The following is a 72,089-nucleotide window of genomic DNA, read 5'->3' on the forward strand; positions in this document are numbered from 1 at the left end:
CATTTATGCTTGCCAAAGGTTTTCTTTGAGTTAAAGATACTGAGAACATCATTAAATGAGAAAAGTGAAAATATGAAGCATAGGTTAATCTTTTAAACAGAGTGGGTGAAAGGGTCCAGAGGCAAGTGCTGAAGTCAAATATTTACCACTGCAATTTAATTTTCTACTTTGAAACCCCAGAGCTAATTAGAATTATTCTCATTTATCTACCATCTCAGCATGATTTAGGATTCTACTTAATGTGCAAAGAAAAAAAAGAAAGGCTGTGCTGAAGCAAATGGCACCAAAACTCGGTGTGGAACCAGATGCGCTACCTACAAAATAATCATGAGCTGACTGAGCCAGCCCTATAGTTCTGTGTGGAGGGTGAAAGTCTCTGAAAACACAGAGCACCTACAGGGCTGGTTTAGCTCCTGGCCAGACATTCAGAGTTGAAAAGTACATTTCAGCAACCACCTAAAAATTTCAATGCCCTAGGCAAAGCTCCTTGCTTTTTGGCAGTGATGATTTCTTCATTCCCTGTGAATTCTGGCATCATACAGCTACTATACAGCAGAGCTAGCAGAGAAAGTCAAGATCCTGTCTATCATATGAAATTACTGTATATATTTTATCATCATATAATGTATTAGTTATCTCTATCCCATTATCACATTCCTATGGTTCCACTACCAAATGGGATAATACCAACTTTTAAGTGGTTTCCAAACCACTCTAAAAAATTATTATAACCATAAAGAAATTAATGTCTTTTTTTCCCTAGTGTCCTGACTGCTCTTATTCCCTGGAACTCTGTGGCTTATCCTTCAGAACCTAATGTCACTGCCTCTACAATGAAAAACTTTTTTATGGGCAAAGAGGAAACCTATGTATGTTTAAAGGCAAAATGTATTAGCATAATTGAAATCTTAGCCTAATCCAAGAATTGTTATCCAGGTCTAATTATTACGGGAAAAGAAAGAATATTTCTATGTGGAAAAAGTTGTAATAATAATAGTCGTAATAATACAGTTAAAATATTATATAAACTATTTTTGTCTCTCTTCACCTGTGTATTGCTCACACTCCCACTGCTTTTACAGCCTTGCACAATTGCTGGGAATGCTCTGCCTTGCACCGATGGCCTTTCAGCAATAACACCACTTTGGCTTTAATGGTTGGGCTTAGAGCTGTGATCCTTTCCACAAATGGAATGCACCAACGTGTCCCAGTGGTTCCTTGCAAATACCAAGAACAAGCACAGCACAGGCACTGGCATAAAAAAAATGCCAGCAAAGGTCCTGCCAGCAGGAAAAATTGATTTAACTGAGGGCCTGTTACAGAATGAAGGAAAACATGCTGATCGTGTTTACTTAAAATCCCCCAAATTGTTAATTGTTCAAGGCTTCAGGGCTTGTCAGGCAGGTGCTCTCCTATCTGTCTGTAAAAACAATTATGCTCCACTGTGAGGAGATAAGGAAAAAAAGCCAAAGGATATGGCTGTGGTAAAGAAAAGGCTTTAGATTCTCTCTGTACTGAAGCTAGAATGGAATAACAAGTGCTGGGCTCAGAAGTGAAACATGACAGGTTTAGTAGCAAATTAGGACTCTAAAATGGAGCGAGAGTAGAAAACTTGCAGGAATGCTGTGGATCCCTTAACACTCAGCTGAGAAGGCAGGTGGTTGAAGATATAAATTATAACTAATGATTGGTTAATGAGGATTAATAGATGCAATAAAGACATGATCCTCAATGCTGTAGGGAAATAATGGCATTTTTTGTAACAGTGCCATGATTTATTTTCTCCTGATTCTGAGTGCATTTCCAGAGACTAGATATTAAATGAACTTGGAAAATCAAGACTCCATCAGAAAAGGAAAGTAAATCAGGCATTTCAGCTCGACTGGCTCTGAGGGTACACAGGGTGAAGCCTCGCTCAAAGGCAGATCTCTACAGAAAATTTTGTTAAAGTTCCACGTGGAATATATCTTTGAATTTAGTATATGTTGTTGTGTTTTGGGGTAGAAAGCAGGAGTGCAAACATGTATCACCGCGAAGCACTGCTACCTTTTATTTTACCGGATGAAAATAACAACAAAGTCCCTCCTCCTGTAAATTTCAGCATGACCAGGGTAACAGTTCTATTGCAAGTCAGGACACAGACGCCGCAGTTCTCTATTACTCGCTGTTACAGGAGTGATGCATTAACTGCTATCATTTATTGCGCTCTGTCGCCGTGATGTCCCGGTGTCCCAGATGTGCGGAGACCCCAGATGCAGCCGGACGCCTTTTGCTCAGCGCTGGAATCTCCAAACGCGGCAGAGGCGGCGCCCCTCAGCCCGCTCCGGCGGGTTCTCAGCGCGGCCCGCGCCCCGCCCTTCAGCCGCTGCCGGGCCCCCGCCCTGCCCGCCCCGCCCCGCCCCGCCCGCGCGCGGCCCCTCCGCGCCGCCGTAGCGCGGGCAGCGGCGCGCGGGGGCTGCCGGGACGGGGCGCGTGAACTCGGGCGCGGCGCGGCAAGCCGGGCCCGGCGGGGCGGGCGGAGCCGGAGCCGGGCCGGGCCCGTCCCTCAGGCGGCGCTGGGCCGGGCCTCGGGGCGAGCAGCGCGGGCTCGGCCCGGTGCCCGCCCGGCCAGGTGCGCGGTGCCGCGGGGAGAGCGCGGGAGCGGGCCGGGGCCGGGGCCGGGCGGTGGCGAGGGGCGGGGTGCGCCGGGCGGCTCCTCCCGCGGCCTCCGCGGCGGGAGGCGAGCTCTGTGTGAGGCGGCAGCGCGGCCCCGCGGGCTGCTGCCCACTGAAGGCGTATGTGGACCCTGAACTTCTTGTGCAGTTTTGAGTGTTAACAGTCCCGGCAGTAAGAATGAATGGCCTAAAGCTGTGTGAAGCGTCCCGCAAGCTTTGGCCAAGGGGCGTTTGTGTTCTCAGCTGAAGGGAAAGCTCACGTTTATAGTCCTCGTCTGTTGATAGTTTAAAATTATCAGGAGTAAAAAGCTGAGAGTCAGCGCTTCAAACCAGGCACCGGTTAACCTGGCTTGAAGTCTTAAAAGGTGTCACTCAAAATAAGTAGCAGTACAATGCTCTTGGCCTTTTTGGTTCGTAATGTTTTGTAAGGTGCGATGTAAGGTGACTCGCTGTCGCTTGTATTCTGCTGTCAAAGGTTTAGTTTAAAGGATTCTCGGATGTCTTTGGAGTAGTGAGATGAACGCTGAAGTGAGTCCTTTAGGTCCGCACTGCCCGCCTTGCCCTGCAACAGTTTGATTCTGGTTTGTATATCCCCATCTGCTGGTGGGAAATGGGCCCTTCAGATACTCAGGGCTTCCTGGTAGGCAGCTGTGAGCTGTGGAGATAAAGGCTTCATTTTAGTCTCTTCATGCCGTAGAGGGCCTGGCTTTGTGAGAAAGAAACCACGCGTTTCCTTCCGGAGTTTAAGTAGCAAAAACTTGGAGTGTCTGATGCTTTCGTTTGTGTGTGCAGCTGAACGGTACTAACTGTTTAACTCAAAATAAATGGTGCAGTTATCAAGAAAACTTTAACTGTATCTTTTAAAATTGTAATTTTGAATTGTTAGGTTGCCTGGTTGATTTTTTAGTTTTATGTATTTTCACTTATTAATTTATTTCTGCCAAAACAGGTGCAGCCATGCAAGAAGGCATACGTTTTGCATCATCAGGAGATGATATTAAAATATGGGATTCTTCATCTTTCACTGTGGTGGAACAGTTCAACCCACATACGCCCTCACATCCAGTCAGTTCACTGTGCTGGGCCAGCAATAGTATCCTTTACAGTTTCAGCCATATTTCTGTGGGTGTTCTGCAAAATTCCACTGTTTCTTTTTCTTTCCTTTTTTTACAGAAATGTTTGTAAAACACAGGCCTGATGTATTTTGAAGTCTTGCATAAAAATATTGGTATCTGTTTTGACCAAAGTTTTGTGGTTCCTTGTGCTGAAGAGATTTACAGAATGAGATCATGATGGTAAATAATTCTGAAGAAGTTTCTTAGCTCGGGAACCCACACTTTTTTAATGGCTGTAATGTGCCTGAATTGCCTGCCAACTGTAAACCTTACACATTTGTTTCTTCAGTAGTTGATTATGATGTTTGCTTTCAAGATGGTGCCTAATTAACTGACAAGCTTGAGCAAAGCAACTGCTGGTGTAGTAAAATTCTATACATAGTATAGTGAGGAAAATTATAATTATTTTTTTTTTTTCCATAGGACAGCTTCTCGTTGATTCTGACAATCATTGATAGTGTTCATTTACCTCTAAGCACTGGTTTTCTTTCTATTCTTTGTAAGCATTTTGAGAGGAAACACAAACCTATTGTTGTGTAGGAAAACATTCACTGGGTGGTGGTGGTTTGTCATCAAAATGGATCTGACCCATTTAGGTCTTTCACCTCTGACTTGGAAGCCAAGGAAGTCTTGGATAATGATACGAGGGGCCAAGTGGTAGATGAAGATATGAGAACTTTCAGTGGGCTGTCAGGTAAATGACTTGTGTGGCTGTCACAGGAGAAGGTGGTGGTGTCTCATCTTGACGTAGGAGGCCAGGATGCTGGCACACAGCATACGAGTCCTGCAAGTTCTGAATGTCTGTCCTCAAAGTTAACGTATGAGAATAAAAGGTTACACCAATTGGAACACAAATGAATGTTTTAGCTATGGAGCTTGCAGAGAATTTGAAGCACAGATGTAATGTTTTCATGTGTATGCATACACACTAGTATGTGTTTAGTAAACTTTTATCTACAGTCTGTCTTAACATGCTTTAATCAAGTCTCCTCTTCATCTCCCAACACTGAATATTTGTTAGCTTGTTAAGGATAAAGCATTAGTTCTGGTTACGCATAGTTATGTAAAATTATACAAACGTGCCGTAAAATAGTGACAGCAATAGCAAACACTACTCTGCCTACTGGTTCTGTTGTGTTAAATCCAGCCAATTAACCTGTGTTATTCTTTAATGAGCTAATGCAAAGTCACAATGGGCATTGGCCAGAAGACTGATTACTCAGTTTGTTTGGTGATGGTGGAGATGCAGTTTTCCTGCTCTGTAATTCTATAAATGTTCTTATTACTTTGGAGTACTTGGATTCATAACAGGTTATTTTTGGGATTTTGTTTTTCTTCTCTCAGTACAGAGTCGGGGAAACCGGCAACTGCTCTTTGTACTCTAGAAACTGTGTAGTGAAGTAGTCTGACATTTGTCATGACCAGGACCATTCTTTAAATCCATAGTCTGCTAACAGCCACAGACACTCCTTTGAACTAGTGATAAATGGTGCTCATACTTGGGGGTGTGGGGAAACAGAATTGTAGACTGGATAAGCTGCCTTAGTGGTAAAGAGCTCTTAAATAATACCTGGCAGATTTTTCTCGTCTTTTCTATCAAAGAAATTGCTGTCTGTCTTGTATTGGCAAGTAAGGGCTGTAGTTAATTTAAGAGCTTCTTAATGAAAGCTTGGAAAATGGCCTTATGTTTCTGTTTCTAGGTCCCTCCAAGGTCCAGTGCTTTAGACTGTGTAGCCAATCTGTCTTCTGTTCAATAAGGGAAACTTCCTGTTGCTTGTATTAATCACCAGTATCCTACAATTATGTTCCTTAACTTGTGACAAAGATAGATACCTGGCTACTGCTTCTGCTGCTGGTGATAAAATAATTGTTTCAAGCTGTAAAAGCAAACCTGTCCCACTCTTTGAAATAGCTGAAGGAGTAAGTATACCCTCATTTTTTCCCCAGTTCACTTGATATTCTTTGTGTCTCACATCTGTTCTGCATATTGGGGTCAATATAATTTTAGTATTGTTAGAATTATGACATGTACATAAAAACATTTCCTTGTGTATTGTTAAACACATATAAAGATTGGGGGCAATAGTGCTTTTAAAACAGCTCTGTCAGTAAGAAGATACAGATGCAGTTATTGAAATGTGATCACTTGGGGCAGTCATGGTTCAGATGTGATCTAATGTGTAGGAGATGGACTAGCTCAAGTTTGAACTTCATTTTCTAGCTTGAGCTGTCAGTATTTGCATGCCTATGAATTGTACACTGGAAAATATAAGAGTCTATGGAAGGGTTGTTCTTGGAGCGTACATGTGCCAGCTTGCATTGCAAGAAACAAGAGAATTTGTGTTGTGTTCAAGGCTTTTGTTTTGCTTAGTTAAAAAGAAGTGTGGCACTTCAAAAAGCTGGACTTAGTTTTAGAAGAGTCTCTTCACATGGTCACTTAAATAGCTTGTTAGTGTTCTAAGCCATTCTAATTATTCTCCTTGGATAGCTGTTGTAATGCTAATTTGGACTGGAAATTTTCTGAAAAGTTATTCAAACCTTGCTTTTAGGGCACTGAAGCAAACACTTTCAAAGGTGGAGTGTTTGTCCTGAAGATTTCACTAAATTTGATCTATAACTAATGCAATCCCTTGCAATTTTATCATGTCAATAATTAGATGGACTTGTTTTTTCTTCACTCAAATCTTGAGAACTTAAAAGTGAATTTTCAATGTGATGGAACTGAATAATAATTTGTTCTCAATGTAGGCCTATCATTAAGATTGACCTTTTTTTTACAAAACTGGTACTTCAGTGATTATTTTAAAAAGAACCACTTAACTGAATTATGAGGTTTGCTGCTATAATATTCCCTGTAATGTTTAGGGAATGTGAAGTAGTAACTTAACTTTCTTGATTTTCTTCTAAAGAGTTTTTTTTCTTTAACTTAGGATTTCTTTAAAGAAACCTGAGTACCTGAATAAAATACTATGATTGCTCTTTACAGAGCTATAACTTAAAGGGAAAATGCACATTGGAGGAAAAGGTGCCAAAAAATTTAAACTGGGAATAGGAAAATGCGAGTATTTGAAGGTTTAGTAATTAATATATTTACATGTTAAAGTATATTAAATATATGTCCTTTTGATATATAATATATAATGCCTTTTGATAGGATATGGCAGTAGAGTACAGATAGGTCTGTCTGTCAGTGGGACTGTTTGTACTAATGAAATTGGAAACATTCATCAATAGTCCCTGAAAGAAGATTTGAATAAATCCGTTATATCTTTAAGACACATTTTCTTCTTTTGTCATTAGGCAAAACAGACATGTGTGAGCTTGAATTCTAGTTCTTCGTATCTTGTCAGTGGAGGCCTTGATAACACAGTTAATATCTGGGATCTGAAGTCCAGAAAGATTTACCGCAGCCTAAAGGTGAGTGTGGCTGAGGAAGAGCTATAGCTTTCCACTCCCAGGTTTTGCTGTAAAAAATGTACTTTCTGTAATTCTGGTGTCTCTCTGGATCAAGGTCACAGATAGGAGCTAACACACATCTGGGTCTTGTTAAAATTTGTGTTCTTTATGTGCTGTAAATAGCAAATTTAACAAGCTTATGTAACTTGTTGTTTTCAGAGTACAATTCTATAATAATATGTCTTTAAATTTCCATAATAGACTTCTTGTTTTCGCAAATTTTTGTTGGTGTTGTCTGATGGGGATTTTTTCCGGGAGTTGCATTCCAGGTAGTTGCTCTTTTTGATACATTGAATGAGAAAACACTTCTGTATTTGTGGAATGCTGTAGCAGAACTAATGTGCAAAACTGGGAGATGGTTGTCTTGTAACTGATCCAATGTGAATTCTCTAGAACTTTTTTATGATGCATAAAACGTAGTATGGCTTGGTATCTTTCCCATGTGCCTCAGTAGATGGTTTGCCCTTATTTAGCAGCACTGTTTTTACGACTATGAAACTTCAGCTTTATCTTTTTTTTTTTTTTTGACTTTCAGAATTACAGTTGGAAACAAAACCTCTAGGTATCCAATGCAATACTTTAAATATCTGTTCCTAACTTTTGGGTTAGAAGTACTCCATTGTCTTCCCCTATATAGGAATATAGGGGAAAAAATAATATGTTTATTATACACAGTATTATCACTGTGAATGACTGTACCGAAAAGCTGCTTGGTAAATATATGTGTTAGGTCTAAAAGTGGCAGAAGGGGAAGTTGTCAGTGGTACATCAGATTAACAGAAAGTATATTCAAATATCACTGGTTTCTGGGAGACTTCACTTTTAAAATAATGTTTATAACACCTGTAGTAAATATTGCTGTGGTTGTCTTATTAAAATATTGTATATAATTATGTGTTCATATTTAATAATTTATTAAAACCACCAATGCAAACAATCAGAGAGTGGTTATGATTGATCTTTGGTGTATTTTGCTGCCATTTTCTGTGATATTCCGTAACAACTCTTAAATCTTTCAAAATGTTATAGATGGTCAGAAAAAATAAGTTGAAGCTTTTTTGCAAAAGCATAAATCAGGAAGAATGTCTTTAACACTCTCTCTCTAACCTCCCTTTCCCACAGGAGCATAAAGATGAAATCACATGTGTTGCATATAATTGGAATGATGGCTATATTGTTTCTGGATCTTTGAGTGGTGAAATCATCCTACACAGTGTTACCACCAATTTATCAAGTAGTCCCTTTGGTTATGGCAGCAGACAGGTAAGCTATGTCTTTCAGGTACTAAGCTTAATTTGCAGTCTTTAGAAAGTACATGTCAAGAGCTTTTAAGTTTTGGTATTCTGTTTCATTTTAGTTTTAGAGTGCCCTTAAGGAAAGGAGAAAGCAGACTGCTATGTGCATTATAGTCTTAAATACTAGGTAGCATCAAAATACAAATTTCTCAAAGGCCTTTTTTTCTATACGGGTTACAGCAAATTTTACTTGGTAGACACTGGCTCCTCAAGAACAAACTTTTAGATAGCTTAGAAGTGATTAAAGCACAGTTGGCTTTACAAACCAAAGCAGAATTTCAATTCACTGCTCAATGTATATTGTTGCAGAAGGCAAAGACCATGCAGACTGGGGTCTAACTTATTCAAAGCTATCTGTACAGGAGGGATGAATACAAGTCTGTATTTGGAAATAAGTTTATTTAATCTGGAGATTAAAATTGCACAGATGCTCAAAGAGAAAAATAATGATGTTTTATCTTACCTACTTAGGTGTTTAGTTAGTATTTGGGAGACCTAGTTTGGAGGAAGATTGTGCACAAGGCAAACACAAAGCATATGTACTACCTAAGAACCTTGGTAGGGTTTGCCAATGCAAATCCTTTCTGCAGGTTCAAAAGATATTAAAAGAATTAGTGGATATCACAAGGGCAATTCCCTTGATACAAGAGCATTTGCAGTAGTAAATGAGCTGTGTTGTCCCACTGGAAATTCCAATGTGTGCTCTTAGTGAGAATTGTCTTGTCTTATGGATAGCCATGTATTTGAGTTCTAGGCATGCTTTCATTTTTTAATGAATCTTTTTTACAGAGGTTGGAGCTGCCTAGGGGATGCAGTACTGTTGCTTTGGTCCTAAACCTGACCTTTAATGTTGCAAGGAATGCTGAAGTTGTGACTTATTCCTTTTCTGTTACTGCAACAGCTTTGTCATTCTTAGATTGCAGATAGTGTCAAATTAAATTCTTCTCCTGTCTTGCATGAACAGTATAACGTGGTGAAAAATCTCTTGCAATCTCACAGCATCTCAGGAATTATGGTATACTTTCTGATGAAAAATCTCTGTTAAATTTAAACTAGTTCTGCTCCTAGGTGCTGCAGTGTCTTTGATCCATCACCAATCTCATACTTACATTGAAGCAAAATTGTATTTCATACTTGGTTTGATCTTAAAAATCCATCTATATAGCAGTTCATTTTTCTGATTTTTATTGTTACGATCTTATGAGGAATGTGTATGTGAGGCAGGAACAGGTAGGTCCATGGCTGGATTATGCAGCTGAGGTGAATATCCAGAGTGCAGACTATGCTACTAGTTAATTGGAAAATGAAGAAATTCTTGTGAGGATGATTTGCATGAACCTGTTTGATATATTCAATTCTTTCCACCAGAAAGTGATTAGGAGTAAGAGATATGCCATGAATAACTATTTTGTCAGATGAAATCAACAAGTCTGCTGCAAAGCTGAGTGACCTTTAGGATGGATAAAGATATTTGATGCCTTAAAGTAATTGCAAACGAAGAGCTCCTGTTCACATTCTAAAGAGTCTACAACATTTTCTTAGGGAGGGCAGTTATTTGATTATAGGTTTAATTTAAAGTGGAATTGAGCTATGATTTTGTAACGAGTTGGCTAGTTGGATGTCCCAATTTATCAGCTTGTCTTTGATCGTAAAAATGTTCTTTACTTTTTTTGTGCAGAAATGGTTTTATTATTTTTTGGGGTTTTAATTGAAAAATTGGAGAATTGGTTCTCCAGTGAAGAAAATATCTGAACACTTGTGTAATTCTGTTAAATTTAAAAAGCCTTTAGTTGTTTTGTAGCTTAGGGGCCAGGTTTCCTTAAGAGTAAACTTGAATAGATAAACAGTGTATTATACTGTTTGATCCTGGTACTAGTTTTCTGGCTTAGGAAGGGTCACCACTCCATAGTAACTTTTTTAAGAATTGAGGAATGTGAACTAACCTTAAAAATTTTAGCTTGTCTGTGTTTGATTCAGCATGATGGAATGTACTTTCTGTGCCAGTTAATTTCTCATGTTGTTTAGATTCTACAAGTAGTAGAATAGCCCAAGGTTGCCGTGCTTTCTCTGACTTTAAACAAAATTCTTTTTGTAGGAGCATTGGCCTATATTCTGTTAATTGATTTTAATTTAGAACACCTTTGTGTTTTATTAGAATTTAGTTCCTGCAGAGTTGTTTGCAGATACCATAATTTGTCTTTGCTATTGGCATTCATTTAGACTACCAGATTCTTATCTGCTTGCTGTTGTGAGGATAAATTAAGGTTTGTTTCAAAATATAATGTTTGTACAAGTCTTCACTGCCTTATGCAGTTCTCCTAGCAACAGGATTTAGTTTAGTTGTTTGAACAGCTGGCTGATCTGTAAAGGAGTGTGATGGATTCTGGCCACTCCATGCATTGAAAAGTTTGTCAGCTTTTAAAGCTAAAAGTGGGGAGCAGTGGTAGTATGGGGAATGCAGGTATATGAAAGAAAATGGAAAACTTGCCCAGACCTGTAAGGTTAAAAGGATAAAGGAGAAAAGGAAATGGCTGACTTGGTAGGATAGCAAAGGAGGTTAAGGACAGGAGTGAGGAAATGAAACATGAGCAGATACCAGGGCAGTAGGGAGGAAGGTATTTGGAGGTGAAGAGTTGAGAGAACTGTGAGGGTCAGAAATATTTCCCATGTAGATCCTGTTTGTAGTTAAAGCTGTTACTTGTGAATCTCTCTGTATTTTTTTTCAGTGTAAACAAACAGAAAAAATTATGATAAAATTGTGACCAGTAGAGGACCATATTAATGATGAAGAGTTGTGGGCATTCCTATTTGAATATGCAGTTGAAGGTGCCACCTCTTTAAAGCAGGTTGAAGCAATTTGGCTTCCATCAAGATACACAATACAAGTGTTGGAAATGATGCTGGAAGAATTTGGAACAGCACATATCTCCATTAAAATGAAGTTAAAGACAGAAATAGGATGAAGACCAGTACAATGTGTTGTGGTGTGGTCTGTGCCAGCATACAATAGCTTTTTGGGAGCATTATCAGGCAAATAAAACATTTCAGCAGTCATTGGACTGGACTTGAGTCAAGTACTTAATAAAGTGCTTTGTGAGAGAATACTAGGTAGGATGGGTAAGAAACTCATTATATTGGTAAATCAAACAAATATTTGGTTTCATTATCTGTCTTGTTTAATATTTTCAGTAGTGCTTATGATAATAGAAGTAAGATCAGCAAAACTGGGGAAGGGTCTGGAGCACAGGTCTTGTGAGGAGCAGCTGAGGGGGTTGGGGTTGTTCAGCATGGAGAAAAGGAGTCACGAGGGGACCTTATTGCTCTCTACAACCACCTGAAAAATAGGTACTAGCAAGGTGAGGATTGGTCTCTTCTCACAGGATACAAGCAATAGGAGAAGAGTAAATGACCTCAGGTTGTACCATTTTAGATTGGATATTAGGACAAAATTCTTCTCTGAAAGGGTAGTGAGGCATTTAAACAGGCTGCCCAGGGAAATGTGGAATCATCATCCCTGAGGGCATTCAAAAAACACATAGCATTTAGGGACATGGTTTATTGGAGAACATGGCAGTGCTGGGCTAAGGCTTAGACTTGATGGTCTTTGAGATCTTTTCAGCCTTAACAATTCTGTGATTCTAAGTAGAGCTATGATGAAACCCAGTGGAAAGATGCTTGCCCAGAAGAGAGGATTGTGTCAATATCAAAAAATGATTGAAACTATAGACAAAGGAATTACTGTGACAGAGCAGAAATCAAGACACCAGATTTAGGGGACAACTGAGGATCTTTACCTAGAGTAGGATTTCAAAATTCCCAAGGGAAAGGAGTTGGATTTCTTAATATAAAATGACAATGACTAAAACAGACTCAAAAAAGAGCAAAATATTTTGAGGATCATAAATTATTTTAGTTCATATTCAGTAAAGATTCATACTGGGAGAGTTGCAAAAAGACTGATGGTACTGAAAAAAACAGTCCTGGGGGACTCTCATTTTTTTTTTAATAGCAAAATAAAGCCCGAAGGAGGGCGAGCTTGCTGTTCTTTAAAATGGGATAGCAGCACTGAAGAGTTAAGAAACTGCTTAAGTGTAAGGGCATTTTGGTCTCAGGAGCAAATAGGTGCAGCTGGGTCATAAGTACAATTAATCAGGAAATTGAGTACTGTAGTATTAGAGCAGTGAGCTTCTGAAACATCCTCTGAAGCAATGTGCTGGAAACAAAATATCTTTTCTGAAAGGTGAGTTAAGTTCCTGGTTCTGTGATAGCAAGGCTGTGTGTGATAAACAATACATTACCCTCTTCTGTGGTCTTAGTCCACAGGTTGAAGTCTGTTCTGCAGGACCTACATACTTGCTTAACTCTGGAGTTGGTGTATCTTACCAAACTGGCTGATAGCCAAGTACCTCAAGTCAGTGAAGGGGGATTAAGTTTAACATTGTTGGCATTGGCAGAAGACTAGTTGGTGAAATAATGTACCTTTTCCCTCCTTTAATTTTAGATGTGTTGTGGGGGCTTTTTGTATGAAGGCACGATATTTGCTGAAAATTTGAGAAACTTTTCTTAAAGTTTCGTTTTTCTTCTCCTTAATTTTGCTGATCAGCTTATATGGTACCCCATAATAGTAAAAGAGAAAGTCTCACCTCCAATAGCAAAAATGGCATTTTAATGTAAACTTATTTTTACTATTTATATTTCAGAGTTGTAAGCCTTTGTAGACTACTTTAAGTTTGTATTCCTAATCTTTGTCTTTAGAAAATAATTTAATATCATACTTAATATTGGTATTAAAATTCATTTTTATGTGTGTTTTACAGCCTATTCGACACTTGAAATATTCATCCTTTAAGAAGTCCTTGCTGGGCACTGTTTCTGACAGTGGAAATGTAACTCTCTGGGATGTAAATAGCCAGAACCCATATCATAACTTTGAAAATACTCATAAAGCACCAGCCTCAGAAATCTGCTTTTCTCCAGTCAATAAGCTGCTGCTTGTAACTGTAGGTTTGGATAAAAGAATTATTCTCTATGACACTTTCAGTAAAAAGTGAGTATGTGAAAGACCTTTTGATTTTAGAAGATTCCTTGTTTGGGTTTTATAAACTGAAAAAACATGTCTAATTATGACATGAATTATTTCATTCAGCGCCCATGCAGAATAGTTGAAGTGGCTGTCATATGCTACTGGAGAACCTGTCCTACAGTCCATTTTGCTTTCTAAGTTAACAAACAAACAATTGAAAAACACCAAGGCATGTGGGAACTAATTGAAGTCCACTTTATGGGTGGTGTTCTCCAGTGCTTCTGTATGAGCATTTCTTGTTGATAGAGAGCACTTAACTTCTACGAGGGGCAGTACAGCCTGTGCCAGCCACCTGAGCTTAGCTTGCCTGCCTTTCTAGTTAAGATAAAAGATGTAACTGTGTGGTGCACAGAACTGCTGAAATAGGGGAGAATATTGATAAAAAAGCAGGAAGGATGGGAAATAGGTGATGGGACTTTGTAGTAAGAGGATGGGATGGTGAGTGGTTTTGTGGGACATTGGTTTTACAGTGAGTAGTACTTTTACTCTAGCTGAATAAAAACAGGTGTCTTTGCATTTTGGAAGGATGCAGTAGAAGGATGCAAACTAAGACCTGAAGTTTTTCTTAGAGCTGTGGGAAGGGTAGAGTTGATAGGCTTGGGAAGCTAGAGGATGAGAGGATGTAGGTAGTATGATTGCTGCTACAAATGATGAAACCAGTAAATAATGTTGGTGATTGCTATTTAAAAGTCAATATGATCCTGTCTTCACGAAGTCTTTTGGGGCATATGCAGTTTTTTTCTTGTTAAGCATGAATGTTTAGTGTAAGCCTAATCCACTGTTTCTTAAAATAGTTCATGGAATTTACTTGCCACTGGAGAAGCTGAACTACTGACCTGTCACTGAATTATGAAAGTTTATATATATATATATATATTTCTTTTAGATACTCTGTTGAAAAGTCAAACTCCTGAATTCTAAAAGATTCATCCTGTCATTTCTCATATTTGAAGGTTACTGACAACAATTGTAGCTGATTTTCCTCTAACCACAGTAGACTTCATGCCTGATGGTACCACTTTGGCTATAGGATGTTCCCGGGGAAAGATCTGCCAGTATGACTTAAGACAGCTGACATCACCAGTGAAAGCAGTTACTGCTCACAAAGGCTGTGTGAAATGCATACGTCTTCAGTTCAGCAGCAGTTTTTCCAAGGTATTTTTATTGTTCAGTATGCAGGTTAATGAAAGCAATCATAAGTTTAGGTTCTGAAAAAGTTTAGCATTCACTTTCTAAGCATTATAGATGCCAACAAAATGGGATCATACCAACATAGGAATTATAAACTGCTTCGTTTTAACTGCTGTTTTAGGCATTGTTAATGTGGAATTCCCCCTTCTCCTGGCCTCTTTGTAGGAATAATTGGAAATTACAGTCTTCTAGGTTTTTGGATGTGGATATGCTGCCTTTACAGATCAGTTTATGGTACCTCTGGTTATATGTAGGCATTAGCAGAAAGGTCTGTAATGGCCCTTCTGCTTAAGGAGAAAACACAAGGTTGCTCACCTGAAAGTGAGTTTTTATGTCCTGTATATGGACTTTTGCTAGCACATATAAACAGTATAGAAGTTAATTAAATAATAGAGAAGAGTTAAGAGGATCTTCCAAGACTTAATTAGGCTCTATTTTATCAAGAAACCCTGTGCTTCCGTTTAGTGGACACTGAGAGAACCTTTGAAATGGATTCTTTATCACTCAGAGACTTTCCTTCTCCACTAGCACATTTGCTGCTATTGGTTAACTATTCCTGTAAAATTTGGAGTCTCTAATACTGTAATCTCTTTTTTTCTGCTATGTCTAAACCTGGGATTAAAGTTGAACCATGCAGGGTCACTCCACTGTTAAATTGTTGCTATCCTTGTGGAGGTCCTCACGGATGTTTCCCATGCTCTTTGAAGTTACATAAAGATACCTTTTTTATTTATAAAGACATATCTCCTAGGCAACCTTTGCAACTTGAACTGAATTTTTTTTCTGTTTTTAAAAAGGGAAGTATATTGTCTTGTATTTTTACTTCTGGCTGAATGAATAATAACTTCTCATAATTGGTTCTATTTTTTCTTCAGTCTAACATTACAGGTTCTTCAAATAAACCTGTGTCCAAAAGAGTAGAAGTCAAAGCTGGTAGTAATCTTGGAGGAATTCAAAACACTGGCATCAAAAACATTGCCTCTCCAGCATCAGCAACAGTTTCCTCTCATCTTACACTGACAAATGAGAATAAGGGAGGAGAGATTTTTCAGGAGAAAACAGGTAATTTTGTGTTCCTACTCTTACAATAGTTGGCATAATGGGGAAGATGGAAGCAGTGTTTCGTGTTTTGACCATTACAGTATAAAAATTTCACTGAGGGAAGGGCATTTGTTAGGAAGTACTGTATGTATGTACCTGCACATATAAATATTTATTTTCTCTCTCCACTGTGTAACACATGCTGTGAGACTGTAGGAGGTAAATTGGGTCCTACTATAAACTTAAGATACATGAAGTCTTAGAGTTGTGGTGATACTGTGGGACTAGCTCTTGCTTTCTGACTTCTTGCAGATTATTTTTATGTACATAATGTAGTTTCTGATGCAATGTCTGCATGGAACGCAGAGCTAAAGATTTGTAGTTCTTGTAATGAAAAGTAGTAGCAGACCACATAAAAAAAAAAAAGAAAAAAAAAAACCACAAAAAACCAACCTAGGAAAACACAGAGAAAAATAGCAGCCTAGTCCAAAAACCCAAATGACAACTGAACTGTATTTTTGTCAGAGGCATGATTCAAGTATCACATGGTAGGAAAGATGTTAAATATAGTTACAAGTATGATTAGTTGTATAACTGTACTTGCTATCTATGCCTCTGAAATTAACAAGTTCTTTGTAAAGAATTCTGAGCATTCCAAAACTGGTACTGTGTGAAATGTACTCTTAAAATTTTATTTAATTCAAGAGTTCTGAAAATACCAAATCAGTAACACTGCTAGTTTGATTCTTCAAAAAAAAAAATCCTCAATCCATTTTAACATAACACTTTCTCCCTCCCCTTTAAAATAAGGAGAAATACATTTAGTAACAGTAATTAGGTAATAAGCCACTGCAGTCCGTAGGGATGTGTATTAATGACCTCCCTTGGGTATGCAGTGAAGTATGAGGTGAAGTAGAATGTTTCCTCTGTATGAAGTGTTGCTAATCAACATTACTGAATGGTGTGGAAAATTTTATTTTGGTTAAAATGTAAGATTTATTATCTTTATTTGAAGATGTAATGGCTTTTACTCCTTAAAGAGGACCATGCATAATAAATAAATGTTTTAAGAAAGTAAAGGCTTACCAAGCAAAACAGTTTTCTTTAATCTGATTGTTAAATTTAAAAGTAAAAACCTCTGAATACTGCAGAAGATAATGGTCTTTAAGGTTAAAAATGGGAATGGATGAGATACCACAAACTTCATTTGTTGTCTGGAATTTCTTCCAGAACCTGTTTATAGGCTATAACTTTAGAGAACTAAGGGGGATTCAGTAAAGTAATCTGATAACATAATTAAACAAAATTGAGCCTTTTATCACAGGTATTTTTAAGGTACAGGAGTATAAATGAAGTCAAAATGTGATCAGAAACTTGGATGTACTTTGAGCTTGCTTCCCATAAACTCCCATTTACCAGCTGTTCTCTGCTTTAAGTACCTTACTACATTTATATTTCTGGGGATGGGTAAAAGTGCACAAGATATTTTGGCCCAATTTTATGCTTCTTCTACGTAGGTCCTCTAAATTCTGATGCACAGGTTGATGTGGCACTTCTGATTTGACTCAGTATACCAAGTATTTACTTAACTAGCAAGTGTTGGTGTCACAATTGACATATCTGAAGGAGTGAAAAATGTAATATATTAATACATTTAAATGTGAAATCATAAACATAACTCAAGTTCCACTTAATGTAAATACTTGGACATGATTAACTGCAGTCACCCACACAGTCATATTTGGATCACTTCAACAAGTAATCCCACGTAGAGAAGTACTTGTAGGTTTTATGAACATTTTGTGAAATTATGATACTTATTTTGGTGGTTGTCTGAGTAGTTAAGTTCCCTTTCTAAAAACTATAGTTTGAATAATTACTGGGGTTTTTTTTGGACTTAAGATATGCTTCCATTCTTCAGACAACTGTCCTTGGTGCCATGCATATAAAAAGCTTTTTTCCTTCCTGGATTGGGTCAGGGAAGGGGCTTGAGGGTAGAGTGAGGAAATATCTAGGAACAAGTTTGGTTGTTTTTTTTTTTTTTTTGCCTGCAGTTGTAACTTCAATTTGATTTTCTAATATTAGAATATATAAGTTGAATTTCTAATATTAGAAATAAGCAGAAAATATATTAACACTAGGTAAGCTTTAAAAAAGGTGTTTCACATAATTTTCCTTGGAATGCTTAATGGCCCTAGTAGAGCAAACTTTTTGTCTTGCAGAACAAATATATATTTTTGTCATCTGAGTGTGGTTGCCTTATTAGCAGAAGGTGCAGTCACTAGTTTCACTTCACCTGATCCAGCGTAAAATTGTTGCACCCATCATATAGATTTCTCTGAGCATGGGTGGGTTCTCCAATTTTACAATCATCCTCTTTAGCTTTTAGTTGTAATCAGCTTTGTTGACAGCCCAAATGAGGAAGTTAATATTGACCCTCTAACTGGCATCTGCAGGCAGTTCTGAAGTGCTTACTGGACTTCCCAAGTATCATGTTTGGTGATTTTTTAGCCATAATATATGTTATTTTTGGAAAAGGTCAATTACTAATGGAATGATATTGCCTTTTGAAGGTTTTCCCCATAGTTCCAGCTTGGATGTCATTCCATCTAAAGAAGCAGATCATGGAAAAAGTGCTGAATTAAGTAATTTTGATGATTTGGGTCGAAGTAGTTTAGGAGATGTGTTCTCTCCAGTCAGAGATGGTAAGTTACTAATACTGGAATTTGTAATGCATGATTACTCTGCATGTAGTGTCACTTGTGATTTACTGACTGCTGTACCTATTTTAATTTGTCTTTGATTATGAACTTGATGCAGTGATACAAATAAACACCTAATTTGTCTGTTTTCTGCTGTTTTGTAGATATTATTGCAAATAAAGTGACTGAAGATCCTCAAGGAAATGGTAAGCATATGCCAGTGATAGGCCTTTAGAGGTCTGTACTAGTTCTCACATGCTGATTTTGTCATACCATTGAAAAAAAAAATGGCCAAAGGAGACCCTGAAACAACTTTTCTGGAAATTGTCTGACACATTAAGATGCACAGCATGGTAAAAGGAAGTCAAGAGTATGGTACTAAAGTGATTGGGTTTTTTTCCCTTTATACAGTTTATAGTGATACACAGAAGCTTTTAATGTTTTATTACTTTTATAAGGATGAGGGCACCATAATTTGGATGGAAAGATGTAGTTTTTTCTGGAGTACATTTTTTGGTGATTTATTTTGTCAATCAGTTTTTGTATGAGTGTACAGGCATTTTAACTGTGGGATAGATATGGTGTGTGTGTTTATTGATCTGTATGTTTCATATTTCCCTTTTCATTTTAGGCTTGGATTTCCAGTCCTGCCTGTTAGGTTTCGATTTTCTCCCACAGCCAACCATTGCCTTTCCAGTAAAAAGAAACCTAGTGGGCAGTAGTGCACCAGGGACACAGTCTAGCCCATTACATGCACTTGTTGGATCTCCAATTAAAGAAGAAGAGGAACATCCAGAGACTGACTCTAAGAAAATAAGTCTTGGAAGACAAGAATCTAAAGACAGCTTGAAGCAGGTATTCTTGTTATGAGTGGTCTTTTTAGAATCTTGACAGAATATTACTACTTGAAGAAAAGAATACTGAATAATGCCCAATCTGATTCTATTTTGCGACACACTGTTAACACACATCTGTAAAACCTTGTGTGATTTAGGTGAATTGACCTTCAGCAATGGAAGACAAATGTATGTTTGTCTTAAATAATATCAGGTTACATAAGTTCCTATGAAACAAAACAGATAGCCTTATAAGTATTTTGAATTTTCTAGAAAATTGAGAAGGATGGTTGCACCAGTATGATCGATTGTTGTATGTTAGGTCAGTTGCACTCTCTTCTTTCCCTGTTCTGTGTCTTCCTCTTTTTCTTGAGATATCTTTGATATGCCTCTGCACAGAGCTTAGCTACTTTTGTATTGCTCTTGAGAAGTCTAAGTTGCTAGGAGTGATACAACCTAGTCACAACATTTTTAATGTGAAAATCAGAGGTCCCTGCCTTTTGCACTTGCTTCTTTGTGCCTACTTGAGGCAATTTTAGCAATGTGCTTTTCAGATAGGAAATGAAAAGCATGTATTTCTGAGCAGATTCCTAAAAGCAAAAATGTTTCAAAGTGCACTTTGGAAAACTTAGTCTTCAAATGCAATTAGACAATTGTAACAAATAGATTTAATCTTTAAAATAAAAAAAAAAAAATATTTCTGTTGTCAGGTTTCAAAATCAAGCTTATCAAGCATAGAACCTTCTCCACTATCATTTACTCCTGATGTAAATGACAAACTAATGAAGACTATTCAGGCCCATCCTACATATGATCTACCAGTAAATGGTACTACCACAACAAGTAAGTTGATAATTTTGGCTCAGTTCTAGGTGTGGTTGGTTGTAAACTGACGTGAAATCAGATAAAATGGACTTGATCTCGGTTCTTTAAATCAAGCCAACCTTGCTAAAATATTTCTAGTTGCATCTGAAAAGACTAACTCTAAATCTGATTTATTCTTTGTACTAAGCAATATTTGAGGCAAAATTAATTAATTAAATAATTATTTTTTTAAAAGTATCAGTGTAATGTGGTATATGAATGGTTTTTAATTGTTTTGAGGGTTCTCAGTATTTTATTTTCAATTGCAAAGGTTCAAAGCTAGCATCACCTGTCACTGCTGGAGTTGCAAGTTCGTTGTCAGAAAAAATAGTAGAAACCATTGGGAGTAGCAGACCAAATGCACCTCTGACAGCAATTCAAATAAACTTCATTCAGAATATGATACAAGAAACAATGGATGACTTCAGGTACCGGTGTTCCTGCAGAGTGTTTTGTTTTCAATGACATGTTTTCCTAATGAGGTGTTTCAGCATCTGCTCAAACAAATTTTTCTTTGGATTAGAAAATTACACCATTTATAGCCCTATTTTTGAAAAACTAGGTATGAAACTTAGTTTTTAATAGCTCTGATGACTAATTAGACTGATGCCTCTGAGGGCTGTTGGTGTATGACTTTGCTGATGTTTCCAGAGTGAGTGAATATTTCTCAGATGGTATATTTAGTCTGCATAGCAAGGTCTCTACTCTTTTCCTGAAGCCTTGCACTGGTTTCGTTTCCTCCTTGCTTTTCCCCCTGTCTCAGCAGGAGAAATTTCAAGTTGACAGTGGGGAGAATTTGACATAGCCAGTTGGCTTGTTTTGGCTTTGATTGTTATTATCTTGGCATGTGTAAGCTCACACAGTGTGTGTATTTCTGCTGGTGGAGCTTTGCATTGACATAACATCTGTACTGTAAGTGAATGGTCAGTGTCAGCTTACTTTGTGGATATCTAACCAGCATTCCAATTGTCTTGAAAGAAGTCAAATTAACATGGTTCTATTTAGAGTGCAGTTTGAAGAAATGGAGAAGTTAAGAGAATCTTATCTAGGGCATCACTTCCTAACCCACATTTAAGATGAAGTAGGTTGAATGGAGATGATAGAGAAGAATTGCGGGGCAGGGGAACTGCTGTCTTTATGACAAAAAAGCAAAGCAAAACTAGTTTAGTAGGTCTGTGTACTATGGCTGCTCTGTACCTGCCAACAGAAAATACATCTAATGTTATTTTATATCTTTACATAAATGTAGTATAGTAAAACTCCCCTGGGATTTTTTGGCAATAAACACACATCTGATGAACACCTGTAACTGATGTAACTTAAAATGCAGTGTATGTATTGCAGATGTGTTTTTAAGATCTATGTTCAGGCACTCCAGAGTTAAAAGTTATGCTTGCCAGTCTTTTACTTCCAGTACCTCAGATCTGGTGCCTTAATTACTGTGTTTCTCCTCTGACCTATACTTTCTGGAGTGTCTGGAAGGCTCTGCTGGCCCTTTTCACAGTTTTAAATTGCAGATACATTTAAACTGATCATGAAAGATTGTTAGTACTGTGGTCAGTAAGAGGGAAGTGAGCTATTGGAAGCTTCTCATTGATGTAACTACTTGCTGAAACCTGAGGAAAGGATTTTTATCTTCCTGCCTGAAATTTATTCCTCTTCAGGTAAAGGGGGGAAAAACTATGAACCTTCAGGAAAGGACTAGGAATAATATATAATTCATTTGGATCCATAAAGATGTTTGTTTCTTGATCTCCCTGTCTTTGGGAGATAACTTACATCTTCGGATTTACAGGATGCTAGCTGGCATCCTATATATTCTATACATTCAAAGGAGATTGCCTCCAGTAGGAGTTCTGTAGCACAAAATAAAATTCTGTGGAAAGACAAAGTGAAGATTGCCTTTGGATTTGCTGTATGTTTGAGGAAAGGAAAATGAATTAAGATCTGTCTGTGCCCACTTAAGAAACACCTTGCTTTGTCAGAGCAGGGGTACCCATAGCACTATACTCAGTCCCAGACAGCTGCACTGTTCAGGAAGAACTTGTCAACTTGCCTGCTTTTCTGTGAGCTGTTCTCCTTGTTCTTCCTCAGCTCCTGGAACTGTTGTATTAATGATCAGAGGCTGTTTTCAAACCTGGTTTTTGTAGTGTGAAGTGGTTGTCCATGAACTAACAAATTCATGTCCACTTCACAGACAACACTGCCACTGCTTTTATTTAGATTAACCTGCATTATTCCATGGTATTGAGAATAATGTATCACTTACCACAGTTGATGTTTTGGGCCCTTTTACAAGAGACTGTTGAAAGTCACGTACTAAAAAGGTCTGTCTTCAAGTACAGATAAATATCTTTCCCTGTGGTGCTTATGATCAAGGGATTGAAAATTAGCTTTGAATGGTGAAAATGAGAGGAGCTTATAGCTTGCAAGTGAAAAATAATCTTGATATCAGCATGTGTATATTTGTGTTTCTGAACTGAAAAGTCCTGCATCTTCCTATCTGCTGAAAAGAAATTATAAAAATCAGTATCATAACAAGAGTATTTCAAAATAAGCTGTAGAAGATTATTTTTCATAGTCTACAGGTTTATAGACTTAATGAATGAGGTGAGGATTTTGATGAGTGAAGGTGAGGAATTGTGGAGTTTTGGGTGCTGAGGGTATGCAAGAGACTGCTTCCTAAGTAAATCTAAGCATCTTCCTTTTGCAATTCTTTCCCCAGAGAAGCATGCCATCGAGATATTGTGAATTTGCAAGTGGAGATGATCAAGCAATTCCATATGCAGTTGGTATGTACAAGGACCATGATGGGAAATGTATTCAGTTTTCAGTTTTGGTAATACTAAGGCATGCAATCTTCTCTCAAAACTGAAAATCTGTTTTGTTTATTAAGACCTAGAAAGGGAGGCTTTCATGTGAAGGAGAGGAAAAATATGAATGGGAATCTGTTAAATTGTTTTTCCTTTGATTAATAAAGGGAACCTAGGGGTTCAGTAGGTATGAATTCCATATTTCAGGAGTTACAAACAAATTCAGCTGTCCTTTGGAAAGGGCCAAAGGTTGGGGTAAGGAGAAGATAGATGGAATTCAAATAGAAAGCTTCATTTAGAGATACTGTATGCATACTGAGCTGTTCTGTGTTCTTTAGCTTCACCTTTTTATGAATCTTTGTTCTTTTGATCTGCGTTAAAAAGACTTTTTAGTCTGGGTTCTGAGCATTTTATTGGAATCTGCATTAGTAGATTCTCATCCCGAAGAACTGCAAAATATCCTTTGATAAAACATTCACTAATGTATTAATGATAAAAATACTGTATGTCAGCTTAAAAGGGAAAATCTTACTTTTCTTATCAAAAGTTTTTAAAAACAGAATTATTATGTTACTTCATTTTTAAAAGAAATATGAAAGCCAATAGGATAAAACTGGAATTACTGACTTTATTGCTACTGATTGAGACTTTTCTCTTTTCTGTAGAATGAAATGCACGCTTTACTTGAAAGATACTCTGTAAATGAAAGCTTAGTAGCTGAAATTGAGAGACTACGAGAGGAAAACAAAAGACTGAGGACTCACTTCTGAAAGATTTACATTGCTAATTTTATTAGCATGAACTCACTACAGGTGGTGTGTTGTCTCTGACAGATCATCTATCATCACTATAATATTGTTTGAAGACCTGTTACTATTTTGAACATGAATCTATTCTTCTAAATAACTGGTGTAAGATACTTTGTGTAATTATAAAATTTGTAGCAGATAGGCACTGTATAAAGAACATTTGCATTCTCATTCTGACCACCTTGCAATGCAGTCGTCTAACAGAAAAACTTCAAGGACAAGTACGGTATTGGAGTTTTAGCAATACATGAAGTGCCTTTTTGTAAACAAAATCAAACCAGGACAGATTCTTTTACTCTAGGAACTTTTTTATATATACCTACTTTTCTATCTGCTTCTTTATTCTACTGCTGTCAGAAGCAATCACTACAGCTTGCCTTTTCAGATACTTTCCTTGAAGAAAAAGGGGAGTGAAAGCTCCTCTTTTGTGCACAACATGGAGTCTTGTTTACAAAGAGCTGGAAAGTACAGTCAGTTAAGTTTATTCAGCTGGCAACTCTTCTGTCCTGAGCTTGAAAAACTAGAGCTTTCAACTAGAGCTTGAAAATATTCCCAAATTTGGTGCCACAGTCTTTCTTACTGAATTCATAAGTTTGTTGTTGCTAATGCTACATCAACTGCACAGTGAGATTTTTTTGTTACTGCTTTGACTATGAATCTAGAATTCTTTTTATTTACATGTATTTGAATGTTGTCATAGCTTGTCTGATTTGAATGCAACTTTAGTCTTCAAAATGTATATATATTAATAATATAGCCATTAATAATACACCAATGTGTAATGGAAGCCTTTCAGTCTGACTCAAGCACCTTTTGTGCCTGACCTCCCCTTCCATTGGTAATGAACAACTCTTGTTATTGAGCAGTCATGTTGTAGTTTTGAGTCATGTTGGTTTAGCATTATTGTGGCCTTTTTCAGATAGCTACATACCAAATCTATTATCTTGTATTATTAACAACCATTAAAGAGCAATCATTACTTCAGTAGCATAATAATATCATACTGGTATGTCAGTATTTCTGAAATGAAGCTCAGTAGGAAGTCCTGACTATTGAAGTGCATGGGATATTTGGCTTGACCCTTATTTTGACAAGAAGATTAAATTAAAACTTCAATTTTAAATTACTTTAAAAACATTTGCAAATTTTAAATGGAATTTAAAATTTCTCTGAAAGACTTCTTCTACATCTTCTTGCTATTTAAGTTTTTCTGGAAGCTTCCTAATTTTCCCTCTAATATTTGCTTGTTTCTTTTCACAAATTCAAAACTCAAGTAAAGTCTAAAGAGCAGGTTAAAAGGCAGGTTAATTATTTACAATATCTAGTGTTTAAATCCACAATGACACTCTCTGCTACTAAATGAGTAGATAAATAAATGTAAGCCATAATATATAGTGTAACTTATTTTTTTATGTTGCAAAGCTAAAGAAAAACTCCAAACGTGTCTATAATGTTTCCTTATCTTTTGCTTTTTTTTAAAAAAGAGACTTCCGTTTTTGATGTCATTTAATGAAAAACAGTCTTGTAGCAAAATGAGGGTGTTAAAGTAGCTTTTAATATTAGGGAAATGACTTTAAGTATCTGTAGTTGTACTGCTTTTAAAAGCTTTTAAAATATTTCTATGTCACATATAACTTCATATTGAAAGGAAGCAAAGAAAGTTGCAATTTTTTTACTAACTTAACAGTCTAGACAAGTCTTTGTTAAGTTCATAGGATATGTAAGCTTTACACATAGACCACACAGTTCATGAAGATAGTAGTAGTTGAAGGTAGCAAAAATATCTTAGCATCCTTCTATGTATGCTTTTCAGTGTTAATGAAGTAACCTTGCATATTTCCATCTCTTGATTTGTTCAAGTGCTCTTGCTGGTGTACCTGGATGACAGCAGGGAGTTAGACCATTATCTTGGGTATTTTGCTTATAGGCAATTTGGTTTCCTGATACTGAACTGTATAATGTTTTTAATTCCCAAATGGAATTAAATGGACTATAGCAAGAATGATTAAAAAGATTTTTAGGGCTTTTGTCCATGTCTCAGGATTACTGTAGTGCAGGTGGCTTACACATGGTGTGTGGAGACCCACTCTGCCTATCTCAATTAGGGTATGTTTTTCCTTGTACACAATTTGATTTGTATGTTAAAATAAAGCTTGTTTCAACCTTTTTGAGGAAAAAAGCTGTGGTGACCACTTATTAAAGATTAACACTTATCTGTGTTGTAGTTGTTATGCCTTATCAGGTGCCATCTACCTCTTTTGCCTCTGTGGCTTTATGTAGAATATCCAATCATTTCTGCAGAAATGTTTATAGTACCTCATGCTTGTGGAGTAAAGGACAGATGAGCAGTTCCCCCTTCCAAATTGAAAACTGTTACAGTCATGCCAGAGAGATCATATTCATAGCTAAATAGCACGTTTGAGCAGATGTTTTGGGCAGGAGGAATAATCTTGTCTCCTGAGATCCTGGTGAGCTGGACATCTTGTGTCTTCTTCATGTTAAACTTATGGATGTTTAATTTTTTAAATTTCCTTCTCATGCCAATACAGACTTTCTATGATGAGTTTATTTGCAGTTTCAAGGTATGTAGGGTTTGAAAACTGATTTTGACTAATTGATTTATTCTCAAAAAAATGCAAAATGACAGCATGTTCTTACTTCCTGGCAGCAGTCCACCAGTACCTGATACACACACTATATTCTTCATAAGCATGACAAGGATGAATTTGGAAGTTGCACATTGCCCCTCCTGCACAAGGAGCATGGCCTACTAGAAGAAAGAACATGCTTTACAGACTGCATTGACAAACTGTACAGTTCCTTGCCAGCAGATGCCCTAGATACTAAAACTGAAGATGTAAAATGGTTATAGATTATTTATATATAAAGTAACAGATTTGATACTGCTGAGCTCTTGAGGCTGACAGGTGCTATGTCTCTGCTACCCGCCAGTGCACTTGTGTCTTTGGGTCATTATGGTGCTTGTCAAGAGCTGCACCTTCTGGTCAGGCTGAGTCATTTTCACATCATCTCAGGCCATGCATCTAGGCAATACTGATGAACAAATTCTCAGCTGTGGAAACAATCTTGTACTCTCCTGAAGCATCCTGTGCCTGGCACTGCCAAAGATAGGTTACAAGGCCAGAGGGACGAGTAAAGAATTCTGAGGTGTTTCCAGGATTAAATGTGAAATGAGCTGTGATTCTGGATGTCTCTCTCTAGCCAAGGAAGTACAGACAAATACCTGTGTGTATTTGTATTTGTCTGGCACAGCTATAGGACACGGAAACTTAACAGTGGAATCATACTCAAAAGTCATGGAAAGATCATCTCTTGTTAGCTGATTTTGGCAGTCTAAGCGATGATACATTTGTGGAACTGAGAGCCACAATCCTTCAGATGTGGACAATGTCATATCTAGTATGCTGTCTGTCTACAGCAGTTGCTAATAACACTTTTTGTTATATAGCCACTCTTATTAACATTAGGGGCTTTTATGAGATGTTTCTGGATTTTTTCTTTTTTTTTTTTTTTTGTGTGTGGAAAGGTATCCTAAAGCTAGAATGCATATCTAATATTTTCAAAATAAACAGAAACTTTTGAGGCAGTGCATATTTAATAATCTGTGGATTATTAAGAGCATCTTTGAGATGGTCGGGGGGTGCTGACCCAAAAACCTATTCTTGGTCCAGAAGGCACTTGATTTTCAGAGCAAGTTAACAGTCCACTAAATGAGCAGAAACTTAGAGGTTATTCTGTCTTCACCTGGATATAAAACACAGCTGTCTAAAAATAAAGGAAAGAGAAGTATCGACTGCTGATACTTATTCCTTAGCTTCATTAGTACTCAAGACCTGAGCTCAAGTAGGAAGTAGCATTCCCTCTTCCAGAGAGACTATCATGACTGAAGATGTTTGGTGGAGTAATAACTGCCCTATTTATTTTGGACTGTGCCTATGCTGAACTAGTTCAGGACTCCAAATGCTGTTGCAGCATAAACAGTAATGCTTATTCTTTTTTTTTTTTTTTGGGGGGTGGGGGACTTAAATCGTGTTAGAATTTTACAAGTGTCTGGCTTGAGGCTCTAAAATTGGCTGATGAATGTTGGAAGCCATCCACTCTCAATCATGTACTAGAACAGGAGTTCTCTGAAACAACTGCCAAGATTTGTATTATCAGTTGCCCCATGTAGCCATTGGCCTAGCTGCAGACATAATTTTGGAGGGAGTTTAAAATTGTCATTATACCTCTGAGGTATACCTGAGATATGTTCTGGTAGTAGAAGCTTCTGTTCTTACTAGCAGAATATTTTTCTCCCTTAGTTCTATCATGTGTGAGTTGCAGGACAAATGCTCATGCCTTGAGCTCTCTCTCTTGAATTCCTCATTTGTTCTCTCATTCTAGCTAAAAATACCAAGGCTCATATAATGGAAAGTTATTATAGTTCCTTTCCAATATCTTACACCACAAAGTTCTGTCTCTTTATGGAAATCACTGAGACAATGCTTTTTCAGCTTATTATTTTGCAAGAATGATAATTCTGATTTATTCTTTTCATCCCTACTTGTCTTCTTAGTAATGGAGAAAGAACAAAATTACAGAGAGAAAAGGATGCATGAGAAAAGAACACAATTTCCTATACAGGTTATTTACATACAAGTGCCTTTACTGGTTATAAAAATGCACATTAACTAACACAGGGCAGAAGTGTTCTAGAATTAATTTTAAAAAATTAGTACTATAAATAAATACTAATGCTTGGTTGCATTATTATAACACTACTTACCAGAATGCCTGAATACCCAGAGGTGTCCAAGTGGGGATATTTTTTATAATTATCAGGTTGCAGAGGGTGAGCTGTATTTTCTGAATAGCAATTCTTCATGTTTTCCTCAGGTCTTAGACTGGCCAATCAAAAATTAGGGCGAACCAGCCCGATTCATCACTTTTGAAAGTTTTGGGCTAAGTGAATGGAGTTGTCCCTCTAATTTTGTAACATCTGAGCTGAAGCATTTCTGGGTTTCTGCTGTTCCAGTTCTCATGACTGGGCTTTTTTGAGTCAAGAAGCTGATGCAGTTTATCCAAGTCCACCTGAATAAACAGAAGGGTGCAAGATCTATCTAAAGTTTTAAGAGTCTGCCACTTACTGCCATCCAGTTAAGCTTTAAATTTCCAACATTACACAAGTGTCTGCAGATTTATCCTCTAGTTAGTTTGGTACTGAAATACATCCTCTTGACAAGGGAAGTCAGCAAATAAAGGCAAGCTTAAATAAAATAGACCCCATGTTCTCATGCCATGATACTTAAAATTATTTTCTTTACATATTTGCCTAAAAGAAATGTCATGTGGTGCTGGAGGTCACACTCCCACTTGTCCTCACTGGGTGGGGAAAAAAACATCACTGCACTGTGTCTAAAATACTGTCCCCAGAGTCCTATCGCCTATCAGCTCCTCCAGCTCTGAGAAAGTTGTTGATTCCCTGCCACTCAGCAACAGCAGAAGGAATTATAAGTTTCCTTCCCCTGGGATGCATTTGGCCCTGTTCATAGAGCCCCTCTCCAGGGTAGTGTTCAGCACTGTTTCATTCTGCCAGTGCCCATGTCCCATTGCAGGGTGTCCTTCCACAGGGATGTGCTACACCAGATGCAGGTCACACCATTAACTGAGACTAACATCACATGCCGTGTATGGGTAAGGCTCACAAATATACATAAATATCACTGCTTGTTTCCATGGTAACTTTGATGCTTCAGAATGGAAAAGATAAAAAAGCCAGGAACAACAGGAGACATGCAGGGAGGTAACAGCACTTCAGTCACATATATTTGAATTGCCCTGTGCTATTCTGCAATGCCAGAAATCCCAGGTACGCCAGACAATCATGCTATGATGATTCTCCAATGATACTATGATTTCTATATTTACCCATCCCATAGTTAATTTGGCTATATATTTTTTGTAGTCTTGGGGTTTGTTTTGAAGTTTACTTTCTACACAAGGTATTAGGAAAAGGCAGTGACTGCTATGTATCCTCTAAGTACAGTATAGAGATCAGTGGTATGAATGCTTTGAAAGCTATGCCATGCTTTTTACAAATACAGGGATTTATGTATGGAACCCACATGGGAGTACAACTGGGATCAAACAAGAGAAACATTGCTCCACCTTTTCAAAAGTGTTTATCTTTGTAAAGTTGAAAAGCACTTTGATCTCATTTTGTTAATTGACAGCACTTATTTTTTGCTGACCTGTCATGAGTTTAATGCCTAATCATGTAGTGTATGCATTCATTTCTCTGTTGAAACCTGGTTTTGTTTCAGTTTCACTTAAGTGGCAATTGTGTGGCAAAGTCCATGGGAAGACTAATCTTGGTACTGAGAGAGAGAATTGGTATCTCGTCACTGCCACCACCTCATCCATCATCATTATCCTCATCTTTGTCAAGAGGTCTCCTCAGGCTAAGGTAAATGTTAAGGAAATTCCCGGGTGGCATCCTGGCAGTCACACACACACCACCTGAGCAGGGACCGAAGCCCTTTCAGTTCCACAGCCCGGATTCAACACAGACCCACCAGGTTTCCTTACCTCCAACCAGCTGGTCCCTAGCATTCCTATAGCAGAGTCTCAGATGTCCCGATCCTTAAGATAATATAATCTCAGTGCTATAACTAAATTACAAAATAATGGTGCCTCCAGTGAGGGACCGCAAACAAAGGAAACCCTTGAGAGCCTCCTCTTAAAGGAGACCCTTAGTGTGTCAAGCGAGGGGATCGTGGGCTCCTGCCATGTCTTTGAGGGTCCGGTACCCTGGCCAGCACCACAGGTCCCCCGCCCCTTTGTTACGCAAAGGGTTGGCACTTCACGGCCCCTTGCCTGAGGCTCTCTCAGCTTACAAACCGAGCTACCTGCACTGAATGTATTCCTCAACAGTAAAGAAACCAAAATATTTTGTATCTAGTCCTTAGATTTCACTGACGATTTACTCTGCTCGTGACTGTTGCCTGTTTCCATCAGGTCAAGCTCTGCAAACATTGCACCAGAGTCATTAGGAAGAGTATGACAATCTGTCTTTCTGAGGGAATTGATTGCTGTGCTGTCAATCAGTTCAGCAGTGTCCTTTCCGGACAGAGTGTGACTACTGAGGAGAGTCCACATTTCAAATTACTGTGTTCTATCTTGTATCTTTCCCAGGAATAACACTGGGCTTGAGAAACCCGACTACGTGTTGACCGTGGCATGTTTAGGAAGGAGGGAGAAACAGACCTAATGATGCCTGAGCAATTAACCTGATTCACCTGCTAATCTCCTTTGAAGATGGGGACCTTGAAGCTGATCTACAATTGAAGAGAAAACCCCGGCTACTACTGCAACTGTTCCTCTTAGCTAACGCTCTTTGAAAAATTCACTCTAATGCCTCCATTACACAGAAGATGAGCTGTTTCATATTTTTCTTCACTGATACTGCTCTTCCTAGTAAATTCGTAGGTAGTAGCTTAACCTAGGGACCACAAGGCTTGGCTAATAGAAGTCAGTCCAGCTGCATCAGAAGAGATGGAGACATTTCTTGCTATTGTTGCTGTGTTAAGAGCATCGAAGAATGAAAACAACTCTCAGAGGATTTACAGCCCTTACCACACACTGAGACACAGCACTGAGGATTCAATAACAGGAGCCCTCCAGGCCCTTGAAATGCTTCTTTCAATGAGCATCCACTCCATCACACCAAGGCTAAGCGTAAACATACTTTTCTATCCATATACTTGTCTCGGCCACGTATTGGGTTTTCCTGATAATGCCACGGAAACTCTGAAGGAGAAAGCAGTACAGCTACTCCTGGTACTATTTCTGTATCGAGGATCAAATTAACATCCCCGAGGGTGGGACAGCTTAGTAAGACTTCAGCGGGCTTGTCTGAGGGCTCTTTTTAAAAACAAGAAAATAATTTGGAACCTGTGGGGTCGTGCAATGAACACTGACATGGAAGAGGTGGAGGGAAGGATGGCGCTAAGGGGCAATGAGTGAGACCTCACTCAGCTTTTCGGCATGAGACACTCGGGCCGCGGCCGTGGAGGTGGCAGCAGACCTGGCTCTCGGGTGCTGCCGCCCACCTCTCCCGGGGCCGCCGGAGCACAGCGTGCTCCCTGCACGGCGGGGCAGGCGGGCGGGAGGATGGGCTGACAAGCCCGGGAGCAGGCACGGGTGCCCTCCCGCCGCTGGCCGCCCGCCGCCTGCGCTGTCCGGGGCGGAGAGCTGGGGCCGCTCGATTGCGGGCCGGGAGCTGCAGGTGCGCTGCCTGCCGCGCCCCGCTCCGTGGCGGTCCCGCCCGTGCCTGGCGAAGAAGGCGGCCGCAGGTGCCCGGCCGGCCCCGCGGCAGCAGCAGCGCGGCCGCGGAGCCGCCCCGCCGCAGGCTCGGCGCGGCCGCAGGTGCGGCGGGAGGCCGGCAGTACCGCCGGGCCCCCGCAGAGGGCAGGGCCGCCCCGCGGCTGGGCCGCCCCGCTCCGCCAGGCCGGGCTCCGTCCGGCCTCACTCCGGGCAGCGAGCGCGGCCGAGCCGAGCCGAGCCGAGCGGTAAGTGACCCACCGGCGGGAGCCGTGACCGCCGCGGCCCGAACGGCCGTCCTTGAGCCCGTGCCCATCCTGCCACGGCACTGCTCTGCCCGAGCAGGATAGGTCCGCTGTGAAGAGCCTGACAACTAGCTTTCATTCCAACAGTTTACGGGGAAGAGATGAAAAGCGATTTAAATTTCGTTTCAGAGCTACATGAAAGCAATATCACTTTAATGATTTTTTTTTAACTGATAATTATTCTCGGTAATTAAGATATGGAATATTCACCAGGACCTACATTACATACTAGGGGCTTAAGGACGAAGTGAAAGACTGGGATGCTAGCAGATGACCTCTTTTGTGGATGCTCATTTCCTTCCACTGTGAAAATAGTAAACTTCCTAAAGCTAAAAGCAAGGGGGAAAGTAGTTGGAACTATTTCAGTGAGTATTTATAACCTTTCTCTTAGAGGACCAGACCTTCTCTAACCCAGTGTTGTTGTAGCTATGCAGCTCTTAATAGGAGTGTGAGACTTCACATGACCCCATAGTCAGAGATCTGAGTGACTTTGACATTGTGGGGTGCTCTGCTTCCCCTCTCTGCTGCAAGAAAATGTTACCAGTGGAGATCAAGACAGCCAAACAGAAAGATTAGTCAGTATTACTGTTTCAATTCAGGTAGAGCAGGGACTAAGAGGTAAAATTCTCCTCCTGCCTATTGTCTTTGTCATATGCTTTTAGTCATTATGGAATTCGCTCTCATTTGCCAGGAAAGTTATCTTAAGTCTTGAAATTGTCACTTTAACACAAGGCCTGACAGCTGTTGAAGAACATCAATCCTTGCTAATGCCACACCTGTGCAAGATAACCCTGAGAGAGTGCTAGACATGACTCCAGGGTGGCTGGGCTGTAGCAGCATGTGTGCAGGTGCAAACTGTGGGGGAATTAAGGCCCTTTGTAGCTCAATCCTTTCTTTTAAAAGTGTGAGAACATACAGTCTCCTTTTCCCATTCCGTTTGACATGGGTTTTGGAAGAATTTAGAGATGGTAGCTCTCAACTGCAAAAAGAGTCTTGCTTATGGGACCTTGGTGGCCACCTTTGAGTGGACCATATCCATATATATACATTATGGATATATATATATATATATATATATATATATTTTTTTTTTTTTTTTTTTTTTTTTCATGTTGTTTCTGGTCCTGTGAGTGACCCCACTCATGGGGCAATCTTATTTGTTGCCTTTCAAAGCTTGGCAGAAACCATGGCATAGGGTAACTAAGTGTTGTCAGATTATAGTGGTTCTTCATGTGTCTTGCAGCAGAGAATGGGGGTCTGCCAAGTGCTTACAGGAGCCATGTGGTAACTTTAGCTCTTACCTTTCATACTTAGATGCAGTTAAGTACTTAATGGTCTTAGAGTTTAAGCATGGATTCATGCACTTGTTTTCACTGGTTGGAAGTTCAGGTCAGGCTATTCTTTATAAGTTAAAGGAGGTAGTAATGTGATAGGAAAAGAAATACCAAGATTAGGGCCAGATGACCTTCAAGCTAGTTCAACAGGGTGTGGAATTGTGATTAGAATTGTTATTTGTGGCCAGAATGTAAGGTATTGATTGGATTCTGAATTATTTTGACTATCCTGTTTGTGTCTTTAAACAATAATAGAATTTCCTATCAGCCTCTGGTCAGTAGGAGTGGAAATAAGGAGTAAAGGCAACAACGAGTTTTTAAAGCCTCTGACTCACTAGCTGCTACCCTTTTAGGCTTCAGTGCACAGCAGAGCATGTTCCTCAGAGGCAAATCACCTTTTTCTTCTTTTGTAGTTTTTTCAATTTGACAGGAGTTCTTCTGAGACTGTTTATTTGTAAAATGGCTGTAGTTCAGGAAGGAAGAGAAAATTTTTTGTTAATTTCTAAAGGCGGTGGACTCTGTGGTCATTCACACATTTCTCAAGAGTGAATTACATGGCTTTGTGGAGGCCATTAGGAGTATTGGTTTCTCCTGGGGTAGGCTGTTGTGATATCGTACAGCTGTGGTCCTTGGATAAAAAAAGTCTCAAGTGCCATAGATATTACAGATGCCTTTGTTCCTCTGTTTTTCATTGAGAGAGAGTCTTCCAACCTGTTGTGTTCTATGCAGAGCTGAAAAAAGGAGCAGGTAGCCACATTCTAAAGAGGGTCTCCACTCCATCCAGTGAAGGTGTGTTTCTCTGCATTGAGGGTATGCCTGGAAGTCCAGGTCAATAATTTAACAGCTTAGAGTTGGGTAGTGCATGTACATCCTGCCCTTCATCCATTTGCAGGCATGTCCAAGTTCATTTCAGGCTTGCTGACTGTGCTGAACATTGTAGGGTCATGTGCTTAAAGAAGTGAGGGCACAGGACTGTGAAGTCATGAAAGAGTAGTTTTCATATGACTGAAGGACTTTTTCTTAACTTTTTCTTATTCTTCCTTACAGTCTGTGGAATGTTTTTATCTTTCATTTGTTTACTAATGTAATGGCCATTGGCATTTACACAGAAAGAAAGGAGTGTCACATTTCATATGACACTGAACAAAAGCAGTTTGGGGTTTAGATTTTAATAATGTTGGCTAAAGAAGTGTCTGTGCACAGTTCTTTATAATTAAGTTCTCTATTGTGAATATTTATTTAAAAATATTTTTCTTCATTTTAGCTACTTTAAGATGGCTTTTTTTATTGTTCGTCTATGAGTGCAGTGATGTTGAGCTTCTGATTTTTTTTTTTTCTAGAAAATGTAGAAAATTGTAGGGCTATTCTGTTTAATTGGAGAAAAGCAGTATGTTCCTGACCAATAGGCTGAAATTAAGCAGTAAATAATATTGTCAAAAGGTTGCATAAAAGCAAAGTTTGTCTTATGTGAGACATGGTGTGGTGAGTGATTATTGAATAGCCAGGCCAGAAGGGAGGTTTTCCTTGGGTCTGTTGGGTAAAGACCTGCTTTAAAAAAAACAAAAACAAAAACAACTTATTTTAAAACAGCATAATGAGGAATTTTTCACATTCAATGTAAATTACTTTCTCTTGTTAATCTTAACGGTCGTTTATAGGAATGTGGTGGTTTATGACAATTAATTTGGAGTTTAGTGGGTTTTTTTGTCCTTAAAACAATGTCTTCTTAGTTTGTGATATTTTCACTGTGTGCATTTTCTGTTAAAACAGAGTAGAATGGCACTTCCTTTGTTTTCTCTGTGTTTTTTCTTATTGTGCATTTCAGATGTGTGCCCTCTTTCTTCTTTCTGTTTATTTTGGCCTCTGGTTGCCATATAATGGGGGATCATGTTTAAAATGGTTTCAAGAGACCATTTCTTCATGTGAAGACTCTCCAGGGATGCCAGGAATAACCAACAATTAATGCAAGCACTGTTCTAATACTTATTTGGAGTTGAGTCACACTGATGCTTGTAGCATGCATTTGTAGCACAGGGAAAACAAACACTGTGTGCTTGGCACCAGACAGCTTCAGGTTGGAAGAACCATAAGGGAGATGTAAGTGGGTGAAACCCAGGAGGAGGTAGTAAATAAAACAAGACTGGATGGTAATCAGTGTTTGGTATGAGAGAATTAATCTGAGGAGGTGTTGAAGCAGAGGAAAACAAAAACAAAGTCAAAAGTATGCTTGAGACCATATGTGAAGGTTGATGGTTATTTGGTTTGAAATGTATTAGGAAAGCAAGCAGAGATGAACCTGTGGTTTCAGCTGAAAATAAAGTACCTAGCATGTGGCTGAGGGAGGGCAGAGTAATGAACCTCTCATTTTATTGAGCTGCATGAGTTGGATAAACAACTTGTAAATAAATTTGAAACAACTGTTACCTCATTTTAAGGAACAGTAGCTTTTAAAAGTGAAACTTACGATGTTCATTGTGTTCCTTGATTGCTTGGCTGAAGATGAATGGCTGGATTTTACTCTCTGAGATCATAAAGCTGCATTATATGTTATCCTGAAATTAGGGGAAAGGCAAAACCAACAGGTACAAAGCGTAGGAGTTTCATAGTCTGGGAATAACTGTGATAATGGAAAGACTCAGGAAAATGCTTTAACTTCTAGACAGTGTTTTACTGTTTGCTTACAGAGAATAAGTATAGTCTCACTGCTACAACAGTGGAAACTATGAAAGCCACCAAGGCTGACATAGAAAACGTGTGATTAATTTTATTATCTTAATAATCATGCGGTGATTCACAGAAAGTGCCAGGGATTTTTTCCATTTCAAATGGATTGCTATTTTACTTGAATACTTTCTAAGTAATAAACTGAAATTATTTGTAACAGAGCCCAGCTGAACTAGATGGATCTATACCAGCAGAGGATTTGTTCCAGTTTCCTCTTCTGTATTCATTAGAACAATTGGGAAACTGTTATTTTCATGATGTAATGCACTGGTTGTTTTAAGAGCTAATTCCCAAACAACATGCTAATTGGCCTGAAATAGTGCAGTGCATGTGGTGCCCCCTTGGGATTTGAAGTTACAGACAATCCTATTTGTTAGTGGCTTCAAAAATTAAACCTCTCATGAGTGTTTTAACTGTGCTTTTGTAAGGACTGAATGAATGAGTGCATGATAGTTCAAAACACCGTGTTCAGAGCAATTGTTCTATATTACATGATTGCTGGGCAAATTAGACTTACAGTGGAAATTTCCTTGTGGGGTACTGTGCTGAAATTTTCAGCTCACCAGCATAGGGTTGCAAAGATGTGATAGAAGGTATGACATATACCCTGGTCCAATTTTACAGTAAACTAGAAACCATTTAGCAACTTCTAATGGAAAAACAAGACAGATTCTTAGCAAAAGGAATGCAACATATAAACAGAGACTTGAAACTAATTAATTTAATTACATTTCATATAATTCTTCTGTATGTTCTATTGCCAAGGTGCTATATGCTTTTATATTGACACCGCTCTACTACATTATTGAGTGGTGGAAGAGGGGCTGGAAAGAGTTTTGACTTTTTACAGCTTTGTAAATGATGGTGAACACTTCAGCAATTTGGAATTTAGATTGACAGTTTTAACTGGATGTGCCTGAGCAGCTCATCAGGGACACAGAATTGATTAAGATCTTGCTACTTCTCCACCTGCCCTCCCTCATTTAGGCTTCTGCATCAACTTGATTAGCTGAACAACTCTGTTCTTAATTTTTCAGATTTGCTCAGGATGTCTCCAGAGTAGGGAAGATGATATTGTGCTGGATTTCATTTGATCCATGTCGGTGGTTTCACGACTGCGAGAACAGGGAATGTGCTTTGTTTTCAAATTAAGGGTTATGTTTTTGTGTGGTGAGGTCCCAAACTAAAGGAGAAATTTCTGCAGTGATTTCTACAGTGAGCAAAAACCTACTGCGTGGTTTGGGCCAAGATCAATGGTTGCATTCCTGATGCTGAGGCCCTCCTGCCTTGGGACTCATCTCTGGGCTGAGTCTACCATGAGAGACAATGAAGGTATAAAACTGGTGAGTAAGTAGATGTTTTACTGATGAATAATGATTCAATTACATAACTTAACTATAATATCTGCTAATGGGAGTGAAGTGCAGAGTGAAAGAGGCATCGTAGGCCAGTATATGTGAAATGTGAATTAATTCAAACAATGTAGAGAACATCGGAGACTTCTGCAGTATTTTTCTGAGTGTTATATGTGCCTCATTTTAATTGCTTGATGTTATTCTGCCAAGCTGCATGAAATTAAATAAAAGGAAGCTTACAATGGAACAAACAGGAAATGAAATAATAAGTGTAGTAAGATGTCTCTGGAGAGAATGGCAAGGGATTTGCAGTAATATTTGAGGAGTTATTAGATGTGAGAGTCCCACCTGTGTGTTCCAGCAGCCTTGTTTTTTTTACATCCATATAAAACGATATAAACTACATCATGGAGAGGAGTGAAGGTGGGAAAGCCTGCATGCTTGAGAAGCAGAGGCTGGATGCAGAAGAATTTGGAGTGGGATACAGAAGGAATGTTATATTTCTTCCCCTCTCTCTGAACTCCTCACCACAGCAAGTTTGGATTGGATGGGACATAACCACAACAACTGAAGAAACAGTAATTTGTGAATGTTTGAGTCAATTAAGAGTGGTCTCCTACAATGTTTTCTCCATCTATTCACTGAAGTTGATGTCCATCATCCACCCCTCCCCAGTTGCCCTTGTACTTCATTACCTCTTATTTTCCTCTGCTGCTCGCCATTATTTTCAGTGTCCTCATGCATACCTGAAATCATGGGGCAGTACTCCAGCTCTGCCTCCGTGAACTCTGTGGGTCCTGTGCTGTAGGTGGTTGAACTCATGCTAGGCTCAGAATTTACTAGAGGAACACTGTTAGACAGCATGGTCTGTTTTTCAGCCAGTTTGGGAGAGAGGCTAGTTTTGGCTAACTTGGTGTACTGTGGGCAAGATCTTCTTGCTGTGTAATCACCAGCAACAATAAAGACTTTTCTGGTTCCATCTTCTGTACAGTGCAGCTATTGCTGCCATTGTTAAGCTCTTCCCTCTAGTGCTGCCTCACCTCTAGCCTTGCCATCAAAAACGGAGGCACTTGCACAGGCTACTCATCATTATGTTTATTGTCACACTGCCTAACCCTGGTCAAATGGGAGAAATTTTTCCCTTCGTAAATGGAATTTTAGTGTAATATGCATTGGTCTTTCTTTAGTGTGTAGGCTTTGCAGTACTGCAGTTTGGTCAAAGCAGCGTGTTCAGCATGCTACTGTGATTTCAAGTATACAGAAAGAGCCAGTCTGCTGGTTACCATGCTGGCATATACTATCAGTTTTTTGGACACACTGTTTACATCTTAGTCAATGTGCCTTTAGTTTTTTTCTTTTTTTTTCCCCCACTTAATACAATGGAGCTAGCATTTTTGCTGACTGTGGCTCCCACTGGAGCTGATTGAGCTGGTATTTCTGTTCTCTAAGCCTTGTTTGTGGTTTCCATAAAGTTGAAAGTAGTTCTTGGTGCCCATTATGTTTTTTTCTGGCCTAAAATTTCATCCAAGTTTCATCTGTTCCAGATAACCCTTCTTTGGTTTATTGAATGTTTTCCAAAATTAAAAAGAAAGCATTTTCTGTGAAGTTTTCTTAATTTGAAATAGTCCGTGATGTTTCTGCTAGAGTAAACACCTTTTGCTCTACATGTAGTCAGTTATTTGTAGTGAGTTTGATATGGGACTAGGGCATCAAAATCATTTGGCTTATTGAACTGTAAGATGGGAATACTCTTTATCTGTCAGGGCTGGGAGCTCCCTCCTGGTAAGCTGTAGTAAACTCCGGAATATTAGTACTGAAATTTTTCATGCCATCTGCCTTTTTATTTGATGCTTCATCAAAATGTTTAGGGTTATTTTTAAAAATGAATGCATGGGGAAAAAATGTATTGCTTTGTCACTTGCAAAAGCCCCTTCTGTCATGGCATTGCAGAGTAGGTTTGGCAGAAGTTGGCATTTTTAGAGGAAAATGCTCTGCTGCTTTTATTTAATTCTTGCCAAGTTTAGAAATCTCTGAAAAATATGTGTCAGTAATAAAATTCTGGAAGTTTACCTGTCATCTCTGTGCAATTAAGGAATGGATGTCCCATCCTCGCTGAGCAAGCAAGAATGTTGCTGCCCAGGGTTACTGCAGACCTCCCTGAGCAGCTCCTTGCAGCTGCAGGCTCAGGTTAAACCACATCCTCAAAGAGAAAAGGAGCTTCTCTGCATTTCCAAAGTACCTAGTGACCAGCAGGTTATTTAAATGCAGATGAAATACATGCCAGGCTGTGTCAGGAGGTGGAAAGAGGGAGGGAAGGAAGGAAGCAGAAGGAATTTGGACATGGGCCCTGATGACTCAGGGTAGGAAAGGAAGTTACCTGGGAAGATAGGAGTTCTATTGGAAGATGCTGTGGTTGCCCAGAGATGTCTCTGAACCTCTTTTTTAGGTCCTCAAGCCTTATCCTTCCCTGGTTTCTTTAATGAGCTGCATGAGCATGAAGAAAGGATCCCTGTGAGAGCCTAAAATCTGTCTTTGGAGCAGGGTTTGGGCACCAGGTTTTGCATGTTGATTTCTGCTGGTCTGCATAACACAAACCCTGCCACCACACTTGCACTTAGAATTCTGTCACACAGAGCTTAGTGTCTGTTGGCACCGTGTTTGAGACAATGTTTGTACTTTTTGTCTTGTAAAATGTTCCTGTGTACCTTATTTGAGCTTTGATTTTATATATATGTTTACTCCATTCTTGCATTGTTTTGGGAGAACAAGTTGTTATTAGTAGATGTAAACCTGAGACATGATTTAAATAGGATGAAAGTTATTCAAAATAGGAATTGTCTTGAGGTTTTTTTCTTATGTCTTCAAATATTAATTCTTTGATTAATATTTTATGTGATTGAGTTTGTAGTATGAATTTTACCAGCTCCATACAGGAGGCAGCAAATACAAATTGTGTGATCTAACAGCTCAACAGATCTAACAGCTTTAAATTCCCCCTACACTGCTGTGTTTTACAGTTTTACAGACTGTCCTCATGGATCCTGCCCACCTGCTAAGCCTCACTGCTTTATCCATGGCTGCATCATTTCTAACCATGTCTGGTAAGGCCTTGAGGCTTTACTGGGGCTCCTGTCAGGAACCATATGTATACCTAATAAGTCAAAGTCAGAGTCCTGGAGGGCTTGCCATCTGAATGGAGAAAGACACAGCAGGTAAGTGACACACTCAAGCAGAGAAAAAAGAGGATCTGAAAGTTTGGCCAGATGTGGCTTGGTTTGGTGTTGAAGTTGGTGGGCAGTGCTACCCCATCACCGGGTTCTGTCTCTGCTACCACTGATAGGTGCAACATACATTCCTCTGCAGCTGAAGCTTCTCCTCAGAAACAGCTTGGCTTCATCCTCACATCAGCCAAACAATTCCCTATGGTTCCCTTTACTAGAAGAAAAGCTCTGGCAGTCAAATCCTTGTAATTTTTAGGTTAAAGTAATTTGTTCCCATATTAACAAATGGCCATGCATTCCTTGTTGTCTTCTGGTTTGGAGGACAGTTTTGTGTTTTTCATTTTGGTTTAGACAAATCACAGTGTTTCTTACATGAAAAGGCATGGCTTTTACCTTATGAGCATGCTTATAGTAGAGTTGTTGCTGCAAGTGTGCCTCTGTAGACACACTTGACATACCTTTGAGCTTCCTCATTGACAAACTATTAGCAACACAGCTGCCGCATTTTAAAGGTCAGTACCAGGTGACCAGATGCAATTTGAGTATTCTAGTTTTTAGGATTTTTTAATAGAACTTAAATTTCTAGAGATTGAAGACCTAAGTGTGCTGCAGAAAATTTGTGGTCTTTAGAATTTTTAGATTCTTATTTAGGATTCTTTAGATTCACCTCAAGCCTCTTGCCAGTGCCAGGGCCCTTCTCCAAAACAGTTCTGAAAGCAACACCAGTTCTCTTAGCTGCATTTTCCTGGTCTCAGGATGGAACCACAGTGATAATTTGGAATCATCCTGCACTCACAGTTCTTACAGACACTGCATCTTGCACTGCTAAACCTTGTTTTGTGTTCATTGACATGCTTTTCTTCACTCCTGACTTCACTCAGGGTAGAGTTGAACATTATCCTGAAAGATGACATTGATAAGCTCCTTAATAATGAGCTTTTTGCCTGGTAATTTCCCCTTGCTCATCTTTTAAATAGTTTATCTGACTTATATATCTTATACTTTTGCTGACTTTTCCCACTTTTTCCAGTTTAACCTGTGGAGTATTTTGCAAAATGATTTATTAAAATCCAAACAAACTGTGTTCCCATTTTTTCTGGGAATAGAATAGAAAAGAGACATTTTGGATTAGTATTCTCTGATCAGTCTTCTGTAATGTATTTGATCTGCTTTTATTTTCCATTCTTTTGTCAAGATCTGTGTGCTATCTGTAGATGACTGATGTGTCTGTGCTACCAAAATGACTTTTTTCCCCTCTTTCCTTCCAAGTATAGACACCATATTTGGCTTTCTTCAGTCATGTGGTACTCCCTCATTTGATGGATTTATTTAATATCTGTGCTATCAGACTTAAAATTTCATGTACCAACTTGTTCAGTGTCCTGTGATTAAGATGGTTCTGCCACCCAGACTTGACAGCAATAAGCTCCTTGGGTTTTGCTTCTATTTCAGTAATTTCTATCCCTGAGAACTCATTCTTATTAGCTGTCATGTGTCTGCTCCACTGTTCAGCATCTGTTTGGGTTTTCTGGAAAATGAGTGGCGATAGTAATTTCTTTTGAGAGGTATGTGTACATTTAACATGAAGTCTGCCCTACTCCAGAGAAGAACTTAATGATTCTTTCATGTGCTTACTGTAGTAATTTCTTTGGTGTTCTGGGTTTTTGTTTTATTGTCATTTTTTTTGTTTGTTTCTTTTAATATTTAAAATGTGTCTGAAGGACTGTCTCATTCTCTGTATTCTCTTAGCAGCCTGGTTCATCTTCAGCAACACTGAACATCTGTCTCATGTGCTTGTGAGTTTTGGGACAGCAGAACACATTCAGCAGTTGCAGTTTTAATTGCGTAAGACCTCTTTTTACAGTTTCTCCTTGAAATTATCTTGTGCTGGACCCTTCTCTTACCAGACTTTCTGCCCTAGGGGTAAAAGCTGTTATAATAGCTCTGTCACTACTTCCTTCAAGAAATTCAGCATCGCTGCGCACATCTTGAAGGGTCTCTGCTTTTTTAATGACTTTGTGGAACTAAAGAAAAGGATTGTGGGAGAGTAGATGGATGCTGTAGGTCATCTTTCAAATAATAAAGAGAAGATGATAAAAACATGTATGTCTGTAAAAAGTACTATGGACTGTAGGTAGAACATAATTAATCTGAAGCTAGATGCTTTTTTATGGGGCCTTTTGTCCCCTACTGCGGAAGAGGCTCAATATTTCTGAAATATTCCAGAGTAATTCCATTGCCAGCGACACAGATCATAAAACAAACCCCAGAGTTTTACTGTGGTTTTCTTGGGGAGAATTTAAATTGATCTATCTTTCTGGTTTCTTTTAGAAGTCTGGCAATTAGGAGCTTTGCAGACTTTCAATGTCAGCTTTTTCTTTCTGAAGATAGTTCACATAACAAAGACTGACCCAGTCTTGGAGTGGGTGCAGTAGCAGCATGGGTTTTGAAAAATTTTAGCCAGCTCTAATTGCTCCATGCCAAGGATGTAGCTATACAGTGAGTTTTTGAATTCATCTAAACTGCACCAATTAAATTCTGTGTGGACAATTCATGGACTCTTTGTTATCCTCTAAAAAAATTGAAACTGCAAAGCAGCGGGGAAGCATTTTTAGTTTTCTTCTAATGCTTCTGTGGGGTACAGAAGTTAAATAAGGGCACCTTGCTTAAAAGGGTACAGATAAAATTGTATGTGGTATGTTGCCATTGGTAGCTCTAACTCAAAGATCTGTGTCTGCTGCCACATGTAAGATGCACTCGCTGTGAACCATCCACCTGACAAACTGTAGCACTCTGGAAGCTAAAGCACTTTGTGACCTGAGGAGATAGTGCCGAGGGGTGGAGGAGGATATCTACTACATCTTTTGTCCTGGTGCAGGGATAGAGTCGAGTTCCAGCTGCCAGTGTGTGATCAGACAACAAAAGACTGTAAGCAGAGCTGGCCTTGTGAAGAATCTGCTCAGTTCTGGCAGGGTTGGGTAGGACCAGTACCGTGGGATTCAGACTGTACTGAGCTTTTCTGGAGTCATCTTGGGTGGACTGCTCCTTCTGGGCATTTCCTGACCATGTGGTCTGACAGGGCCACGCTGGCTCCACAAAGAGCTGCTTGGCTTTTGAGGGTGTTTTTTAGGTTGAAGCAGTAGACTTCAAATGAATCCAGGTTTGCATTCTATGCTAATGCCAAGTTAGCCAGTCTTCCTAGAACTGGAGTACTAAAGTGGAGATCCACTGCTGTCTTTGTAGGCATCGGAACTAACCTGTTAAGATTAAATGAGGGCAGGAGATCCTGTGAACATGAGCTGACTCCATGTGCCTTGTGGTTTTGCTCAGAAAGCCACGGCTTTTTTCCATAACAGTTTGATACCCTGGTACTGTAATCTCCATTTAAAAAAAAATTAATTCCCAAAGTAACCAGCTGGGGAAAGCAGCATTCCCAGGGCAAACTGCAGACCATATAACACAAAGGTAGGTTGGATTAACTGGAACTACATCTGCAGCAGGTGGCTATTTCACTGGTGTATGTCTTTGTGTGATGGCATTTTTTTAAGATGACATTCAGTATGTTCTGGCAGGCAGGGAGGAGCCTATAGCCAGAGCTTTAAGCTACATGTTTCTAGGTATCTGTTTACTAAGTTTGGGAAAGGAGTAAGTGTTTTATTAGGTGTGTCTGTACCATGATGTTATTATAAAAAATTCTAAGTAGGCTTCAAGCATTCTGCTGTTTGCTTACTGGGAGCCAGCAGGACTAAATAAGATTTTGACTGTTTTTTTTTGCTGTAGATGCAATTCTAGATGTCTTTCTATATAGAGAATCGTCACAGAACGCAAATTTAGCTTCCTGCTACTGCAGGTCCTCCATGCCCAATTGACAGTGTTTGTGATCCCTGACTCCTTTTTCTCCTCACCAGATTTGTATCTTCCATTGTTCTGCTCTACAACTTGAGATTTTTTTAGGGTCTTGGGAAGTTTTAAGTCTGTGCTGAATCTGAGCATAAAGAATAGATGATTGTGAATGCAGAAAAAATGCAGTTACTCATTTTCCATTTGAGTATTGAAATGCAGCTTCAGCATGTATGCACACTGGAGTCATACCATACTGCTTCAGGCATGAGTTGATATCCTTACTAAGTTTTAATTTTTTTTTTTATGTCCATCCTGCCTCAGTTTGATGTGGACTAAATTTTAGCCACTCTTCTCAGCCAAAACTATAAAATCAATTAGCTGCCCCTCTGGATGATTAGGTCAGACATGTTAGGGTAACATGATGAGAAATTGTCACTGTGAGTGCGGCAGCACTCATCAACCTTGTGTGTGCATTGACAGAAATGGATGTCCAGGAAAAACAATACTTGTAAGAGCTCTTGGTTGAAAAATATTACCTTTACAGGTGTCTGTAACTGTCTCTAGCTGTGAAGAAAGATATTTGAAGTAACTGCAATTCTTCCATTTTCAGACACTGAAACTATGAAACACAATTAGATTTTATAGTTGGCTTATTTTTTTTCCTCTGTTAGTGGGAGGAAATGGTGGAGCGGTTTTGTAAACAGTGCTAATGCTCAGTTTCTGGAGTGGCACTGGATTTGATAAAAAACCGTACCAGAAATCCTGCAGTTTAACTCTACAGGATTCAATAGAACTCTGAGGTTGATTATGTAAAAGGTATTTGAAAGGCTGGAGAGGATGAACAGCAATGTTTACTCTCATTAAAGAAGAATCAACAGCAGGATGAAAAACTTAGTGTTTTGCAATTCAGAAGTTTCAGGCTATGGTAATAAATTAGAGGATCAAATTAAAGCAGTGCTTTGATTTAAAAAACAAAACAAAAACCCCACCCAAAACATATGGAAAAGTGGTACTACTGGATATTATAATTTCTTTTGCCTGAAAAATATCACTTTAATATATAAACAGTATCATTTATGAAAGAAGTTGCTGAGTTGTATTTATATTAGTGTGAAAATTTAATTTCTCTTCCAGTTTGTTTACTGGAGGCCATCACAGTACAAGCAGCTATGTGTGTGATAATGACTAATAGGGTGGCTGTTGATGGTATTGAATGTTTTAAAGCTGTTAGTATAAATGCTTTAGGTTTATTATTAAAAATGAGGAATTAGATTCTTAAATAGATAACATACATAACCTCAAGAAAATGAAATATAACATATTGGACCGTTATGGAAGCTTAAACTAAAATTGTCTGCCAACAAGTTTTTTTTTAAATCAGATTAGCTCTTAGTTGAAGTGTCTGCTCTATAATGTTTGTATTGCCAGAGACCATGGGGAATATCTCTTTCCATTGTAATTAAGTTGAACAGAGTCATGTTTATGTTACATCTTTGAAAGCCCCTCTTTGAAGGCATATAAGAGCCCCCTTTAGCAAGGGAAATGCTGTAGGCAAATGCAGTGGATATTGATACAAATATATGCTGTTTAATGAAGAAATCTTAGAGACCAAAGTTCAACAACAGCGGAGCTGAAACACTTGGGCAAGTGCACCAACCTAAAACCTACATAATTGATCATGATATGAGCACAATAACATAAAGGTTAAGAAACACAAAATCTCATAAAGCAATGTCTCAGAAGTGGTTGGAACAGAGTGGGTAATTATTCGCAGGCCTATGATCTCTCCAGCACAAACAGTTCTGTGCTGCTACTGAGGTCAGTGCTGCTTAGCCTTTTGCAGTGCTGCTGCTGTAAACGCAGTTGAGAAATTGTGGTTATATTGTGAAGATGAGTGGATTTAAGTTCAGGAAACTTTCTCCCTCATCTCTAAGAGCTAAAATGAAGTGGCTTTCTTTATGGTTTTGTTTCAAAAGAGGTAATTCTCTTCTGCTGTTCCTTAACATCCCCAGAGCTTTATTGTTATATCACAAGGGATGTTTTCCTCTCTTGCCCCACTCTAATCTGTAATTCCTTGTGGGTGATGTCACAGCGTTTGATTTCTGGCTGAGATTTGAGACTTTGATATACTGTTCAATCTCTCTTTCCAAGAACTTCTAGGTGTTTGACATTGCTCTGGGTGTCCCTGGACAGTTTTGAAGGTGGTGAGCTGCTGTGGTGGTCTCTCTGTGAAGGGCCCAGAGGCTGCCCCAAGCTGGACATAGCCAACTCCAGTGGACTTAGCACAGGACACAGTAGAGTCCATCATCCATGAGTGTGGCACCTCTGTAGAAACTTATTTAAAAAAAGGGCAAAAAATGCTGGACATGAAAAGGAGGAGGGGGAAAAGCGTGACAAACAGTAGAGAGAAACAGGTCGGAGAAGGAAGTGTTTCCTGATACCTTAACAGATGCTGTTGCCTGGTGAGGAGCCCACACTGCAGACACATTTTTTCCTTAAGAGCAGCAGCCTTTGGGAAGAGGCTGGGCTGGAGCAAGGGAGAAGAACAAAGAGGGAAGGGATGGTAGAGACTTGTGGACTGACTGTAATGCCCCTGTTTCTCCTGCGATGCTCAGGGGTTGGAGGAGTGTGAGGAATGAAATTGAGTCTGGAAGGAAAAGGAGGAAGGATGTTGCTTTAATGTTTGTCTGTGTTTCCCTTGACAATAAATTGAAGGAGTTTTCATCTGTCAAATCTGTCTTGCCTGTGAAGGTAATTGGTAAGGAATACCTCTGCCTTTATCTCCACCCACAAGCTTTGTCATCCTATTTCTCCCCCTTTCCTGCTGAAGAGGAGTGAGCAAGCATCTAGGTGGGTATTTGGCTGCTTGCTGAGAATTCTCCAGCACTTCATGCTTGTGGTAGGTCAAGAGGTACATACTGGTCTACCTTTTAATGACAAGAAACTTTAGTGTGTGTTATGCCATTGTTTTGCTGTTAGGCACAAATATTCTGCGAAAAGTAATAAGAGCAGAGAACTAGTTGATTCTTTAAAAATTACACTATGAAATAGGCTTGTAGAATTTTAAATTTCAACACATTTTTTCTGGAATTTTGATTATCCGTATTATTTCTTATCTTCCCTCCTTACTCTAGGTAGTGAGTCCAGTGGCCAGGCAGGGAAGGGCTGCGGGGTGAAAAAAATTAAATCTACTGTGAAGTCTCTCTGACTTCAGTGAGCTTATGGAGGCATTAACCCTACGAGAGTCTATTTGCATAGTTGGATCTTTGATTTTAACAAGTGTTTATCTTGAATTCAGTATCAAGCCAGGAGAGACATTAGGGGAGTTTGCAACATGAAACAGATGGCTGTTTCTTTGGAGGAAGCTAGTCTGAGAATTGAAACCCAGTCTAATTAAGCAGTTGACAGGTTGACTCTCTCATTTTTTCTGGGCAGGATGCAGCAAAACTAAAAATGTGACTCCTGGAAATAGTTAATTAACAGCATCATTTTGGCCATGCAAGTTGCTTCATTGAACTGAATGGGATTTCTCCAGTGATCAGTCACCAGTGCCAAAGTGTTTCCAGAGTTTGCGTTTTTCATCTGTGAAGATCTAGACTAAGGTTCTTCAACTTGGGGAGTCTAATTTTTGTTGACTTTGTGATATTAAAAGCCCTAAAGGCACAGTACTGAGAAATACAGAAACACTTTCTTCATCCCCACAAATTTCAACAGCTTAAGTCTGTTTTTAAGTACTCAGCTGTTGAGGTTTTACCCTTAATTCCCTCCTACCCTTAGATCCTGGGTGTGCAGGTCTTTCAAAGGCATCTTTGTTTTTATCAGGCCTTTCAAAGGCACCAGGACAGATGAGTTATCTAGTCACTAGGTATTTCAGAGGAGGATAGTTTCAATTACTAGAAGTGCTTTAATACCCACCAGGTTCCTCTATATCTTCTGAGCTCAGTGAAAAGTTTGAAATCAGCTAAAACCTAAGTAATTTTAATTGTTTTGTGGAGATCTGATTCTGAAATATACCTGAAAATGTTTTTTGAGGCAGAATGAGTGTTGCTACACTTTTGGGCAAGAGTAGGCATTTTGCTCATAGCAGGAAGTGGTTATATTATAGAAGGAGGATGAATAGCACACTAACTTGTCTTTTCTGTTCTTTGCCTTTAAAAAGCCTAGGTGTATCCATTAAAATATATCAGATTTTATCTTCCTTGTTTTGAAATCTGTGAATTTAAAGTTATGACACTTGAACCTTTTGCTCCTACTTTCAGTCCTAGAAATACCTGTTGATAGGTATTTCTCCTTCATGTTGCAGAAAACAGAATGACAGTAGCACTTAACATTTTACATCTACATGAGGAAACTTCAGCATTTCTCCCTCTCATATTACGGATGATTGTCATGGGTAAAGTGGAGATTGAGGTTTGCTGAATTTTAAAATGCAGCTGTTTGATCTTGTATGTAGTGGATCAAAAAGAGCCATTTCTCATGATTTTGTGCCTTTCTCAACACATTTTGGTGCAGCTGAAATGTGCTATTACTATGAGAGGTATGGAGGAAGCCATAGGTTTTCTGTCCTCTGGTATTTTGTGTAAAATAAAAATGAAACATTAAAATTAAGATGTGGTGATATGTATTCAAATCTCTGTAAAGGTTTTGTTTTGAATAGGTGCATTTCAATTTGTCTCTAAGAACATAAAGACATTTTAAAATGTGGTTTCTATTTACCTGTGCTCATTTTTTTTATTAAAGGTTGTTGGTTAACATTGCAATTCATAGTTTGTTGATAGAACACTTTAAAATGTTCTGCAGTGCTTTCCACAGTTTAACAAAACAGAATTTAAGACATTGCTGAAGGACTGGTATCTGTCTCTAGAGCAATGAGGAGAGAATTACTGCAAAGGCATGCCTTGTCGAAGTGCTCAGCCTTCTTGGTGGAGTGGTTATATATCTGATAGAATTCTGATACATTTCTTCATCTCACTTTTGTTTTTATAAATGTCTCTTTCATACTGCTTAGTTCTTCTAAATGTGAGATGTAGGAAATGGAACAGATGTTTGTAAAACTGCTTATCGAGCTCATGGAAGAAATGCGTAAAGTGGTATTTTCATTGTTATAATGAAACTATAATTACATTTGCTTGTGAGGTTTGAATTGGGTTCTTAACAAGAACATGTTCAACAGGCAAAAAAATATTAAATGGCATAAAACATCATGTGATATTCGAATAATGAAAAATGTATCACTTAACAGTGTTTGCATTATTCAGAGTTATACACATACAAGTGTCTGCTCTAATCCCTTGCCAGTATGTTGTCTTGGTAACCAGCTACCTGCACACCTGCTCGGCTTCTGCAAGTGAGGGAAAATGGATGGTTATTGGCCACAAATATATTGAAATGGAATATAAAAATCCAGCAGAATGTTAATATTTAATAAGGCTGCACCTTCAAACTTCAGTGTTCTAGCTAGTCTCTAGCAGCAAGTTTTATACCTGAACAAAAAAAAGATTTGACATCATTTGTGTTCTTTCTGTAAAGCAGGGAGAAGTCATATTCAAATTTCTACCCAAAGATCCTATAACACGAAGAATGTAAGCAGTACGTATATTAAAAATAGTTTTATTTTAGTGAGAGTCTATTGTTTATTGAGTAACTGCTTTGGAGTACTTAATGACTGTCAAGGAATTAATCACTTTTCAAAAAACTTCCTGTTTGCCACTGAACTGAGCTATCAGTTCCTTACAGGTACATGGACCTGTAATGAAATGGGCAGCAGGGCACTGGGGGGAGGAGGGCAGGTAGATAAAATACTGTTAGGATTGGACCTGAAAATACCCTCTACTTTGGCTGAACTTCATTGGCAGAGTTTTACCTTAACTTGAAATACTTTCTCCTGCTTGCTTTATAATTACAACTTTCTACTGATCATGAAACGAAACTTAACACTGGCATTTTAAGAGCTGGCAAAGAAAGCATAAAGGCTGTTTGGGCATTTTTGTTTTTCAATTCCATCTTTATGAATAATTATTAGAATTTTTTTTTTTTTTTTACTAACTAGTCTATTAAAACTATACCTGGAAAAATCTAAAGAAAGCAAAAAGCTGAGAAATACATAAACTGATGTAAAACATGTATATAAAATATGTAAATAAAACATAAGAATAGGTACCAAAACAGGATTTTTGGTATAGGGGTGCCTGGTGTGCAATTGGAGCCTGAAATAAGTCAGAATGGTTATGGGACTGGTGCATGTATGAGGCTGTGTACAAACTGATAGTGTCCCACTAAGAAATGTTTTTCCAGTGCATGGATAGAGTGAGTTTACACTTCCCTACTGATGTAGTTGTAAATCTTTGCTGAGAGGTATCTCACTATACAGATATATATATAGTCAGAGATGACAAAGAAAAGATTATAATCCCAAAAAGAACAACTACTTGGTGTTAACCAGATGCATATTCAGCAGATTGTCTCCTGGGTAGGATAATGCATGTCACTCCAGCATTTCTTGTTGAGAATATTCTAGGCATTCATTTGTATGGTGTTACCTGAATCACCAAATGGGACCACATTACTTTAGAGGGATTTCTCCTTGTAGTATAAAAATTGTATTCTAAAATGTTAAGGATCAGGAAATTAGAAGTTATATGGAGTAAGAATCTCAGCTTTTTAAAAGGCAAATTGAACCTGTATTCATATTAAGGTGCAAGTGGGTTTGTTCTAAAAACTATCTTAGTGCTTTTTTAAAAATGCCCTTTACCTCAGTGTTTTTTATAATGCAGGGTCTTACATACATTTGTAGTACAAAGAGTTGAACTGTGTGATCTGGTAAGGTAAAGTTCAGCCTTTAAAAAAAAAAAAGGCAGAAAATCTTTTTTTCTAAATAACATGTAAAATATCTTGCATTCAAAAGCTGGTTTTAATCTTTCTGTTTCTGCTCGTGTTTCAGTAGCCTTGACAGCACACTATGTTCTGCCCACGTAGAGGAAGGATATTTCATTGTCCTAATGTGTAGATCCTGTTGCACAAGACACATGGCAAAAACAAATTAATCACCACAGGAAGTTTCAAACTTAGCTATATTTACTCCTGTGCTTACTCAGAAGTTGATGTAAGATGAGCTGAGTCTCTTTTTAGAATCATGTGTATGGATATGTGTGTAATTTATATACATAAAATATAAAAATGGAGTCCTCTAGATTTCTCATTAGCTGGTCTTACTGTTAGGTTAACTTAGTAAAAGTCTCTAAGGGTAAATTTGATGCTATTGTATTGGCAGATCTGAGGGCTGGGAGTCACAATAGTTTTATCTGAATCATGATTTGCTTTTTTAATTCTCTTATACTGTAGGAATACACTTTGTGATGCTTTTGGCATCCGCGTGATAAGCTTGGACAAGTGAAAGGACAATTGTGTTTTACTTTATAGGTTATGTAACAAGCCCAGAGATTTTGCTAATTCATATTTACACCTCAGGATGAAAGTGGTTTTACTTTCACAGCAATGTGAACTTAATAATTTGACGACATTTTGAAGTGTAAATTCAAATTCTGTAGCTACTATGAGAAAGGAGTGCTCTTTCTGTTAGACTGGTTATTCCCTCTCAGCCATGTGGGAAGGGTGTGTGCAACACTGAATCTAGTTAAAATTACATGCTCACTTATGCTGCTCCCCTCTGCTCGGCCCTGGTGAGGCACAGCAGGAGGGTTGTGTCTAGCACTGCCTATCTCACTCCAAGAAAGTGGAGTGTGTCCAGCAAAGCATCATGGAGAGGATCAAAGGTCTTGGAGCATCTGACATAAAAGGAGAGGCTGAGAGAGCTGGGAGCTCAGACTGGAGAAGGGAAGCTCAGGGGAATCTTATCCATGAGTGTAATGTCCTGATGGGGAGGTGAGTAAAGATGAAGCCAGGCTCTTCTCAGTGCACCCAGTGACAGGATGAGATGCAATGGGCACTAACTGAAATAAGGGAAAATCTGTTTGAATGCAGTAAAGATTTATTCTTATTGGGGTGGCTGAGCACTGGACCAGGCTGCCCAGAGGGATTGTGACATCTCCGTCCTTGGAGATATTCAAAACCTGACTGGATGCAGCACTGAGCAACCTAGTATAGTTGGCCCTTCTTTGAGAAGGGGGTTGGACCAGATGACTTCCAGAGTTTCCTTCCAACATGAATGCTTTTGTTAAATTAATCAGAAAGAAATTGTTAATTGTTTATAGGTTCTCTTTACTCTTTCATCCTCACTGATGGTGGACACTGTTAATGTGACACTGGTGTTCAGAAATTATGTTTAAAGCTAATCATATGCATCAAACAAATGCCTTTTTCCAACATGCTGTGTATCGTGCACTTAAACTCTAGGGTCCTTTCATTCCTAAAGGCTGAGTATATGCTTGTTTCATTGTGAGCTTCAGAAATTAGTCTGTCCAGCACACTGAAGTGCTCCACAGGCACACGGCTGCGTGCAGAAAGCACAGGTGTGTGTCTAACCTTGGGAAATTCTAGTTATTATCACCCGAGGACATGATAAATTCCCATCCAACAGCACTCTGCCTGTTGCTGGGTAAAGTAGGCAAGGGAGGGTTTTAGAGACTGCCAGCCCCATGATGAGCACAAAGGGTTTTTTCCCTACGTTCTGTTGAGCTCTTTATGCCTGCATCTGTAATTAAAATATGAAAGCTTTTAGAAATGCCTGTTGATCATAAACTGCAGATACCAAGAGTCAGATCAGAAGGTAAACAGTTAAATAAAAAGGGTAATTATTAAGGTCTGTATTTCAGAGCCAGCCTCTGCTGTTTCATCTTGAGCCTGTAATCAGCAGCAGCTGTGAGGGAGAGGGAATATGAACATTATTATTTTAGTGTAAAAACCTAGTTCTGAATAAACCCTTTCTTCGAGATGTGTTTCTGGGCACCAACAGAAAATCTCATTGCGAAGACTTAATACCATTTTAGTATGCAGGATTGTCATTGACAGTGCACTCTGGAAAGGAGCAATTTGCTTTAGTAAGGGTAAAGAACTTTTCAAGCTAAAAACAACAAAAAAAAGCCCAGTCAACAAAACAAAACAGAAACCAAAAGCCAAAACAGAAGTCATGGGTATAGTGGCTGAAATGCTGCTCAGGACAGAAAGTAAGTTTTTTCTAAGATGGATGTTAGGTTTGTATCTTCAAGAGCAATGTATATTTTTACAGTGGTGCTCTTTGAAGTGTACACGTAGAAATGACTCGCAGCTCCAGGTGGGCATCTTTGGCAAATTAAAATTCATTTGCTTCACACAATTCATCACATTGCTGGGTATTCCTGTACAGCTTTGCTCAGATTTTAAAGCACATTGAGATTATTTGAGTGTTTTGATGGAGCTCTTTCTGGACTTGTATACATATAAACCTCTAGAAGTAACTTAAGATACACTTTGTTACAGAAGAGAAACTTCTGAAGTGATACATAATGGGGGAAAAGGTATGGATGTTATTTTGGTCTCTTATTAGATCTTTGGTCTTCAGCTATTTTTGAGAAACGAGGAGGTACTAGTGATTATTCACAGGTTTTATATTCACTGTATAGGGACAGCTTTACCTTTAAAGCACTTGTAAACCATGCTGTAACACACAGAGCCTTTCTGAAACAGTGAAGTCTAAACTTCTTTTCTTAAATACATTTTAATCTATGTGATAATACTTGTATTAATCAAAACTCCAAATATGAAATTTGGTGACTATGCAAGGAAAACTGGGATATGGGAAGGAGTGGAAGAGTCATCATTTTGGTCAGTGGTTGCAGACAGTGAGGCAGGTGTGAAGGTCAGGTTCAACAGAACTGCCTCCATACCAATTTTCTATTGGAGTAATTGATGTAAGGGAAGCAAGATTAGCCTTCAACTTTTGTGCGATGTGGGCAGCACATTTAAGCACTTATTTGTGTTTCTTCCTGTTACCAAGATATTAGCAAGCTAGGTGATAACCACCAAATTAGAGCAATTTTCAATGATGGCTGTATATCAGCTGATTGCTGCACTGCACTGAGTATTAGAGTGGCACATCCCATTAGCTGTGCAGCTGTCCTCTGCTCCCTCCTGTCTGAATGCTCCTCTGGTGCTGGGATCTGCCACCCCACATCTGACAGTCAAGGGTGAGGCTGGTTGGATGTTATTAATCTCCTAATCTTATGGATACATTAGATGTGCTGGCCTTATTTTTTCTCCATTTCCAGATACTTAAATTTGACATTACTGCCAGAAGAATGTTTATGTTCTTTAAGGAGAAATGCTTTTGAAAAAGAGCTTTTTAAAAGATGAGATCCTGAGTGAAAATAGCACTACTCCTATTTTACTGCTGATTGTACTGATAAGCTTTATACATATTTTCTTTGGTCATCACTGTGGTAAATTTGTTAGGATTAAAAATGAAATGATCAGTACAATCTGTAAAAGAAAAAAATCTCAGTTATGAATTATTATCATCTGAGGAGTGATAATAACTTATAACTGACTTATGAGTGAGCAAAGTCTGAGTGAAATGTTGAAGGTCGAAAAGTTTTTAACTGCTGATTCTTGAAGGTCTTTGGTTTGTTTTTAAGATCAAGCTAAACTTTGATTTCAATGCTGTACCTTGTAACCACACAGCACATCTGAAGCCTTTATAAGTTGGTCTACTTATTTTACTGTATTTATGTTGTTCTCTGCACTGCTTTTCTCTCCATGACTGCTTGGAAAATGGTTGATATAAATCACTGGTCATGCAATGGAAGCAAAAATGGTGCTTTCAAATGAAATTTAAATGTTTTTAAAAGACCATTGTTTGTGGAAACTCTGCACCTTTAAGTCACTCAGTTATAAAAGTTAGCTATATTGATTCTCAATTAGCATTTTTATGGGATATGCAGGGATATTAGCAGACCTTGAGAAAGCATGAAACAATTTCCCCCCCCCTTTCAGATTAGCATATAGTTAAAATCTAATTAAGGCAGTACCCATTATACAGGGTCATAATTTACAATTTAAAACAATTGCCTGGTAAAATAACTAAATATACATTAAAAGAAACAAAAAAAACCTTAGGAATTCATGACCTTTTAAAATTGGAGTAATCAATCCAGACTTGTTTTCCACTTTAATGAATCCTGGCACCTCAGGTTTAAATGCCAAATGGTGTTTCTTTTCTCTCCTGTGGGTCTGAAGACATTTGTTGTAGAAGTTAAGCAGAATGACAGCTGATTTTGTCTGATGGGCAGAGCTCTTGATTATCCTGTTTTGCTTTCCTCCATAAGAATTCGCTAACAGAAATTCACTTGGCTGCAGGGAAGAGTTAATTTGTCACAGGTATTGGGCTGATGTAACAGCAGTGGAAGGCAGTAGAATAGGGAGGAACTTTTGTATGTGAGCTCTTTTTGACTTGGAGATGTCAAACATTGTCCAATAAAGAAGTTCTGTCTTAATGCAGTGAAATTTTAATTAGCAGTGCTGTGTTTGAAAAAACATGCTCACAGCTAAATATTTGAACAAAGAGAAAAATTGAGGGTTTTTTTTCCCCTTATGTGTCTGTATTTGCATAGTCAAATATTTAAATGCTATTGAAAATAGTTTTGCTTATGAAATGGTGTTTCATAAGATCTACTATTAATAAAGTAATATTCTGAGAGGAAACAGCAAACTTGGGGTTTTTGTTGTATCCCAGATAGAAAATCACATTTTCTTTTTTAGGATGTAAATTATCCAGGTTTTATCCTCAAGGTGATTTTTTCCTCAATTTAAGTAGTCTAATACTATGGTCAAAATATCCCTGTGAATTTTTGCAGTTGGCACTGTACCTTCGGGGATCTCAGCATAAGGAGGCAGCAAAAAGACAAATGAACAGTAAGTATTATTTCAGAATGGTATAAGAAAAAGTAAATTATGGAGTTTGAGACTGGCTTGCATTTATACAGAATTCCAATTCACTATACACGTCAATTAGAAAAGAAAATCTTTCTTTTCAAGAACTATCTTGAAGAGCAAGATGTTTAGAGAGTAATTCTAGCAGCAGGGTAACTTTTACAAGTTTTGGTAACACATGAAATATTTCCCTAAGTTTGCTTTTATTTTTTGCTTTTTATAATCTGTGTTCTTGATGGTAATTCTGTAAGACAGAACCAGAAGCTGGCATGCCTTCCCACAGCTTGATATAAATCTCCTCTGTTACAAAATGAGTTGAGCTGCAGTGAACTTAAATGCTAATGCTGAAGACAGCAGGCAACCTGCTGTTCAGTATCACAAAGTTTTAACTTTGGCTTACTCCCACATCTTCCTTGTTCCGGTATGAGTTAAACTGGCACCTTACCACGACTAATGACAAAAAGCTGTTCTTATTTGCAAACAAAGTAGTTGTATGATCAAAAGCCTCACTAATAATGAGCATTGCACAAGGTTATATGTACCACAGTGCAGGCTTCAGTCACCTAATGAATAATCCCAGTCCTACTTAAAGATATAAAAAAATATCAAATGGATTTGACTGTATGGGTATAACATTTAGAAGGAACAGTATTTTTCTCAGCCTCATAACCTGTATACTGGCAGAATGTAGTCAATCTATAGTACTGCATATTTTATTGCATAATATTTTCTACAATACATACTATTATTTTCATTAATTACTTTTATTTTTAAAATAAGGGCCTTTCAGTGAGAAGGTATCACACCTTCCTTTCTCCACTATATGAAATTTCATGTAACAAACTGAATAAACTAAATAACAAGGAGTCTTTAATTTAAGCCTTTCAGAGGCTTATATGTTCTAAGTTTTCTAAGTTTTTCTCCTTTACATCTAATCAGGAAAAGAAAATTTTTATGTCTACCTTTCTGCTACAAATCTGATCCTGCTGAGTAGTTCTGCTTCTTAAACTTTGCAGGATATACATGATAGACTATATATATGGGTGCCTCATGAAAAATGTTTCTTAGTTGGGGCAGGTGTAGTTCATCCATCTTGCATCCCTTCTACCTGTGGAATGGGGGGGATTTAATCCCAATCTGTCTCCACAGTATCAGAAAGAAAATGCTGAAATCAGGCAATGCCTCTGGTGACTGTCAGACCTTGTAATGGGGAAGATGAAGGGCTAACGAAGCATGAAGCTCTGCCTCGTAGCCAGTGGGGTGTTTTGCAGCTCTTGTTTGGAAGCTGTTGGTTTACTGCACAAAGCAGGTATAAACTGACACTAAAAAATATTGCCTGCTTGCTTGCCCTCAGTCTGTATTACTTTGTTTCCTTTATCACTTGAGATGCTAATTCTTCTCTAAGATTGAAGTAATTAGGTCTTAAATCTTCCATCTCCTCTTCCCCACAGCAAATTTTTCATCCACTATTTCTAAATCCCATTGTTTAGAGCCTATGAATTTATGTAGGGTTCTGTGTTGGGCAGAGCCCATCAAGTGATGATGATGTGCTTGCAGGTAACATGCTCAAATCTGACCCTGAGCAGGGTGAAGAAAGTCCATCTCTTGTGAGAAGGAGGTTCTTTAAATGCATTGGGAGTTCTGTGATGTGCTTCTTAGTTCATTTAGAAGAGTTACTTATAACCCTGGGCTAAACTAGTTGCAAGACTGATTTATTTATATTTCTGTTATTCATCTGATAGGGCACTAATTTTATACTAAAATTAAATCCTTGGTTTACATCGGGAGATTGAGAAATGAAAAGTTTTGGAAGTATAATGAGACTCTCCTAGTCTGTTCTTTTTTTCCTAATTTTTTTTGGATATTACATTAGTGAGCTGTATTGACTGCTAATTTTTTCAATTATTTTGATTATTGTTCAGGTTGTATTTCTCTGAAGGTGGTCCTACATTCTGTATAGCTGTAATTTTACCTAGGGTTTTCTGACATGTTGGTATTTGTCTTCTAGCAAAAGTCTCACTGTGGGAAAAGAAGCTTCTCTACTTGGTTCTGATTTTAATCACAGAATCTCAGAGTATGCTGAGTTAGAAGAGACCCACAAGGATTATCTAGTCCAATTCCTGGCCCTGCACAGGACCCTCTCCAAGAGCCATGTCATGTGGCCAATAGCTGCTATTCTGAAATATTACACAAAGGGGAAGAGAGTTTCTCAGTCAAAATCTCAGTAAAGCACCTTGTTCTGTAATTGATAATTTCTTGCAAATAAGAAGGAAAAGTCTTTCTGTCCTTTCATGTTGCATATATTAGTGTATTGCTATAATTTTTTTTTATGGTTGAAATTTTAAATGTTTAAGTGTGCTATGCATATAGACAGTGTCACAGGATATTGGCATCATAGTTTCAACAAATTTTGGTAGTTACTGTGGTTTAATAAATTGATTTGAGCAAATTGGTTTGTTTGGACTTTGTGGGTCTGCTTTCAGTGTATGGGATAGGAGGTGCAGCTTCATGTTTTGTTGTTGCAAGCAGTGGAAAAAGTTTCAAGAACCTGCAGTGAAGATGTGATAAACAACAAAAAGATTTAAAGAAAAATATCTGTGCATCTGTGCATTTTTATAATTGCAGATGTAAGGGTTTTGCTAATCTGTCTGCACAGATTACTAGATTGGATGGCTGGAATGGAACTGTTTATTTTCATTTCCTCTTTGATGTTATCTGCAAAATAGAAGATACAGCTAACTTTTTTCATTGTTAATAAATAATATTTGTGTTCTTTCTCTGGCAGTGTTCCATATTAGTTGTTAATATGCCAATTTAGCTATTTAAAAATAGCTTTCCTTATGTTGGAAATGATGGATACAGGATGCATTTGAATATTTAAATAGTGATATTTTCCTTCTATTTATAACCTTTATTTGGTCATTGGATCCTTGTTGTGAATATATTTATTTATTTTTGAGATGTTTGTAAAGAACACCTCTAGAGATTGTTAACATTTGTCAGCTCTTGGAATGACAGCTCCAGTCACTACAGAAGACAAGTAATTTTCCTCTTGAAGAAAAGGCATGCTAATCTCCACCTACAGTAACATGTTTTGAGAAACATAATGCACTAAGAAAATGTACCAATTACTTGGCTGAAAATTGCTTCCCTTCTGCAAAATAGACAATCATAACATTTTTGGACTTTTTTTTGCTAGTTTCGTAACATAGCTCCCTCTTCTACAAAGTTGGAAATATGAAGTTTTAGAGCAGACTAGTATTCTATCAGGTATGGGAGCAGCATTGTACTGTGGCATGGCATTTCAGATTCTGAATCATGTCCAGGCTCTGTAGCTGGAAAACAAATAGGATTTGATTTATTAGGAAAATGAAGTATTTATATGGTCCTATGTGTTTTACTTACACAGCCAAAGGGTGATTCTTACACTGCTGTCCAGGATGGGAAGTTATTTTTTAGGTGTGGTTTCTTAACTGTCTTTCAGAAGCACATTACTGATTCTCACCTGCAACTCATATGGTGTTGAAACTCAAAATACCCCTCAGACATTTCTGGGGGTTCCAAGCCCTGGTTGGAGGCATTTGAGACCCTGGCAGGCAGCTGGAAACAGCTGTGATTTTGAGTTTGAGCCATGGAATGAGTTACCAACTTTGAAGGTAGAACAAGAAGTCACAAAAGTTTAGATATTATAGTAGAAGTAGTTACAAAGTAGTGGGAAGAATTTTTTAGTATTGTACAAGGGGGTTTTAACACCTGTACAGGGGGGGGTTTTACTTTGTACATGGGGGTCAGAGGTTTTAAGATGGAGGAATATAGGCCGGTCCTGTTTCTCCTCTTTCTTCTTCCTTACCTCCATGTTCTTGATGATGTTGGCACTTAGGGATTGGTTTAGAATAGAAGACCACCATTTAATATAGGTAGTAGGTAGTGGGGAAAAACTGTAAATGTATTACGTAATGTATCGTATAAAAGATAGCAGCAGCCCTGGGCGGGGGTAGAGAAGAAGACACCAGACAGTGAGGATGTCAGGGTGTGTGTGTGCCTCTGCCTGAGCTGCTGACCAAACCGCAGTAGCCTGAGAAGACAATCTTTTAGATAACTCACAGTAAACTGCCTTGAGACCAAACAACAAGAGGCTGCTGAGTTTTCTTTGGAAGCACGTGTTGGAGGAGAGACTTTACCACTACACGGAACCCCTGAACCAGGCTGGGGTTCGGACAATGTGGAGGCTGTAGGTGGAAATCATATGTATGTGCATGAATGAGTGTATGTCTCAATATAATTATTGGCATATACTAAGCCAAAAGACTGAGGACAATGGCAATTATATTACTAAAGTTGCTTAATTGCATATCATGAAATTTTTAATTTACTGAAACCTATTGAAACTATCACTGACCTAATGAAGATTATACCCTTTTACTTCTATTGTTTTCTGTTTAAACAGCAAGAGTATATTAAAGCAAACTGCTTAATTGTTGAGAAATTAGATTATTTGGGATGCAGAAGGAAAACAAAAAGATGGTAATATAAAAATTGACTCTATTTAATAAGCAGTTAGACAAACCCATATTTTTTTAAGCTGCTTTGTGCCACAGGCTTATGACATTAGCAAATGAGTCATATCAAGTCACTTGAAAAGATTTCTAATATTTCAGCTGGAAGCCATTTGCAGTTATGTCTTCTGAAAATAAAGAACTCTATTGCTTTCATTCCCTGCCTCGTGGGACTCCAGTGGGGCAGAAAGGTATGCAATAAGTGGCCTCTAAGGGCAAGGAGGAAGGAGAGAAAAAGCTTAATTACAGCTCATTCTGAAGGTATGTTATTAAACTATGACAGTGGATTTCTGAAATGTAAACAGAGCTGTGTCCAGCCCCTTTCTGCTCCGTGCTTCACCCCATCCCACCACTGTGCTTTCTGGCGCTCACCTCCACCTATGAAAAATGTCCCTCCTATGCCCTGCTGCCATCACTTTTGTAGCCTTGTCTTTCCATCTCCTTGTGAGATCTCACTCTGCTAGCAGCACAGGTGTCAGCTGCTGCTGCCCTCTGCAAGGGAGTTGGCAAAAGGAATTGCAGAGGTGGAAGGAGATCAGAAAAGTTTGGGATGAAGTTCAAGTCCTGTGTGGAGTTGCCAGAACAACAGGTTTCTGGTAGGATATAAGAGAAGCAACTAGAAAAAAAGTCATGCTAGCATAAAGGCTGGAACATCTGTTCAATGGTTTAGAAAAAGTTTAATGTTCAACTTCACTAATAGCACTAAAACTTGCTATCGTTAATGTGAATGATAAAGAGTGACTCACTTCAATGTCTGATGAGTTTTGAGAGGGATGGATGATTCCAGCTGGGGCTCTGCAACTGCTGTATTTGAAGTCATAGCACTTTGCTGGAGAATTCCAGCAGGACAAAACCTATTTTGAGGTGTGTTGTTATGCATGGTTTTTGGCATCTGACTAATCCAGTTCTATTTTTTGTTACTGGCCCTGGTTATTGCCTGTATTAGTATTGTGTACTAGTGCTTAACTCCATTATAAGAATTAAAACATCTCAAATGTTAAAGTTTTATTTAAATCCTCTTGTATTTGGCTTGTACATTGGGAAATACACAACCTAAGTAAAGACTTTGTGTAAGGAGGATTGTTGTATTAAATGTAAGCCTGGAAATCGAATTAACTGCTCAACAATTTGAATATTTTTTTCCAAAAACACTCTGTTTTTTTGGTTTGGTTGGGTTTTTTTTTCCCTGCTCGGAGCAATTTTCATCATCCCTCTCTTACTTTTAAACTAGTTGTATCTTTGGAAAAGTAATAAAAGCTTATTTCCTTTGTAACTTGGTTTGTATACTCATGGTTGTCACATTAATCTGGTGTTAGTATTAGATTTTAATAAAAGGCTCTACATAGTAAGAAGAAAGAGCCTTGCTGATATTATAGTGTATTTCATATAATTTAATTTTTTGTTTCTAATATTTATGCTTTTGGTACATTGTGAGTGATATTGGACTTTACCAAATATCTTTTATAAAAAAAATGACCAAACAAAACCTCAAATACATGAGTTAGTTGAAGCAATACTAAGACAGTGACAAAAGAGAAATTCTGAAAGGGTAGAAGCAAAATGCTTCTCTTTTGCCTGGTTTTGAGATTCAGGGAAAGGAAGTGAATATTAACAGTGAACTAATGTTTCTTATTAGAAATTGCATTTTGCATTAACAGTTTCATTGAAATTTTGTGTATGTGGAATTAGCATAACACAGCATTTGAGAATGGATTGTGGGGGCATGGGTGTTGGAATCCCCTTGGAAGGTTTCTATGGGGCAGGTTTATATAATTAATTACTACAGGTGGGCTAGAGGCAATCCAATGGCTTTTCACATCTTGATAAACAAATGAATCAGTTCAGGTTCCTTTCCACCTATGGGGCTAAGTTTTGGCTGGTCTCATGGTTGAGATGACAGCTACATCTTATTGGGTGTGGCAGTCATGGAAAAGAATATGGCTGAGATATTGCTAGGTCAAACAAAGAAGAAATTCCCATATCCCATGTTCTTTCAGGCAAGAAAAATTTGTGTATTAATAATTCCTAAAAGTTATTGCCATTACTACTTGTTATCCATCATATAATTGCTCATGGCTTTTTTCTAAATTACAATATTTTAGTTTTGATGAGCAAAAGGGGGAACCTTTCCTCCCTTCCCAAAGAGCTGTTACAAGCAGTATCCTCATATGTAAACTTGATTTATTATGTATTATTGGGGAAGGGGGTAAACAAAAAGAAATTTGGTTTTCTATAGGATTTCCTGTGCCCACCAGTTCACAAATCTAAGCCCTGCCATTACTGGATGTTCAAATTTAATATGGCTCCTGAAGTTCCTTGTTTTAACTCTGCTGCTTATACCTGCCACCCCAAATTCCACTGAAGCTATTTTTTTTTCTCTAAGGCACTGCTGGAAATTGAGATAAAGGTCTTAGGTAAACTCAGGCCATGTGCAGAGTAATGGGCTTGTGATACCCTGAGACTGGATTTAGTGCAGAAGATTTTTTCCTACTCACTAGGCTGGGCCTTGGTCTAGTACAGGTTTACAAAAGAATGAGCTTGGGCATGCTCCAAAGATACCCAACAACTTATGGGAGAGAACAATGACCTTTGCTATGAATTCCCAATGATTTAGCTAATTACTAAAAAAATGAGATATGGATTTCTGTGTGTACACATCCATATGTGTACTGTGTCTAGTTGGCGTGAGGTTTATAGATGCTTGTAAAGCATATATATGCTTTTTCCATTTAAAAAAGGTTTTTTGTGATACCTCTTGCTGTTTACAGGCTCTTGTCACTGTCTTTATAGACATTGGTTTCTGACCTTGGGAAATTTCTTGTAATTATTTAGTAAGTGTAGTGTATGAAGTACTGTAGAGAAAAAAACCTCACTAAGTCATAATTAACTACAGTCTCAATAAGTTCTACATGTTTCTAAAAATCAATAGCACAGATAAAGTTTAGGGCTGTGTTGCTTCCCCCCCCCCCCTTTATTTTTTTTTTTTTAATGGAATTGAGGTTATTTGAGCAGGATTTCTTGACATATGGCTTCTTGGAAGTGTCAAGGTTTAAAAAAAACCCCAAACAACAAAACAACAAGTTCTAATTTTCTTTCCTTTTATCTTTTTCAGCATCAAGAATAGAAGACTCATTGTTTAGTTTTTCTAACATACTTTCATAAGAATTTAAATCCAAATACAATTGAATATATTATTGAGATTTACTTTTGGATTAGGTTTTCAGTTTTGGAGGTCTCAATACTCTTTGCAAAGTGACTACTGCTGATCTGTTCCAATTTCAATGAAAAATATTTCTAGTTGCTTACATTTGAGAGTCCACACCACATGTAGTTTTTTGCCTGGGAGCCTGAAAACAAAAGTGGAGTTCTTGTATGTCAGGGAGGAAGGACAGGTTGAAAGTGTCACAGACATGGTTTGTGTGTCTCCTTTGTTAGAGATGCAAACCTGCTTTGGTTTATCAGAGGCAGATCCTGCTTGGGTAGGGAGACACAGCTATTACAGCCAAGATTTACATTTGCATTTTCCAGCTGGCCTTTTGGTTTTTCGGTGTTTTCTTGTTAAAATTTCGTTTGGTAGGTAAGCCAGAATTGTGCTGATTATGCTTTGAGTTTGTGGATGTTGGGATGGGAATGTGGCTTTTATCTCTTCTGGGAACTTGATATGACAGTCAAAGTAGTGTTGTAAAAAAATGCATAATGACATTGAAATATCTTTGGTGACATCAGGACATACTGATATCTACCTCATGATTGTTGGGCTAATGTGGGAGAGAAGAGAAAAAAGCAGCAGTCTGCTGCCCATCTTAAGTTTCTAAATCCCATACAAGATATGTGAGAAATAAAGAGGAAGAAATGTCAAAGTTACATGCTATAAAAAAATCTGGCAAAGGGATTCAGGGACTTGAATATTTATGTTGCCTTATTAACAGGAGTGACATTAGTTTGTCAAGATTGTACATGCTCTGAGGTCCAGAGTGCTACTTAATTTGAGAGTGGAAATCTATGGGTAATCATTATAGGTGGAAAAGGGAATTAATGGTGATCTTCTCATGTAGCTAGTGTGATTGCTGTCAATGAGTAAGTGTAAAAAGATGAAGAAAGAGATTACTGTTTTATTGGCTGATCCTGATGAATGTCATCCCACTTAGAGAAATGGGTAAAATATTCCTGTTCAAGAAAACATTGACAGAAGTTTCAGTGAAGATGGTGAATTTTCAGAAAGATGGAAAAAAGTAAGAGAATGGAAGAGGAAGATCAGGGAATTGCTGACAATTTAACTAACTTAAGTTCAAGTAAAGTGCTGGAGCTTACAATCTTTGACAAAATTAAATAAAACCAACACATAGAAGGCATTTTAACTGAGGGCAACTTGTTCAAGCCAGTCTAATTTAATTTTGTGAAAGTGCAGGCCTTTTAGAGTCAGAGAGGCTGTAGATGAGATGCAACCTGCCTTTAACACCTGGAGATTTGTTTTTTTCATGCTGCATGTTTAAGAAAAAAAAAAAAAAAAAAGCATGGTAGATGAAACAGTAGGTTAGGAATCTGTGCAGACTAATTGTGTGAAGCATCTGCTGTTGCATAGGGAACTGAATGTGTGTCTGGAGGGTTTAGTTTGGGTCTGCTCAGCATACTTCTTTACTTGGCAGGTGGCCATGAGGAGGAAACAGCAAGAAGTTTGGAGGACAGGATTAGGATAAACATGCTGGAGCAACAGTCTACAAAAAGTTGGGAGAAATTTAGTAAGGACTTTTGTAGTGTGCTACCCTTTTGAACAATTAGCTGCACAATCACAAGGTAAAAGAGCACTAGCTTAGAAAATACTGAAGAATAGCTTTTGGTAACTGTATTGGATACAGTTACTCTAAATGGGAACCCACACTGTTCTGCTGTTTAAAAATAATTTATAAATAACATTTTGATATGTTATGTATAATAGGATCTTGACAGAATTTCTATGTCATGTTTGGAGCACTGAATTTAAAGAAAAGTGGGATAAACAACAGAATCAAGGACGTAAGAAAAGTAGAGGGAAGAAAGAGCAGTTACAAGGCCTACTGAGAGCAGGAGAAAAGTTAGTTTGCATTGAGAGAGATTCAGGTTAGATGTTTGGAAATTACTTTTTTGAAAGTGTCTGGGGCAGGTGACCTCATCTAATGTCTGGGAAATGTTGTGCAGATCTCTGCTGCTGGAAACTTCAGTTAGAGAAGCTGTGTGGATATCTGTGGCAAAAGTGATTGTCTTGCCAGGGATTATATGACCTATTGAGACCTTCTTAATGTGTTGTCTTGCTTTCTGGAAAGTTTTATTTGAAGAAAATAAAACAATCCAAACAACCCAGAGCTAAAAGATTCATCTATGAGTCAACCAAAAATGTTGTAGAGCAGTATTCCTCAGTAATATGTAGTATGGCCTTTTAATATGAGATTGCTTCTGGGATTTCTCACTCATCTGTTTACCAATTACTATCATTATTCTGATAATTTTTTCCTAGCGGAAAGCAGAACAAAAACTACCGTACATCATGAACTTTCTTAAGGGAAATGTCAAAATTGTCATTCTTTTGGGAAATTTAAATGCTGAGTTCTTTCCTTGGATTTTGCTGCAGTGTGTCATACAGTGTTTTACTCTAGTCCTTCAGAAAACAATGCAACATAAAAAAAGTGCTTCAGGTGTCAGTTTTTCCATTATCTCTATTGTTAAATGCATATTCTGTTTATAGGGACTTGCTGTAACACAGCACAGTCCAAATATTTTTTATTCAGGAAGCAGCATTTTGGCTCATTTACATCACAAGAAACATTTAAAAAATCTTTTATTTTGATTTACTGTCAAGGCAGCAAAGCATATTGCTAGCAATTTTATTGCTGTTATATAGCTAAATATTACAGCTTTTATTTATTTATTGAAATTAGCTGCATAATGTTGGGATGTGTACTATTGCCTCAAAAATCTTTTTGAGTAATTTTTATATTCAGAGTCTTCCTTGGTTTGCCATTTTCAAATGAATGTGCATTAGGTGATAAGTTACAGATTCAAAATTTTTAGATAGCACAGAAAGTGACATAAACATTTTCTGAAAAATGTTTCCTTGTACCTGATCTGTTGCCTGCCTACCTAAGGAAATGAGGCATATGCCATTACTCCATCTCTTATCTGTGGTCTAATAGGTAATGCATCTTTTTTTCCAATTTAAAGCAAGATCTTAAAAATTTTGAGGTTTTAGAGGTTGTATGAAAATTGGTGTTGACATGGAGTAGAAACCCATGTTTATGCCCCCGATGTGAAAAACGAAGGGAGACTTCTGCTTTTATGACCTTTATTTTCAGTATGTGTTGTTAGAAGTGGCTTGATGCATCTCTGGGAGAAAAGGGAGCATGAGTCCTGTGTTGAGGAATCTAGGATTAAATTTGAGTATGTGATGCTGTGTGGAGTGTTTTGGGCAAGAATTGAGCAGATGTGTATCAACTGGCTTAGTCTGAAACAAGAAATCTGTATGGACTGGGTGTGGCTCTGGGCATGTTGTGTGGATATGGGCTGTTACAATGACAGATGTCAGGAATATGAAGGAAAACTGGGGTTTGTAAGGGACATGGGAGGCACCAGGCTAATTAGTTTAGCTGCTCAAAGGACAGTTAGTTAAGTTCCTTTACTTGTTCTTTTGTTCCTGAAACTGTTCCTCCTGTTGACTGAAATCCAGTCACAGATGACCAGATATGGACTGCAAATTAATCCAAAACGACTATTTATAATATTCTGATTATTCTTTGGTTGAACTAAAGAAACTTCTATAATACAATACAGAAAATTTTGTGCCCTGCATTCCATTTCCCTTCTGAAATTTTTCCAGGCCACTATAGCACTTCTGTGGTTTTGCATTTACCATTTTTTTTACCCTTTCCTTTAAGAAATGTTAGTCATCAGTTGCTCTTCCATAGCAAGCATTAGAGAAAACCTTTCCCCTGCCCTCCTGCCCCCCAGCTGAAGGCAATTTTTTGCAGTCACTTCACTCATAGAAAAGTTTAGCCATACAAATCCACAGACAAAATTAAAACAATAAATGAGGCATAACACATTACTATCTGTATCCAACACATGGTATTGGGCAGATTGCTTATCTGATTTCATTGGCCAGCTGTCATGGGATGAGTGGAGGCCCTGCTTTAGCCTCAGGACTTGATCACACTTTAAAATGAAGGAATCACTCTGCACGTTCTAATGATGGCAAACCAGATCTATTTATAAAAGAGAATATTAAACAGTCAAGAGATAGCAGATGAAAGATCTTAATTAGAATTACTTTCTACACAGCATAGAACTAAAGAACTCCAAGCAGATTACAATATGACATAAAACAGTACACTATATCAAGGTTCCTATATTAAAACTAGCAAAACCCAGTAGTATTGATTAAGAGTTGAATGTAACTTACCACCAGAATGATGAAAATGTACACATTAAATTTCCAGGAAAATGTTTGGAAGATTCCTGCTTTGTGAAAGTTAATAGTTTGTCAGGCATTTATAGTTTGTCAAATCTAATGTGACCCCATTCACTAAATCTGTGCCCAACCTGTGAGCCAGTTGCTCACCCACAACATGATGTGGCTATCCAGCTGTGAGCTGGGCATCTTGTCCAGAAGGATACTGTGAGACACAGTATCAAATCTTTGCTGAAATCCAAAGAAATTATGTTTGCTGGCTTTCCTAGATCAGTTACCTTGTCATAAAAGGAGATCAGGTTTGATAGGCAAGATTTTCCCTTCATTAAGCCATTCTGGCTATGACTGATGTCTGGAGATGTTAATTGGTATAGCAGGATTATGGATTCTTACATGGTCTGCAATTCAGCTGAATCTTAAGTTTTGTTATAGCTGGGTGCAGAAGTGTTTTGGGTCAGGATTAAGCAAAAACATATCAACTGGTTTAACTGAAAAAAATCTAATATTGTCAAAATTTTTATATTTTCGTTTGCTCTAATTAAGAGTTGACTTTCTTTTTCCTTTAAGAATAAAAGGCAAGGAGTAAAAGAGAATGTAATTGTTAAAAATTCCTGAATAATGTAACTCATCTAGAAAGTGAATAATAATACCAGAAAAGTAATAAAGTCTTTTGTTTGAGAAAGGCCTGAAATTCTAGAGGCTGATCTTCATTCTGCAGGAATATGTCCATTCTGTATTCCACTTACAGTGAATTACTTCCCATATGCTCTGACTCACTTTCAGATGTTCTCAAGGTGAATTGTGTTACAGTTGCTCTTCATAGTGCAAACTGTAATAAAAGCATGTCTCCTGCAAAATGCATAATTCATACTAATGATCTCATGATTTACATAAAATGAAGTCAAGGACCCAAGTAGTTTATCTTGAAGATATCTGCTCTATGAGCGAATACAGGAGTGTGAATAAGATGACTAGCTATCCTGGTGATGGGCATCCATGAATCCTTGAGTCCTTGAAACCCTTGACTCTTGGATGTCATGAACCTACATTATTTCCTTTTCACAATGCTGATCTATATGTTGGCAACATTAAAAGATATCACTTGCATTGGCATAATAACAAATAATATAGTTGCTCAGTAGTTTGCATATTGAAGTTAATTCACAGTATGAGTTTGGATTGTTCAGAAAACTCATAGACTATGATAGCACTCTTTTTGTTCAACTTTGCAAATTACTGCTTTGAAACTTCACAACAAAACTGAAATCAGTGAGACAGCTGAAGTATCATCTTATATTCTGCCACAGATCATGCTGGTATTGCCATGAGGTTAATTAAATTGTATAATGCAGAAGCCAAACACTAGATAAACATTATTGTTTCTATGCTGGGCGGATATGACCTCTGTTATTCTTATCAAAATATCCATGAAATCTGTTTCCTGTGGCCATCATTCAGAATTGCTGAGACCAGGATTCCTCAAAGAATGACAAGGCAGTAATCCAGTCATATTGGAATTCTGATTCATTGAGTTCTACCAGCCTGGAGACACAGTACGATATAATGAGGATTTTTATTGTTTCTCTTTGTTCCAGTCTGAACCACAAAGCCTCAGTCAGTTTCTCTTGTGCTTCTTCTATGTTTTCTTTACTTCTAAGAGAAATTTTTTCGACAAAGTGCTATACTGGGTCTCTGCTCTGAATTTGTTCCTGGAGAAGCTTTTCTTTCTCTGTTGACTATTGAGGAGTCACAGGATACCAGCTGCCTATATGTAAGCTTCAGTGGTGTGAACACCACTCCCTCTGGAAACTTAAAAAGCTTAGTTTCTCAAGACGGGATTGTTACAAAAATTGTCTTTTTTGCCTTTTTTGTTTTATTTGGTGTGTGTACCTGGGCTATTTTTGTTAATATGCTTATATTTTGTAGTAGTATCTGTGCAGTATCACTACAGTCCTACTATAATATCAAAGAGATATTAAGAGTAGAAGTACTGTTAATTATTTCCTGTGATATTGTACTAAGGAATACTGGTTAACACATATAGCTGAATGAGCTTTGTTACAGATAGCTTATTCCGGGCAGGAATTAACACAAAAAGCATATGTAAAAGAGAGGGTCTGGCCATGCTGGTGAAATTACTGCTTATATTTAATTGCTCCAACATACCTGTAATAAAGAGTGTGGTGTTTTGGAACTCATTCAAAACCTGTTAAGACCATGAATGATCTTTAATGGACTATTTTTAGTGCTTTAACTATCTGATAACTCAAAGAGGGGAAGAACCTTTCAGAAACTTGTTTATCTCTGATTAAATAACAGATAAGCTGTTACACGGAAGGGAAACTTGAAGTCAGCAGCTAAATAAATCATTGGGAAGAGCATTCTTGGCTTTATTGATATCCTGTACTCAGGGAATTTATTATGTGAGCAGTAACAATTTCCTATATGGGCCCTGAGGAACCACAATTGTTGAGGAAGCCTCAGGTTTGTTTCCAGCTGTCTGAAAAACCAGCAGGTGAAAGCACTTTGGACAAACAACAAAATGTCCAAAATAGAACGATACAGATCCCATAGGGAATTAGTCCTATGATAGTAATGTAAAGCTGCAGAATAAATCTGCTCTGTCAGTAGTGAAATACAGCTGAATCCAAAAGAATAGATCATGCAGCAAATTGATACTGTAGTCATGAGCACAACCCTGTCTTAAGGCATCCAGCCTGGAGCACAACTTGAACAGATCATGCTGCCTCGCTTTGAGTAAACTCATAGCAAGCCTGAAGGCTATTTACAGAAGATCTAAATGTACTTCAGCATTGTCTGTTTTTACTACATTTCAAGCTATTGGCCTGACCTTTAATCCTCAGTTGGTCTGTCATTCAGCATTTGAAATACCTGAATACTTGGTTCAGATTCATCTGGGGTGCTAACTTTGTTCCTAGATCAAAGATACAAGCACAAAACTCTTCATCAAAATGTTGTGGTGTATTTCAGAGATACTTAGTAGAGTTTCCCAGCTTGCCTGATTTTGTCAGATTGTAGAAGAAAAGTATTTAAAATTAATGCTCCTTCTCCAGAATTCTGTTTACCAGTTCAGATACAACTTTTCTTTGAACATGACCTAGGGGGTGGAGCTGGGAAAAGGCTCTTAATGTCTAATTAAAGTCTTGTAGTTTTTTTAAAGCTCTGCCTTTTCTGCAGTAGGGAACTCCCAAAGATTCTTAATTCTGAAGTTTGCAAGCAAAAGTTGAACGACTTTATGGCATCCTGACT

General features: G+C 38.2%; 1 protein-coding gene across 3 annotated transcripts; it reads left to right on the plus strand.

The window, feature by feature from the left end:
• Positions 1 to 2,517: 2,517 nt before the first annotated feature.
• NEDD1 (NEDD1 gamma-tubulin ring complex targeting factor) lies at positions 2,518 to 26,039 on the plus strand. 3 transcript variants are annotated; one of them, XM_021527952.3, is made up of 15 exons: positions 2,518 to 2,611; positions 3,604 to 3,747; positions 5,595 to 5,689; positions 7,070 to 7,186; positions 8,348 to 8,488; positions 13,338 to 13,567; positions 14,557 to 14,758; positions 15,670 to 15,856; positions 18,409 to 18,540; positions 18,702 to 18,743; positions 19,169 to 19,392; positions 20,084 to 20,216; positions 20,509 to 20,665; positions 22,963 to 23,029; positions 23,716 to 26,039. In XM_021527952.3, the coding sequence occupies exons 2-15, from the start codon at positions 3,612 to 3,614 to the stop codon at positions 23,818 to 23,820; spliced, it is 1,968 nt and encodes a 655-aa protein (XP_021383627.2). In that variant the 5' UTR covers positions 2,518 to 2,611; positions 3,604 to 3,611; the 3' UTR covers positions 23,821 to 26,039. The 3 variants fall into 3 exon arrangements, with proteins under 3 accessions (XP_021383627.2, XP_021383629.2, XP_021383628.2); XM_021527953.3 differs by lacking the exon at positions 2,518 to 2,611 and adding an exon at positions 2,753 to 2,774; XM_021527954.2 differs by lacking the exon at positions 20,509 to 20,665 and having other exon boundaries at positions 23,716 to 23,829.
• Positions 26,040 to 72,089: the final 46,050 nt, after the last annotated feature.

This window comes from Lonchura striata, chromosome 5 (genome assembly GCF_046129695.1).
Source record: "Lonchura striata isolate bLonStr1 chromosome 5, bLonStr1.mat, whole genome shotgun sequence".
NCBI classification, from domain to species: Eukaryota; Metazoa; Chordata; class Aves; order Passeriformes; family Estrildidae; genus Lonchura; species Lonchura striata.

Excerpts from the sequence above, each read along its gene's own strand:
- NEDD1 (XM_021527952.3), top strand. The coding sequence starts at position 3,612 with ATGCAAGAAGGCATACGTTTTGCATCATCAGGAGATGATATTAAAATA. Across the intron at positions 5,690-7,069 it reads TCTTTGAAATAGCTGAAGGA|GCAAAACAGACATGTGTGAG; the intron begins GTAAGTATACCC and ends TTTTGTCATTAG. Across the intron at positions 18,744-19,168 it reads TGAAGATCCTCAAGGAAATG|GCTTGGATTTCCAGTCCTGC; the intron begins GTAAGCATATGC and ends TTTTCATTTTAG.